The 72089-nt window shown below is 47.2% G+C and overlaps 2 protein-coding genes across 4 annotated transcripts; both read left to right on the top strand.

Annotated features, from left to right (window-relative positions):
• Nucleotides 1-4876: 4876 nt before the first annotated feature.
• Nucleotides 4877-25164, top strand: LOC125524414 (phospholipase SGR2). Of its 3 annotated transcripts, none has more exons than XM_048689467.1 (22): nt 4877-5346; nt 5708-5808; nt 6150-6308; nt 10096-10251; nt 10734-10805; nt 10878-11015; nt 12235-12285; nt 13036-13206; nt 13687-13836; nt 14307-14372; nt 14464-14979; nt 15266-15353; nt 15452-15564; nt 15648-15720; nt 16280-16382; nt 16650-16743; nt 16847-16909; nt 17071-17119; nt 17203-17303; nt 17675-17721; nt 17813-18058; nt 24970-25164. In XM_048689467.1, the coding sequence occupies exons 1-21, from the start codon at nt 5100-5102 to the stop codon at nt 18054-18056; spliced, it is 2802 nt and encodes a 933-aa protein (XP_048545424.1). In that variant the 5' UTR covers nt 4877-5099; the 3' UTR covers nt 18057-18058; nt 24970-25164. The 3 variants fall into 3 exon arrangements, with proteins under 3 accessions (XP_048545424.1, XP_048545423.1, XP_048545425.1); XM_048689466.1 differs by lacking the exon at nt 24970-25164 and adding an exon at nt 21220-21863 and having other exon boundaries at nt 4879-5346; XM_048689468.1 differs by lacking the exons at nt 4877-5346; nt 5708-5808; nt 6150-6308; nt 24970-25164 and adding exons at nt 9230-9253; nt 21220-21863.
• Nucleotides 23229-25992, top strand: LOC125524415 (glycosyltransferase BC10-like). The gene is made up of 2 exons (XM_048689469.1): nt 23229-24342; nt 24970-25992. Exons 1-2 carry the CDS (start codon nt 23767-23769, stop codon nt 25609-25611), a joined length of 1218 nt encoding a protein of 405 aa, XP_048545426.1. The 5' UTR covers nt 23229-23766; the 3' UTR covers nt 25612-25992.
• The last annotated feature ends 46097 nt before the right edge of the window (nt 25993-72089 follow it).

Raw genomic sequence — 72089 nt, forward strand, 5'->3', positions numbered from 1 at the left:
CGGAAGGAGTAGGACTCCTCCTGCGCCCTCCTCCTGGCCGGCGCACCTCTCCCCCTTGGCTCCTTTATATACGGAGGCAGGGGGCACCTCTAAACACACAAGTTGATCCACGTGATCTATTCCTTAGCCGTGTGCGGTGCCCCCTGCCACCATATTCCTCGATAATACTGTAGCGGAGTTTAGGCGAAGCCCTGCTGCTGTAGTTCATCAAGATCGTCACCACGCCGTCGTGCTAACGGAACTCTTCCCCGACACTTTGCTGGATCGGAGTCCGGGGATCGTCATCGAGCTGAACGTGTGCTCGAACTCGGAGGTGTCGTAGTTTCGGTGCTTGATCGGTTGGATCGTGAAGACGTACGACTACTTCCTCTACGTCGTGTCAGCGCTTCCGCAATCGGTCTGCGTTGGGTACGTAGACAACACTCTCCCCTCTCGTTGCTATGCATCACATGATCTTGCGTGTGCGTAGGAATTTTTTTGAAATTACTACGAAACCCCAACAAAAAGAAGGAGAAAGCAACCGTGAGTACTCATCCAAAGTACTCGCAAGCAAGGAGCTACACTACATATGTATGCATTGGTATCAACTGGAATAAGGCTATTATATGTGGACTGAACTACAGAAAGCCGGGATAAGGGGGGGGATAGCTAGTCCTTTCGAAGACTACGCTTCTGGCAGCCTCCGTCTTGCAGCATGTAGAAGAGAGTAGACTGAAGACCTCCAAGTAGCATCGTATAGCATAAACCTAACCGATGATCCTCCCCTTGTCGCCCTGTGAGAGAGCGATCACCGGTTGTATCTGGCACTTGGAAGGGTGTGTTTTATTAAGTATCCGTTTCTAGTTGTCATAAGGTCAAGGTACAACTCCAAGTCGTCCTGTTACCGAAGATCACGGCTATTCGAATAGATTAACTTCCCTGCAGGGGTGCACCACATATCCCAACACGCTCGATCCTATTTGGCCGGACACACTTTCCTGGGTCATGCCCGGCCTCGGAAGATCAACACGTCGCAGCCCTACCTAGGCATAACAGAGAGGTCAACACGCCAGTCTAAATCCTATGGCGCAAGGGTCTGGGCCCATCGCCCATTGCACACCTACACGTTGCGTATGCGGCCGGAAGCAGAACTAGCCCCCTTAATACAAGAGCAGGCTTACGGTCCAATCTGGCGCGCGCCACTCAGTCGCTGACGTCACGAAGGCTTCGGCTGATACCACGACGTCGAGTGCCCATAACTGTCCCCGCGTAGATGGTTAGTGCGTATAGGCCAGTAGCCAGACTCAGATCAAATACCAAGATCTCGTTAAATGTGTTAAGTATCCGTGAACACCGACCAGGGCCAGGCCCACCTCTCTCCTAGGTGGTCTCAACCTGCCCTGTCGCTCCGCCACAAAGTAACAGTCGGGGGCCGTCGGGAACCCAGGCCCACCTCTACCGGGATGGAGCCACCTGCCCCTTCAGCCCCCAACTCCGAACAGTACCACAGGTAATGTAACTGTGTAAAGTATATAGTATATGCCCGTGATCACCTCCCGAAGTGATCACGGCCCAGTAGTATAGCATGGCAGACGGACAAGAGTGTAGGGCCACTAATGGAACACTAGCATCCTATACTAAGGAGTAGGATAGCAGGTAATGGTAACAACAGTAGTAGCAAGGACAGGCTATGCATCAGGATAGGAATAACGGAAAGCAGTAACATGCTACACTACTCTAATGCAAGCAGTATAGAGAACAATAGGCGATATCTGGTGATCAAAGGGGGGGGGGCTTGCCTGGTTGCTCTGGCAAGAAGGGTTCGTCGTCGATGTAGTCGATCACAGGGGTACCGACAGCGGCCTCAGGGTCTACCGGAAAGAAGTAACGGAGGGGGAACACAATAAATAACAGAGCAATCAAAGCATCACAAAGCATAACATGGCAATGAGCGGTACTAGGTGTGCCCTAATGCGGTGGTAGGTGATACCGCCGAAGGGGGAAAACATCCGGGAAAGTATTCCCGGTGTTTCACGTTTTCGGACAGATGAACCGGAGGGGGAAAGTTGCGTGTTTGCTATGCTAGGGATGTGTGACGGACGAACGGGTTGCGTTTCCGGATTCTTCTCGTCGTTCTGAGCAACTTTCATGTACAAAGTTTTTCCATCCGAGCTACGGTTTAATTCATATTAATTTCTAAGTTTTTAATCATTTTTGGAATTAACAGAATTAAATTAATTTGGAAATGCCATTATGATGCCAGCATGACATCAGGGTGATGTCAGCAGTCAACAGTCAGTTGACTTGGTCAAACTGACGCATGGGTCCCGATTGTCATTGACTTAGGTTAACTAAACATGATTAGTTTAGTTTAATAAGTGATTAGGTTAATTTAACATATCTAATTAAGTTAACTAATTAAGAAATTAATTAATTAATTATATTTTTTTATTCTTTTTTTAACAGGGGCGTGGTTAGGGGGGGCCCACTGGCAGTGGCCCATAGGGCCAAACGGGCGTGGGCGATGGATCGGGCACGGGGCGCCAGGATGCCCGCCCGCAGAGACGGAGGATGTTCGCCTCCGGCGACAGTTGCGAGGCCACGGTGAGTGGCCGGAGCGGCGGAAGCCAGAGGCGGAAACGAGCGAGGTGGCTGCGACGGTGGTGCCGGTGGCAGCCGCAGGGGAGGCGATGGGGGCGGAGACGGTAGCTGCGACGGGGATGGGGAATGGAAGCAGCGGCTGCGAACGGCGCCAGCGCGCGCGGCCATGGGCGCGCGAGGGGTCCGAGCGAGCGCGAGGGGGGGGACGACGGGCGGCAGCCAGCGCAAGTGGGGAGGCGCGAGCGGGGAAGCACGAGCTCGGGCGCGTCGGCGTTGGCATGCGTGGGCGTGCGCGTGGTGGAGGGGGCTCGGCCTGGCGCGCACGCAGGCGGCCAGGTACGCGGGCGCCGGCAGGGGGGCGAGGCCGCGGGTGCTGGGCGCCGGGCGCAGGGCGGCGCGAGGCGGGGCGTCTGGACAGGGAGAGGAAGGGGGGGCGTGCTCACATCGAGGAGCAGGGACGGGGCAACGGTTGTTGGGGAGGACGACGGCGACGACGAGCGTGGCGGAGATGGGGAAGCAGTCCGGCGAGGTGGTGGTGACGACGACGTCCTTGGTGAGCGCGACGATGGCGTTCGACGAGGAGACGGGATCAGGGGGCTACCCCGATCCGGATCGGCCAGGGAGAGAGATGAGGGAGCGAGGTAGAGGGCGAGGCGATGCGGCGTTGCGGCGTCGACCTCCTCCTCTCGATCCCGATTCAATCGGGGGAGAGAGGAGGGGGGGTGGGCAGATATTTCGGGGGGTGTCGGTGGGCGAGTGGGGAGTGGGGTGGTTAGGGGGTGCGGGGGTGGGCCGGCCGGTTGGTTGTGCCAGGTGGGCTGGTGCCGTGCTGGGCCGGAGCCCAGTTGGGGGGTCTGTTTTTATTTTTTTTTTGACCTTTTCCTTTTATCTATTTTCCTGTTTCTTTTAGTTTTACTTTATATGCAATTTTATAATATATCAACTCAGTCCCTAAATTAGCATTATTAGTTAGGCTACTGTCATAATTAATTTGGCACTAATAAATTAGTTTTACATTTGTTTATTATTCAAAAGTATTTAATAATTGTTATAGCCCCTGTTTTTATTTAGTTTAGGCACTTAAACATTTTGAAAAAGGTTGGTTCCAACACCCAAAATAAGTTAAGGATTATTTGCCACATGATGATCATTTTAGTTTTCATGTTTGAGAAGTTTAGAATTTCACTTATTATTTGAATTTGAATTTGAACCGGATTTGGATCAACGGGAGATTAGTAACAGTAATAGTGATGACATGACATCATTAGCAAAGGATCACTGTAGTTTAATTACCCGGGCGTCACAGTAATCAACATGATTACTTATATCAGCAGAAAATAAGAATAAGAAGAGAAATTAGTAGACTTGGATGGATAACATACCTGGGCCGGAGACGAGGACGACCGCGCCATGACGCAGAAAGAACGTGAAGCGGTTGGTTAGGTTGAACATCCTCGTGAGCTACCTCTAGCCTGGCGCCACTGCACGCCGGTACGCCGATGTATTGGACGTGATCCCATCTCCAGCGGCCCTTTACTCCTCCACCTACACTGTCATCATGTGCTTCTCCGTCGCGCCTGCGCCTCTACTGACATGTGCGGATGTGCCCCTCGCGATTCTCCAACTTCTATAGCAACCTCCATCGCGATTCTCTACCTGGATCCAAATAAGAGAATGGTCGACCTCTTATTCGCGCGGGATGCTGCGGCCAGCGCGGCGCCGGTCGAGATTGTGGGGCGGCAACATCGCAACGGAGGTTGCAGCGCGAGAAGAAGATGAGGAGAGCTGTTGTCAGCTAGGCATTAATGGCGACAGCGAAGTGGCGGCATCGTGTGAAGGAGATGCAGGGGAAGCCATGGTTTGGAGGTGCCAGGGAGCAACATCGCTCGTTGCACCATGAGCGACTCTCCAAGAGGAGGCTGCCTTGGGAAGATCATGGGGAACGTCGGGAAGATCGTGGGAGGGGTGCGTGGGTGGGTAACAGGGTGGAACCAAAACAAAACGGAAGTGGGAGAGAACATCGCTACGGGAAAAAAAATCAGAGATGGGAAGAGTTGTATCAATAGCAATAGTAGGAGGTCGAACCATCACGACATTCGATTCCTTTTCATAGTAGAGATACTTGAATGCTACATTCCTTGAAATCTCAGGTCTGCCAGCATTCCCAAATATGAGTATTATTCATGGGTGTAGAAATTGAATTTCCAAAGTGTTGGGTCCTTCGTGGGCCTTCTATTGTCAAAAACAAATAAAAAGAAAGAAACGTAAACTGGTGCGGTGCAACCACAGAAGACAGAACCACTGGTCCGCCGCTTCCGTGTCACGAGCACACGACCGGCGGTTGAGCTGGGGGCGTGAGTCAGACCGGGAGGAACCATCCGGATCCGCCCCGTTCCTTCCTTCCTTCCGACCCACGGTGAGCGAGGAGACCCACCTCGCCGTCTCACTCCCGTTCCACCGCCACCGTCGCCTCCTCGCCCCCTTCCCTCGCCGGCGCCCCCGAATTCGAAGCGGCGCGCATGGCGAGGCCCGAGGAGAGCTGGGCGCGGAACACGTCCCCGGGGGACGACGCGTCCACGAGCCACGCGCCCCACCCGGAGGGCGCCTCGCCGGACTTGCTGCGGAACACGCCGTCCAACATCGCTAGGCTCGAGGACGCGATCGAGAACTGCGCCGCCCGCCGCAAGTACCTCGCTCGCACCAAGAGCCCCTCCGACGGCGAGGACGTCCGCTGGTACTTCTGCAAGCTCCCCCTCGGGGACAGAGGTGCGCCCTCCTCCCTCCCTCCCTCCCCGCCTGCTTACTCCAACCGATCCAGTAGTAGGCCTGCTAATTAATCTGATGCGTATCATCGGTGCCCTGGTTCGCTGATCCCGTGATCACCTGACGCTAATTGGGTCGTAGGTTTCCTGTGGACCGGTTTTTCATTGACTCTCAACGAACGGCGTGATGTAATGCCAAAACGCACGTTTGTGCGGTCCCCTAAATCTGCCAATTGGGCTCGTAATTTATGATCCGCGCAGAGGCCAGTAAACGTGCGAAGTGAACTGCTGAATTAACGATGTGTAAGTTAAACCTGTTACTGAACTGATCCTTGATGGTCTTTTGTGGTTGGCTGTTGATGCAGTGCTCTCTTCTTCAGTTCCACGGACGGAGATAGTTGGGAAAGGAGACTATTTCAGGTTCAGCATGAGGGACTGTTTGGCGTTGGAGGCGTCTTTCTTAGAGGTCACTACTTTAAATGCCGATTATTTACCGCTGAACGTTTATTCGCAAGATCACATAAGCTGTAGTGACTTAGCTATAGCTAGCTGCAATAAACGCAAGATCACATAAGCTGTAGTGACTTAGCTATAGCTAGGTGCAATCCTACAGCTTTTGAAATACAGTTCACTTGGAAGCAATAACATTGGTAGCACAAGGGATCTCCAGTGTGCTATTATAGGTTTGGGCTGTGCTAGTTTATTTTCTTTGACTTGGTTTATTTTTTAGTCTGTATCCCCTTTATAATGTAAAGGGGGTTATAATCTTCATATTTGTTATATCATCATTGTCTTACTGGTTTGTAGAGAGAAGAATCACTACTTGGGTACTGGTGGAGGGAGTATGCGGAATGCAGTGAAGGGCCAACAGGTTCCTTGGTTAAAGCTGATATGTCAGACTCTGAATATTTGTATAAGGTGGAGGAGGAGCGGGTTGGGGTTCCTGTGAAAGGTGGACTATATGAGGTTGGTATTTTTATCTAGTATATCCGTCACTACTCATACGCTACCAGGCTCTCTTCTTCGTTTGCAAAACAGTTATGGATCTATCATCCATATTCGATTCTACTCAGTGTACGCAGTTATGACAAAAAAAAATCATTAGCTAACATACTTGAAAGTAAAAAAGCAATACCATATTACAGCCATATAACAATACTAGCAGACAGAAGGCGCGGCGGTATGCCGTGCCCTTGGTTGATCCCGCGCGTGTTCTTTTGTAAAGTAAGAGAAGGGTGGCAGTGTATTGGGGTTGAGCTGGTTGCGAAGAAGTCTTTTGACAGATTCCAGAATTTTTCATTACACATTAGCAGACCATGAAAACATAATCAGAATCTGGAACCAGTTGTTTATTATTTGACATTTCCAACTTCTGTCTACTGTCTAGCTATCAAAATCTGATGCATGATTAACAGAAATTCAGCGCGTATGTCTCCACGAGAAATTAACATTATAATAGTTGCAAGTTCAGAATCAAAGTATCTTACTATTAGCCTAGGAAATCTGCAGCATGATCATCATAAGAAAAGCAGTACCACAGAGAATGCCATCTACTTGAATGAATATCTTTCAAGATGGAAGGTAACATGTAATGTTGGAGGATGGATATCCACTTAGAAATGCACAACAACCAGTTACAAATCAGTGGGTTTCTCATCTCTACCAAATAAGTAAGGCCAAAAAAATCTAAATGAGCACAGCTACCCCACAACCTAATTAGTCGGCTGTCAAACTATGCTTAAATGCTTTAGTTTTGCCATCCAGAACATGTGTACTTCTAAAAGAGAAACCTAGAACATTTGAAAATGAAGACAGAGAAATACTAAGAGATCAAGATGGGAATGGGCCGGCCTGGACCTGACCCGTGGCCTCAAGGCCAATTTCAAGGGGCCACGGGTTGACCCATTCTGACTAAATCCCGTGGCCTCACTGGCCCATTGGGTACCTCAGGGCCGACCCAAAATTCAGCTAGAATTACACACAACATTACACTAATGCACAGCCGTACAAAAACTGAATGTACACAATCATACATATGGATCAACTCTCAGTATGGAAGATTCATCTCAATCAGAGAACAATACAAGGGAATTCTCCACAATCACTTATGCAGATTTAAGCAATCTCAACTTCAAACTCAAATCCTAGCTATTAATCAATTTTGCAGAAAATAACATGTGCACAGCCACTGCAGCTACATGTGCAAGATGCAAGAAATCAACATAAATCCTAGCTAGCAAGAAATTGCACAGCCGCTGCTACACAGCTACAGCCGAACAGGAGTACAGGACTCAAGAAATTGCACAGTGCTGCAGCTAGCCAGCTACCTGTGCTTGGCGACCGGGATGGAGAGCTTGACGGTGACCGGGACGGCGAGCTTGAGGCGCACCAGCGGGAGGAACGCCGGCGGCGGCAGAGATGGCCGGGGCCGGGCGGCGGCAGAGACGGTCGTGGGCGGCCGGCGGCAGAGACGGTCGTGGGCAGCCGGCGGCAGAGATGGTCGTGGGTGGCCGGTGGCAGAGACGGTCGGGGGCGGCCGACGGCGGCCGCAGAGATGGACTAGGGCGTAGCTCTCATCTGGGTCGACCCGTGTGATCCATCGGGTCAGACGGTGCCGGCTCCACTGACCCGTCTATTGCTTAAGGCCAACCTGCCTGGCCCATTGGCCTCGAGATTTTGGGCCGGGTCAGTGACCCAGCGGGCCGACCCGGCCCATTCCCATCTTGACTAAGAGATTGATAAATGAGAAGACCTCGTAAACCAACTTTAAGGAACTATACTGCTTCAGTGCAAGGTGGTCAATCATCTGCCAAGCAAAAGTAGCAGTAGATTTTTGTCTTTATAGAGATGGACGTTGAATTTGCAAGGTTAAAGTAAAACGATGTCCATATAACATATAGCATTATTCATGTTTCGCTGAACTAAAGTGCCAGAAAAGAAATAAATATATTAATAGCATATTCAAGAATATATTTTAAGGGGAATCATTACCATATAATCAATTATAAGTGTCCTTTAGTACACAGATTTGAATTAGGTGTTAGGACTTGTAACAATTCCCGGTTTCTTCGCTATGCACTATCCATAAGAAAAAGAACTTAGTGCCCCTTTGTTGTAACAGTCTGGCCTAAATAGTCGGTGATGACCCCAACCTAAAGCACATCATGGGATGCGCTGCAGCAGAGGTTATCAAATTTATCAAGAATTGGTGGAACATCAAGTAGGGTTACCAAACTGAAATTGCTTAGTTTGATGACCTAATTTCTGTAAAGCTGGGTTGTTGGAAGAAACTTAGTATGCTAGCATCTTAGCCATGGAACGATATGGTAGTGGCACACAAAGTTAAAGACAGGATGATTACAAAAGGAAAAAAATTCAGACACTATTAATTGGTAACAATACCAATTTGGCTAATCACACCAGTAAATTTATTAATCAGGGGTGAAATCACATTATCTTATTCTTATACAACATGAAAGTGTACAGGAATTAGTTAGTTGGGGATATATGTTGTTGTATTGAATTATAAGTAGAACTTGTAGAATCATAAAACAGGGCGTAGTTGTCTTATTGAATTATAAAATAGTACATTCAAGCAACTGTGAACTATATTCAACTAATGAAGGGAAACATATTACTTACCATTGCACTTGCTTAGTTTATCCACATCAGTAACATCTGACACAGAATTCAAGTAGGCTTTCAAAATGCTAGGTCAACAACAGTTTTGTAAGGAGGTTCTCCCTTCTATTTGAAAATTCTCTCCTTATCAATCCAACATTTTTTTTCTGAGATAAACTCAGAGAAACTTGTATATTGTACAGTGGAGTTCATCGTAAAACTTCGCAACAGTTAAAGTTGGGATCAATTCAACCTCAACCGCGATACAACGACAGTTTATACTACACTTTGTAAGTAGCACCAATGTACAATCCTTTTCTACTTATGAGCTAATGGCCTACATCATGTAACAATGGTGGTTGTGAACTTGTACATTAAACTGGAACAATGTTTTGCCAGTACTATTATAAGAATCTCCAGAACAGTGTAAATGCAATAACAATTTTAACTGAAAATAGTGTTTTTATTGTGTTTATAAGATATTTTCTGAAGTTCGAGACAAGATTCCCAAAGAAAATGGTTCAATTTACCATGCTAGGAGAGGGGAGATGGGTGACCGGCGCCTCCACCTTGGCTCCATGGAAGGGAGATGGAGGACCGGCGCCAGGAGGGGAGATGGGGCCTCGGCGGCGGCTTATGGCGAGGTGGGTTGTGAGCTGAAGGAGAGGTGAGGACCGGCGATGGGAGCAAGCCCCTTTATACTCGCTTATGGCGGTGGGGTGGTGGGCGGCGTGAAGGAACATAGGGAGCGGCGGCGGAGGAAGAAAGGGGAGAGATTAGAGATGAGGAAGAATAAACGGGAGAGGTCTTTGAGAGTACGTAGAAGAAAGAGGAACAAGGTTCAGCCTAAGCGGTGGATTCCTTTTGATGCTGAGTCAAAGCGGTGATTGGACGACGGTGAACCAACCAAACCAACACCCATAAAAACAGGTAGCAAACACTGGAGAAAAACCAGCAGCAAACCAGATGAAAACCGGGAACATGTGTCGTTAGGGAAAGAGCTCCCGCCCAGCAGTGGGAACGCATTAGGAGTCGCCCTACCTTAGCCATCTTAAATCTTTTGTATATTCTATAGTTTTCAATCATACTAGTGTTACTTATTACTCCTACCCGGTCAATAATTATACTGCAGGTTGATTTGATGAGACGTCATTGCTTCCCTGTATATTGGAATGGTGAGAATAGACGTGTTTTGAGAGGCCACTGGTTTGCTCGAAAAGGAGGTCTCGATTGGATTCCCTTGCGTGAAGATGTTTCTGAACAACTTGAGTTAGCATATAAGTACCAGGTATGAAAATGTGCCGTGTGTTTACTCTTTAGCAACATTATCACGTAAATCTGCTGTGTCTTTATTCTTTAGCAACATTATCTGGTAAATTGTGATATTCGGGATCAATACGTTATCTTCACTGTTCTGGATAGTACTCTTATAGTTTCGACTAGATAATGTACTAGTGTATATACCAAACTCGCTTCACTAGTCATCGGGAATAATACTTGGCCATCACTCCTGTAGGAAAAAAAAACCCCAAACCTGATTCACTAGATAGTGCAAATTAGTTCAGTGGGTTGTGAGCTTAACTCTGAACAGTGGGTATCATGTTAATGATGGCAAACAATGTTATTTAACTATATGTGTGCCATGGTAGGGGGTGGATATACCATTTCTGTCAAATAGAAGTTGCCATGGTACAGTGTTTGGGTTTTCAATATCCGTACTCCCTTCCCTGGTTCAGAAAACAGTTGAACACCCTATCATTGTCAAAATAGGTCTGGCATCGTCGTAAATTTCAACCTTCAGGCCTGTTTGCTGCGCGGGTCGATCTCCAAGGAAGTACACCGGTATGTAATTTTCCAATAATCTCTTCTGAACTGAGAAAGAGTTGGATGAAGGTTGAAGTATATTTTGTGCAGGGATTGCATGCTCTTTTTACAGGAGAGGATGATACTTGGGAAGCTTGGCTTGTCTTTGATACAGGTCCTAAACTAGGCAGCAACACAATCAAATTAAGGCGTGGTTTCTCTTCTTCTGGATCTGCAAATCCTACCCAGGTGAGGAACCATGTTAAAGTGTTCTAATGTTATGTATGTATATCAAGTGCTCCTGACCTCACTTTATGAATGGCTTAGAGAAGTCAAATTTTTTTATCGCCCGAAATGATGAGATACCTGAACTGTTTATATCCTGTCTTGGCAAATATTGATGTTTATTGCCCATTTGGTTTGTGAGAACAAAATATTGTCCGCGATGTGTTTTACACTTTGGCTGTAGAGTCGTATGATCCAACATCAAGAAGGATTGGCAAATTAGTTGAAGTTGTATTTTATTTACCGTGTTGACTATTTAAATGTAATTCGATTTAGCACCTCTTGAGATGGCCGAGGACTATATGAGGTTTGATAGACATACTATAGACTGCAGAGCTGAAGATCCTGATTTCATCACTCACTAGCTGTGATGTTGCATCAGTTCTTGCGGCAAAAAAGGAACAAATTATTTTTGGACTAATTTCTGTCTTGTTAAATCTTAGTGTTAATTGCTCATCTTTATTATTCTAAGTAGATGATCCCATTTTCAAGCACATGCAAGCCCTCCACATAATCAAGCACATGCAAGTCGTCCATATCATCAATTTTTATTTTTTCAGCAACAAATAATTTGACTAAAACAGAAGGTCACAAGGCACTATAAAGTGCAGTACTATCCATTTATTGTTAAGTCTGCTACCGTTCACATGGCGAGAATGTGGAGGGGTGTTATTATCATATATCCTAATTTTATAATCGATAATTTAGTGTCATAAATTTCCGTAGCAACGCGTGGGATATTATCTAGTTCAGTTTATCAGCCCATGATGTTGGCTTCTATGCGGTTTACACTTTGGCCTTAGAGGCTTATGAGGATTTTGATAAACTAGCTAAAGTTGCATCTTATTTGCTCTTAAGATGAACTGTGGACAGACATACTATGGACTGCATAGCTGAAGGTTGTGGTCTCGTCACTCACTAGTCATATTGTTGCATCAGTTTTTGCAGCAAAAAAGGAGCCAAGTCTTTTTGCGCTAATTTTGCAGTGCAATCATACTGTTCTTGCTCAGTTTGAGATTTCGTATCAGCACTGGTCACCTGCTAGTACAAATCTAGAATGACTGAATGAGAACCTGACACCTTTTTCGGGGGTTCTCTTTGTAATCTTTGAGCTATCTTCTTATTTATGCGAATCTGCCTCAGTGTCTGCATTGTGTATAATTATTATCTGATTCTCTGCCAGGATGAGTTGCGTCAACAGAAAGAAGAGGAAACAGATGATTACTGCTCTCAGGTATTTATTGTTTCAGACATCTGTTCTCTTATCACAGTAGCCTTTATGATATTATCTCCCAACCAAAGGATTTATATATACACACTTATTGCAGAAAAATAGTTTATAGTATTATGCTCCACTGGAATATCTGGCTCATCTGAATTCCATTCTGCATCTATCAACACCCTTCATGTCATCAGAGATTTTCTTATATATTTTATAATAATGTATAGACATGTGGCTAGCATGTAAGATACCAACGGGGTGTTTGGTTCGAGGAATGCTCCTCATGTCTTTGCTTGCTCGAGGTAAGGAATGAATCAGTTCATCACCATACCACCCCTCACGAGCACTCATTCTCTTAGAGAAATGAGAAATGAGGTCGAATCACTAAATTATGGGTGTTAGAAAGACTAGAAATGTAGTCGAATCGCTAAAATTATGGGTTGACCCCATGATGGCCCAATCCATCTGAGTATGAGATGGTTCCGCAAACCAAACATATACCATAAAAGGATGTGAGCATTATATGAACTAAAACCACGTCACTTATCTTGGGACGGAGGTAGTAGTATTTATCCCATAGTTTCAAATTGCTTAACCTTAGCCATCCACCTTACATCTGTGATTGCCACATTCATGGAATGGAAGATATAAGGCTTCCGTATTTCCCCTTACATGCATGTTTAAGGAAATTCCCATTAACTTATAAAGTCTTCTGTTGAAGGCTAATTTTAGTTGCTAATGTATGTTATTATCTCTTAATAGGTTCCAGTTGGTCATTTGGTATTCATGGTTCATGGTATCGGACAGAGATTGGAAAAAGCTAATCTTGTTGATGATGTAGTCGATTTCCGCCGTGTGACCGCTAACCTAGCCGATAGATACTTAACTCCTTATCAAAGAAGTACACAGAGGGTCCTATTTATTCCCTGTCAGGTAAGATTAATTTTCGGAACTCCAGTTACTACTTCTGATCTGTGGAGATCTCTAGCATGGTTGTTCATCATTGATTGGGTTGTTGGAAAGGATAAAACAGTTGACCTGGCTATATATAGCATGATAAAGGAAGCTTGTATCCTGGTTCATGCTTGCTGAGTTAGCATACAATCTCATTTTAAACAACTTCATCATCCACTGAAACTTAAACATGTGCATCGTGTTACTTTTGAATTGTGACTTCTATGTTCCATTAATTTATATGGCAGATTGGTATTGATCATTTATATACGTTATTCATTACGCAGGCAGATATAATTATTTAGTTAGTCACAACAACTGTAGCTTATGTGTGTAGCTAAGTATATTGCACTTGCAGAGCAGCATGCTGCCCTTTTGTTCTATCCTGATATGAAATCCTGTTTCATCTATGTTTTCACTGGTGACTTTTATGTTTACTAGCAATGATTATTATCGCAGTGGAGGAAGAGTTTAAAGCTCGGTGGTGAAAACACAGTCGAGAAGATCACTTTGGATGGAGTTAAAGGTCTTCGCGTAGCGTTAGGTGCCACCGTTCATGATGTTCTATATTACATGAGTCCTATCTACTGTCAGCATATAATTGACTCGGTATTTTGCTTTATCGTCACTATTTCTGGTTATTTTCCTGTTTACTTGATTCCTTTTTAGTAGTAGAACATGTTTTTAGTAGTTCTAGTTTCAAACATTGGCCTTCGAGTATATTTTGATTCTTATATTCTGCTTCAAAAATTTCTACATTAGAACATGGAACCCACACAAATCTCGTGTCATATGTTGGGTTGAGGAGAAAGCAAGTAATGGAATTATGAAACAAAAGCCCGGTCGCTTTTTAAGGAAAATTCATATATAAGCCAACTGCTAATTTGTGACATGGAGTAGTATATGGGTCAGATCAGTTCTTTTTTGTTACAAACTTGTGTGTCATGATAGTTTGGGAAAAAAGAAGTTATGGCTGTGTTTTTTTTTTGCTGCATTTTTAGGTGGGAAGGGGCGAACCATCACCCTGTTCACCGAGTCTTTAAGTACTGATAATAAGTAACAATTCAAAATTATAACAGGTCTCGGGTCAGCTGAACCAACTGTATATGAAGTTTCTGAAGAGAAATCCTGGTTACAGTGGAAAGGTTTGCTGTTCATAGCTTGCACTACAATTCTTATTCTGATTGCACTTCTTTTCTGTTGGTTAAACAACTGCTTGCCTTGTTTTTTTGGCAGGTATCATTATATGGCCATTCGTTGGGAAGTGTTCTAACGTATGATATACTTTGCCACCAAGAATCCCTTTCTGCCCCATTTCCAACAGATTATTTTAAGATGGAAGTTTCGTCTGATGAAGGCCAAGTAGGAAAAGGACCCAACACAATTGATGTTATTGACTCTGGTGTAAAAGAGCATGATACTTCTTCCACTTCAGGGCATTCATGTGTAGATAATGTAAATCGTGTGGATGAAGAGAGCACCAGAACTGATCATTCACTTACAGACAAGACTGTTCTGCCATGTGTGCTTGAAAATGTGCCAAACAATGATGATGCACTTGAATCACCTATTCCAGTTGATGGGGTGCAAACTGAAGTCGAAAATCAGGTTGAGAATCATCAAATGACATATACTGAAGGAGCTACTCCAGCTGTAAGCACAAAAGATGCTGATGAGTGCATTTCAAGATCCGCCAAGGAACTCCATGTGGTCCCTGACAAAGACAGATTAATCTCATCACTAGAAGAAGAGGTGTGGATCTATTGAATTTGGCTAAATTTTATGTGCTTATCATCTACTCCCTCCGTTCCAAATTACTCGTAGTGGTTTTAGTTCAAATTTGAACTAAAACCACGACGAGTAATTTGGAACAGAGGGAGTAGGATCTATCTAATTGCATAAGAAGGCTCACAAATATATGATCAAAACTGAAGAACTTGTTTTAGAACCCAAAATTTAGGGTGTTATCTTGGAGCACCAACTGTGCGAATTTAATTTGCCTATCGTGTTGATGCCTAGATTTCTATCTTGACTGCAGGTGAGCCATCTTAAAGCTAAACTAGCGGAACTTGAGCGACAGAGTGATTCAGTGATTCAAAGCATCAGTAGTGTTCAGTCTCATCAAGGTAACTCGTTGCTTTTGTTCCATGAAATTTCTTTGGAGACTGTATATGCTTGTATTTGTGAAGGTTTAATCAGATATTTTTATGTATATTATTGCCAGATAAAGATGCTAATGATACAGTGAGCCTAGTATCAGGCAAACTTAACATAGGGCAAGGTAGCACAAGTCAGTCCTACAGACCACGTATTAGATACACTAAACTAAATTTTAAGGTAAGCTATCGTTGTTATTGTTCACTGATGCTTTTATTTTTTGACATGTTTATACCATCATCACATCATTTTTTGATACTCAGGTTGACACATTCTTTGCTGTTGGATCCCCTTTGGGAGTCTTCCTGTCGCTGCGGAATGTCCGTATTGGTGTTGGTATGTAGCATTTGACTAAAATATGCTTTGCCACAGCAGTGTTGACACTATTTTGTGGTTTATATAGTTTTCCTTAGTACTCTTCATATATTTAGAATTAAATTATATAACCATTTATTTATAAAACGAGTATTTATCTTATATTACAAAACTAGAAAAAAATATCATCTGTGCTGTGTTTAGGATAGCATAGACCAAGGGCCAGTGAAGGCTGTAAAACTAAATGCAGGGCTCCACAACACTTTCTCTTCAGTGTCCCTCCCCCTCCAGAGCGCTTTCCTTCTGAATGAAATGAAATTATGACCTTTTGTATAGATGCATTGTCGTGTCCCTCTGCTGTATTAACATGGATGGTGTCTTCATGACTATAAAGTCATTATTAGCATAGCTTCCTCTATGCATCTATCTTCCTGGCGTATCACTAGTGTCTTGATGACTTTTCATTTTGGAAAGGTCTATGGGGAACCTTAACCCACCTTATGATTTCTCATTGCCCCTGGCAATTGGCAGTTGATGATCTGCTATCTTATTTCTGAATTTCGTAGCTTCTTATTTAAAGGCAGGGGACAAGATTATTGGCAAGACAAGAACGTTGTTGAAGAGATGCCATGCTGCAGGCAGATGTTCAACGTTTTTCATCCTTTCGATCCTGTAGCATACAGGTTTGTAGCTTCCTTGCATATTATCGTTTTAACCTTCTGTTTAGAGAGCTGGCCAAAGATGCAATATCATAATGGAACTAAATAACGCCAATCTGGTATGAATTAACATGTTACATAAGCTTCACCACTTTTGCTGAATATCCCTGAAGGGACTAAGAGCTTTGCCACTTTTTAGATATGTTCCTTTATTTTACTGGAATAGAATGCACTTAATCTGCTGCAAAGTGGGGAACATGGCACATAAGTCTAGGTCGGCTTTTGTTGCAGAGTTGAACCACTTGTATGTGAAGATTATGTGAACAAGCGCCCTGTTGTTATACCCTACCATAGAGGCGGAAAGAGGATACATGTTGGAGTGCAGGTGGGTTTTATGTCATTTAACCGAACTCACAAAGGAGCATGTCTGTTTCTAACTTGAGGCTGATTTCTCTCTTATATAACTAATTTGGTTTGATATGTTACAGGAGTTCACAGAAGACGTTGCTGCACGTTCTCAGGCTATTGCCCGTCAATTCAAGTCATTGAAGGTTTGCTCTTTATTCCGATACGCTTATATGGATTTAGTGCATAAAGTTTTAAACAATTATGTGAATCTGGGTGGGGTTTGATGTATTAACCTTTGATACATGTGAATGATAGAGAAGCGCATGGCTCTTACCTGATGAGTTGGTTTGTTTATTCTGTTTAGGTCAAAGCGGTAGCTGCCTTGTTATCACTGAGCAAAAATGACACGGAAGGTAATTGATACATCAGTTTTTATTAGCTTTTACACAATCTGAGCGAGAAACAAGCAGTGTTCTGATCAATTGTTATTATTTAGAGGACGATGAGAGCACCAAGGAGGAGGAGAGATCATATGGTTCCATGATGATGGAAAGGCTGACTGGTTCACCGGATGGTCGAGTTGATCATGTGCTTCAGGTTATTAAGCTCTTGCCATTTCTACTCTTTGTATTGGTGTACTGTTGCTTACTTTAGTCATTAGAATGAACGTGCTCCACTATGCACGTGAATGGTATTGTGCAGTTGCTTTAGCATAAACCATGTTGTAGCTCAGCGCACACCTGCATGTGTTCTCAATTCTCATCTAGCGTTTTCAAAAGGCAGCTCAGGACTTTCGGGTGGTGGACAACATGTACCCACTGGCAAGCTAATAACTGGCCGGGTCCCTAGTCCCCTCCTGTCAACTTGACATGCTTACCCTCCCCTTCTCCATTTTGGCTGGACTAGTTTGCCTTTCTTGATTGCATTTGCAGTTCAGAGCTTACAATCTTATAATAATCTAATTGCAGGAGAAAACATTTCAACATCCATATTTATCCGCTCTGGGATCTCATACGTGAGCTCACTCATCGGTTCTGTTTGTTTCCATTTGTTTTTCCCCGTGTCTATTTCACATTTTTAACAAGACTCTGGATTAATTCCTGTAGCAACTACTGGCGGGATCATGATACTGCTCTCTTCATTATCAAACATTTGTACCGTGATATACCTGAAGAACCTCCAACTGATGGAACTGGAAGTGCACCCATTAGACTGTTCTATGTGAGGGATCCAATTGCTGAAGACACTCCCCTGACATTTTCAGACCACTCCTCAGTTAAGGAATTCTCCAGAAAGGTGAAAACTTATTCGAGAAAGGGGGAGGATGATGCAAACTGTGAAGCCTCTTGATGGTATGTTGACATGTTACTTTTCATCTACTCCCTCAGTTCACTATTATAAGATGTTTTTGATATTTCAATATGGACTACATACGAATTGAAATGAGTGAACAAACACACTAAAATGCGTCTATGTACATCCGATTCAGAAAAAAGTTAGAACATCTTATAATAGTGAACGGAGGGAGTATCTTCTAGCATGCTGCATGTGTAGGTTGGTTAATGGTTAGCGGCACCAGCAGTCTATAAAGTTCATCATGAATAGTTGGATGAGAAGTTTCAGTAGTTAAGTAAGTCACACCTAGCCGCCCTGTTGGTGATTCTCCGCCTCAGACATTGCCCAAGAGGAAAGGCTCCTTTCTGCCGACGAGCGTCAGCTATGGGCTAGGCTCAAGAGAAGAGTCATTGCCTTGGCTGTGCTTGAAAGATCTCGCAAGAAGCAATGTGCAAGAATTTGCAACCTTAGGGAGGAGGACCCGAGTACTAAATTCTTCCGCCGCCGAGTTAATGCAAGAAGGAGAAAAAACCATATCCACTGAATCAAGAACGAGCATGGGTGGGTCACTGAGCACGAAGCCAAAGAGAAATTAATCCAGGATCATTTTTCCAATGTCATGAAGAGAGGCCCCAAAAGCCGCAAAGTTTGCAATTGGGATGAGCTAAATTTGGAACCGCTCGACCTCCATGGCCTTGACTCCCCGATGACCGAGAGTGAGGTCCTTGAAGCGATCAGCGACATGCCAAGTGACAAGGCCCCGGGGCCGGATGGCTTCACGGGCCTATTTTTCAAGAGGTGTTGGAACATTGCAAGGCCGACCTCAGTGGCTCAATTCAAACCTCCAGTGGCTCAATTCCGCAAACGTGACGGTCTTGCCTAAAAAGGAAGGGGCGGAGGGAATCGCCGACTATAGGCCCATCAGCCTCATCCACGCGATCGTGAAAATTATTGCGAAGGTGCTCTCCTTAAGGCCTAGCCCCCACATGACAAGGCTCGTTTCGAGCGCCCAAAGCGCTTTCATCAAAAGAAGCATCCACGACAACTTCTTGTATGTTCGCAATCTTGCTTGGCGCCTTCACAAGAGCAAGATCCCTTCCCTCCTCTTCAAGCTTGACATCCACAAGGCCTTCGACACCGTGAAGCGGGAGTATTTGCTCGACCTACTCCAATGGCGAGGATTCGTAAGCAAATTTATGGATTGGATAGCGGTCCTCCTGAGCTCCTCATCGCTATTGATTCACTCCAAAGAATTCTTGAGGTTGCTACGAGAAAAGAGCTCCTCCATAAAATTAGGGGAAGGGGAGCCATGATGAGGACCTCTCTCTATGCGGATGACACAACCGTCTTCTTGGCTCCTATCAAAAGAGACGTCGACAACCTTGCAAGCATTTTGAGGGGCTTCAGTGATGTCACGGGACTGTGCACCAATTTCCAAAAGAGCTCTTTTGTGCCCATCCGTTGCAACCATCTCGATTTGGGTCGCCTAACCCAAAGGTTGCCGGCAACTAGGACTCACTTCCCTCTACGATACTTGGGTCTCCCTCTCTTATTTTGGCAAGTATAGTTGGTGGATCTTCAGTTTTTAATGGACAAGGTTGCGAGCAAGCTAACAACTTATGAGGGCCAAAACATTACCATCATCAGACGGATGACTCTTATCAAGTCCGTGATCACCTCCCAGGTGGTCTACCCCGCCACACAGCTGGTCATCCTGCCAACCATCCTTCTCAATGTAAATAAGCTTGAGAGAGCTTTCCTTTGGTCCGGTACGGACATGACGACGGGTGCAAAATGCATGGTGAATTGGGAGATTGTTTGCCTGCCACTTCAATATGGGGGACTTGGGGTTCTCAACACCAACAAGTTTACGCATGCCCTCTGGTTGCGATGGCCGTGGTATGAATGGAAGGAGCCCACCAAGATGTGGGTGGGGATGGGGAACCCATGTGACGAGGACCTAAATTTCTTCTATGCATCCAACACTATCATTGTTGGTAACGGCGCGAAGACCCCCTTTTGGGATTCACCTTGGCTCCTTGGACGCAAGCCAAAAGATATTGCCCCGCTCATTCATGAAGCGTCCAAGAGAAAGAATTGGAAGGTTCGGGAGGCCCTCAAACACAACGCGTGGATTCTCAAGATCAAACCTCCCGCCAACGTCTCCGCGGAGCACATCACACAGTTCTTCACCCTTTGGGTGCTTTTGCATGAGGTCCAACTCGATCAGCTCACCGAGGACGACATCCTATGAAGCATACGACTAGTGGGCTCTACTCGACACATCCGCATACAAGGCGCAATTCTTAGGGATGGTTCTCTCACCCATGGATAAAATGGTTTAGAAGGCTTCGGCTCCTCTAAAAGTCAAGTTCTTTGCTTGGTTGGCTCTACAAGATAGAATTTGGACCGCCGATAGAGGCGAAGCGTGGGTGGCCCAACTATGATCTTTGCCCTCTCTGCAAGAGAGTACAAGATGTGGGACTCATCTCTTCTACAAATGCCGCTTCACTTGAAGGCTTTGGTCTTTGATCATTGACAAATACCACATTCTCGGACTTGACACCACTGGCAGGCCCTTGTTCGACTCGGTTGAGGCTTGGTGGGCAAGTACCTGCGACAAAGACACGCCAAACCGCCAAGCAAAGGCGTCTTTCACCATGCTTGTTTCGTGGACTATCTAGAACGAGCGAAACGCAAGTCTTCAAGCACAAGAGCGCACCGCAGACTATATTGCTTGCCTCCATTGAGACCGAGGCCAACCTTTGGATCATCGCCGGTGCAAACAAATTAGGGTCCATTATTTTGCGAGAGTAATCTCATGTCGTGTATTCGGGTTACTTGTAACAAACTCTATCCTCTCTTATTTAATGGATGCGTCAAAGCTTTTGCCTCCATTTAAAAAAAAGGGTGTGTACTGGAAAACATCTTCCTCATGATGGGTGCATATGTTTGTCGAACCCCGAGAAAACCCATTCGTAGGGTTTCATTTTGCTGTATTTATCCCCTGTAAATTTTCTAGTGATTGACAACTTCTTAACAATAAACTCCTAGTTGATTGTTTGCATCCAGTATGTTACCCCATATGATCATTAGGGCAGTAAGTAGGCTGGGGACGTGGTTTGGCTTGCTTTCAACAAACACTTGACTGACGCACAATGTTTGATTTTCTGTTCAGGTGACCGCTGTATGTTGCGACGTGATATCGTCTTACGATTTTCACCTAGCAGAAGTGTTCCGCCAGAAGAAAAAACCCCTAGCAGAAGTGTGATGTACATAAAAGCACCTGGCATAGAGGGACGCATTGCACAGTTTGGGAGAAAAGGGGGATACATTGCTGGTGTGCATCCTTGTCACTTAGGCACTACAGATCAGAGCCATAGCACACTTGCGGGGTGAATGGATGTTGCACATAGAATTATGGGCCGCCACATGCTGTGTATAACTTGTTTACCCGTGTCTCTAGCAGTAATTTTGTACGTACATATACAGATATAAACGGGAGAGAGAGTGTAAAAAAGAGCGATTAGATTTGAGCGGTTGAACACCAGGTGGAAAAACAGAGGTGCATTCAGTGGAGCACGTCCGATGGCGATTGCGCCGGCACAAGAGCGAGCAGATGTGCATTCTCACCTCATGTGTATAGAGTAAAGAGCTTTTGCCCAATGTCAAGTTCTCCAACCGGCTGTAATACAAACATCAAAGGACAAAAGGAGTCGTCACCAACGCCATCTGTCGAAGTCTTAAGGAAATACCCAACCCAATGTACACTTGACTTTTGTCCCCTGGCATCAGTTGAATGATAATCTCTCTTGCGTGTCATGGAATACTCGGTCAAGAAACAGCTGGGCTTGATTTGTGATAATAATAAACGTTGGTTGATATGGAACGAAACTGGATTGTCGTAAGTGTTATAGAGACGGTCAGTCGGCTGCCTGTAATAATCTCTGCCACGTTGACGGCCGTGTCCCATCCCTATCATGCTTACAGTTTTGGTCAGCCGCACAATTTGACCGCAAACGCGATTTGCCTGGGCTGGTTTGACCGTTTGACGTGGTCACTCCCCTCCCGCCTGCAACCAAGAACCAACCTACGCACTGCACAGGTGCACTACACGTGCATGCGCCTGACTTGCTCCAAGCCTCCAACTGATCCCTAATTACTTCCATCCATGTGTTTGCCTGCTTGCTTGTGTGCAAGAGACACTGACCCGAGTTTTCTCTTATGGAGGCCCTGTGCTTGTAGTTATCCATGCATGCGGGGTGCTTGGTCGGCTGGAGAGATGAGATGGCCTCGTCCACCTTACATAATGATGCGAGAGCGTGAGTGATCAGCAGAATGATTGGATGACATGTATATAGTTCCCCGTTTCTATGCTAGCCTGGGAAGGACATACATAGCATACAGGCTCATTTTATTCCTGATGAAGCCAAGCCAAACGGGCAACTGATGATGATGATTAGTAGGATGCCTTGCACCCACCGATACGTAGGATTCATGCAGTATCCAACAGTGATGTGGCTGTCCCCAAGTAGAATATGCATTCTTTGGGTTGGGAGGCGGAATAGATTAAGCTAGCATCCGATACGCAACGACCGAGCACATGCGTCGTCCCGCTCCCGCCTCACGAACTGCACTCGAGTGGCGCTGGCTGTAGGCTGCCCGCTTTGGCTGGCTCGAACCGCACCGCACCACCCCACTCATCCAAACCAACCAACGGCACAAAAACGATCCTCAAAAAAAAAAGGGCACAAAAACGAACCGGCAGGCAGCCGCTACGGCCACCCTCACCCTGCTCCCCCGCTCACCACCACAATCACGTGTCCTCTTGCTCTGCGACTGACGTGCGGCCCACCACGTCCCACGCCCCCACGCGGCAGTGCCACCAGCGCGTGCGACCACGTCGCTGGCCGACCGTCCGTTCCAGCTCGCCAAAAGCAACTTTTACCACTCACCGCGCGCGCCGCTGACGAGGTGGGCCGCGACGATGCGTCAACCGGCCCGTCACCGGGGCCCGCCCGTCCGACACACCAAGTACGTTTTACGAGTCACCCCGGCGCCGCTTCCGTGACTGTGGGCCCGGGTCTTCCAGACCGTTTCTTCCCACCCAAATCAATTACTATTAAGTTATTCAGGCTCGGTTTCAGTCATTTATTTTTAGGAGGGAGAAATAAGATGATCGATCAATTACCCCCCTCCCCGCGGCCTTGGCCTCGGCCTCTTCGTCTCGCCGTCCGCGACGACCACTCGGAGAAGAAGACGACGAGGCGGGGGAGGCAGCCAGCTCCCATAAATACCCATCTCCAGCTCCGTCCCCGACTCGACTCGAGTCGCTTCTTCCTCCCTTCCTTCGGAGCTGGATCGGAATCGACAGCGACCTCCCCCGCCTCCGCCACGCGTATTTCCTCCTCATCCTCCTCCGCCTTACCCACTAAGAAACAAAGAAAGGAAGATTGCCAGCCAGCCCCCGCCTTCCCTCCTCCTTGCCGTGTTCCCTCCCGTCGCCGCTATAAAGGCCCTCGCCGCGAGCCTTTCCGCGTGCCGTGCCCGCCCTTAGCCTTTTTCGCGTGGATCCATCCGGTCCGGTCAGGATTTCCCCTGCCGTCAGATCGGGGCTCCCCCCTGCGGATTCCGGCGCCGAAAAGGCCCCATCTTGCTCCCTCGCGCCGGCCGATCTCGCCGCCGGCGGAACAATTAGCCTGCGCTCGATTTGCCGGCCGTCGCGATGTGGGGGGACTCGAAGCCGATGCTCAAGTCCCGCGGCGGGGGCGGCGGCGGGGGCGGCGCCGACGAGGAGGGCGACTACTTCCCCAACACGCCGCGCAAGGACTGGTCCACGGGCCTGCTCAAGCTCGTCACCGCCATGGTCATCTTCATGGCCGGCGTCGTCATCGGCCTCTCCGTCAGCGCCAACGTCTCCCGCTACTACTACAACTCCCACACCGAGCTCTTCTTCCCCACCGCCACCTACAGTTCCTGCGACCGCCGGGGCGCCACGGGTGACTGCGGCCCGGGCTTCAAGGCCTTCGTGCACCCGCCCACCCTCGCGCACTCCATGACCGACGACGAGCTCTTCTGGCGCGCCACCCTCGTGCCCACCGCCGAGGAGTTCCCCTTCCAGCGCGTCCCCAAGGTCGCCTTCCTCTTCATGACCCGCGGCCCGCTCCCCTTCGCCCCGCTCTGGGAGCGCTTCTTCCGCGGTCACCAGGGCCTCTTCTCCGTCTACCTCCACACCATACCGGACTACAAGCTCAACGTCTCCAAGACATCCCCATTCTACGGCCGCCAGATCCCCAGCGAGGTACTATAATCAATCTCAAGTCTCTTCTTTTCCTCCATAATTTACCTTAATGAAACGAACCGTGTAAAAATCAGATTGGTAGTTAGTTGAACGAACTATGTTGTGTTGCCTGCGGAAAATTTGTGGCTGATTGATTCGTTAGCTGGTGCCTTGGTGGAGTGAGTCGGACAACCGTTGTCGTGCTAGTTGGTGGTTGCCATGTGCTCAACTTGATTCATGATTGGGATATGTGTATGTATTTGCTCTAGCCTCTAGGGGAATATGCTTGCCTGACCCCATGCCAGGATGGTGGGTAAACTACTCGATGGATTCTCCAACTAGTGGTGCTCACGAATGTTGCTAATATTGTGATCTAGAGATGCTTAATCTACAATATTCTGCTTGAATTTATCCACTAAATAATTAGTCAAGGATGTCATATGGTTGGGAATTTGTTTATTTGTGTACTCTGCTTTTCTTCTTTTATGTTCATATATGTGGGGCTAAAGTGTCAACCTCAAATATCGATGCGATGTGTGCATTCTTTCAGTATTTAGCAGTGTGAGTGCCCTCCATGTGCGGTTCTCGGACCCTGATCAACGGCTAGTTTTGATAACATATTCTGATCCTTGTTTATTGCCAATGCAGGAAGTGTCTTGGGGATCGATAACCCTGGTGGATGCTGAGAAGCGCCTGCTGGCCAATGCGTTGTTGGATTTCTCGAACGAGCGTTTTGTTTTGCTCTCGGAGAGCTGCATTCCGGTGTTCAACTTCCCAACCGTCTACGAGTATCTCATAAACTCGGAGCACAGCTTCGTTGAGTCCTACAACATCGACACCCCTCAAAGCGCTGGCCGCTACAACCGTCGAATGGCACCTCACATCTTGCCGGAACAATGGAGGAAAGGGTCAGAGTGGTTTGAGCTTAACCGTGAGCTGGCCGTGCGTGTGGTAGCGGACTACAAGTACTACTCGATCTTCCGGAAGCATTGCAGACCATCTTGCTACCCGGATGAGCATTACATACCGACCTATCTTCATCTTTTCCACGGGTCGCTCAACGCCAACAGGACCATCACATGGGTTGATTGGTCAAGAGGAGGCCCGCATCCAGCAAGATATGGTGCTGGAAACATCAATGTGGATTTCATCAAGGCCATCAGGAACAACGGTACGCAGTGCCTCTACAACTCGAAGCACACCTCTGTGTGCTACCTCTTTGCAAGGAAGTTTGCTCCCAGTGCTTTGGGGCCATTGATGAACCTCACTTCGACGGTTTTGGACTTTTGAGCTCGGCTTCCATTGGCATTATATTATCGAGCTATCTCCATCGACGATCACTCGCTCGCGTGCCGGTACCGGTCAGGTAGAGGTACTCTGCTAGCTCAGGGACATGTCTCTTCTTAGATAGATGAGAGACTGCTGTCGAGGACGCTTGGCTGGTGGATGACGCTGTGTGGGACGGTGAAATTTACTTCACTTATCCTGAAGCTGATTCCCGAGTAATGGACGAATGGCGCTACAAGATCAAGAGAGGACATTTTCACCTCCCATTCTTTTTAATATATCATAGCTCTGTGATAGATCTTTTTTCTTTTTTCTTCTGCCCCCCATCACTTATTGTAATGACTTGGTCAGGATGCTAATTTTATGTGAATATAACTTGCTCAATCGTTGCTTGGCTTGGCTTGGCTTGGCTTCAAGTCTGGCGTTGCCAGATGGCGCCGCGCACTTGATACATGGCCACAGCCTCAAAACCTTGAAGCTACAGCCTGCCATTGGTGGTTGTGACTTGTGAGGATGCTCTGCTCTGGTCCATGAGATGAAAGCTAGTGTAGATAGAGAAGTTTGTGGATGTAGGCAGAATATGCCACCTTCTTGTGGCACTGTCTCCACAAGAAAGGAAGGAAAGCTGGTTCTTTTTGAAAGGCACACATGAGTAGGCCATCTATGTTGCTACAAATTCTTGGACCTGCTGTTACAGATTGTACTTGTTTGGCTGTGAGAGTGCATAATAGTATTGCGGGGACATGCTTAATTGGCCTGTGCGTTTGGTAGCTGCACAAAACTAGGATTGGTTGGCGAACATGGGAGACATGATTTTAGGCTGGCGTAGCCCGCACACGCTCTTGTCATGCCCTTAGCCAGTGATTACAATAATCCACTGGCACAGGTCTATGAATATTTCATCCTGAAATAGAAGAAAGTCTATGGATTAATTTTTCGTGTGATGTGTGTCTGACCTGCACAACAAGTTACTATAATCTGTGAATGGCCTACGTGGTGTTTGTTTAGGATGTGTTCTGGCTAGATATATTTGGTGAAATTGTAGCGGTATTTGTTAAAACAAAATAATGGAAACGGTTGGGATTTTGGATGAAAGTGACTGTTGCTGCTCCTTGTATTGCTGCCCTGGCCCATGAAAACGATGCGTTCTCATAGACCCTAAAAAAAAGAAAACTGTACTTTTGAGGAAAAAAAAAGGGAGCATCTTTGTTTAATTTATTCCCGAATGATGCTGCTGAATCTAAGGGCCTGTTTGGAACGCAGGGTCATCATCACATTTGAAAAATCGTAAGGAAATGGAACTGTTTTCGGCGTGCGCGAAAATCAAGTATGGGTGAGGTGAATGCGATAGGGGGCTTTATAGGCTTTGAGCCGTTGCAAACCATCCTCATCCATCCATCGTAGTGTTTGCAAGTGGTGGTGTTCAAGTTGAGGAAAGGTGAGGAGCATGGGCGTGTACTCTTGGAATGCGTGCATTCCTCCGTCCTTCGCTATCGGTCTTCGGTCTACCACTTGTTGCTTTGCTCTCTGAAGTCTGAAGGACCTTGTGGCGCTCGTATGTCTGAATCGACGATGAATATAGGACGCCTTTGGTTAGTTTCTTAGTGGAGCCTGGTTGAGTGTATACAGGCTCCGCGTCATCATCTGCATCTTGTTTGGTCGTCCGCATAAACCTAACTTCGTCCGCATAAACCTAACTCATATCCTTTCTGTAGTGTAAATTGCACTAAGCCCAGCCTGCATCTGGAAAAACTCCAATTTAATTTGAGCGTTCCTGGCGAGCCAGGTCGAGGGAGCTTTAAATTTCGTGTGGGTCAAATTCTATATGTAAGCCAGGCAACCAAACAACTCGCTACTTAGCCCAACAGACCCTGATTGGTCTTAATGCAACGGAGCAACTAGTTGATGAGCGCTTCTTCGGGAGCCTCACAATGATCAACGTCACTTGGCGTGCTCTCAGCCATCCGTTACGTGTTGCACTCTGGGCGCTCCTTCCGGAATTTTTTTTCCCGCACACGTTTTTGGCCTTTTAAACGGTTTTGTTTTCGGGTTTTTTTTGACATTTTGGTTTTCCACCGATCTTCCTTAGCTTTTGAAACAAAAAAATTAGAAATTTTTTTCGCGAAAAAATGCGTTTTTTTTTCTTTTTTCCGCAAGAGTCACAGCCTTGCCTCTCGAAAATGGAAAAAAATCGTGTTTTCTATTTTTTTTCCTTCCGTGAGAGGCACAGTTGTGCTTTCGCGAATCACGACCGTGCCTCTCAGAAACAAAAAAAACATGTTTTTTTGTTTTTTTCCTTCTGTGAGAGGCACGATTTTGCTTCCGCGAGATGCACGGTTGTGCTTTCGCGAGAGGCACGGTTGTGCCTCTCGGAAACAAAAAAATGTATTTTTTGTTATTTTTCCTTCCGTGAGAGACACAGTTTTGCTTTCACGAGAGACATGGTTGTGATTTCGCGAGAGGCCTCCTTGGAAAAGAAAAAAAATGTGTTTACTCTTTTTATTTCCTTCCGCGAGAGGCACGGTTTTGCTTTCGCAAGAGGCACGGGTGTACCTCTTTTGAAAAGGGAAAAATATCCGTGCTCCCGGTTTGGTTTTTTCGTCTGGTTTTTTTCATTTGGTTTTTTCATGAAAAAAGATCGTCAAAACTTATCAACACGGGATCTAGTTTTGAAAATCTCAACGCGAAGGATCCAACGGTGAAAACGGTTCGAAATTTGGACGCACGATTTAAGAGATAAAACGTTTTGAAAAAACGAATCTAAAAAAAAGAAAAAACTTCCAGGTTGTGACAAGTACGTCATTTGTTGCAATGGGAGTAATCTTTGCAATGAGTACTCATCAATTAGTGATTTCGCTAATGCAGGCTACCAAGCACAAAAAGGAAATCTTCGGCGGCCCATGACATGTCCATTTCAAAGCCCAAGTGCAACTCAGCACGGCTAAAGCCCAGAGAGATCCCAAGGCCCACCCATCGCTCCTTGTGCGAAAGCCCATTTCTCCGCTTTTATTTCTGGAGGAGGATTCGGTTTGTCTGAATAAACTAATCCGGCAGGCAAGGCCTTGCCCTGGCTATGGGCATTTATATTCAGAATGTGCATGTTGTTTCGGACTGTTTTAATGGGAGCAACTAGTTAACGAGCGCTTTTTCGAAAGCCTCGCAACGATCAGCGTTACTTGACGCGCTCTCAGCCATTTGTCACGTGTCGTGCTCTCGACGCTCCCTCCGAATTTTGTTTTTTTTTTATTTTTTCGCACGCGTTTTCGGCTTTTTAAACGGTTTTTTTCGGGCTTTTTTGACGTTTTGGTCTTCCCTCGGTCTTCTTTAGCTTTTCGATCGAATTTATTTTTGCGCGAACAAAGCACATTTCCTCTTTTTGCAAAAATCATGGTTTTTTTCCGCAAGAGTAACGGTCATGCCTTTCGAAAACGAAAAAAAAAGCGTTTTTTGTTTTTTTTCTTCCGCGAGAGTCATGGTTTTGCTTCTGCGAGAGGCACGGTTGTGCTTTCGCGAGAGTCACGGCCGTGCCTCTCGGAAAGGGAAAAACAAAACGCGTTTTCTGTTTTTTTTTCTTTCGCGAGAGTCACGATTTTGCTTCTGCGAGAGGCACGGTTGTGCTTTCGCGAGAGTCACGGCCGTGCCTCTCGGAAAGGAAAAAAACGTGTTTTTTGTTTTTTTTTCCGCAAGAGTCATGATTTTGCTTCCGCGAGAGACACGGTTGTGCTTTCGCGAGAGTCACGGTCGTGCCTCTCGGAAACGAAAAAAACATGTTTTCTGTTTTTTTCCTTCCACGAGAGTCACGGTTTTGCATCCACGAGAGGCATGGGCGTGCCTCTTTCGGAAAGGGAAAAAAACCATACTCCCGGTTTCGGTTTTCTTGCCCGGTTTTTTCGTGCGGTTTTTTCGTGAAAAAAAAGTTCGTCAAAACTTATCAACATGGGATCTAGTTTTGAAGAACTCGACGCGAGGAATCCAATAGTGAAAACGGTTCGAGATTTGAACGCACGGTTTAAAAGATAAAACATTTTGAAATAAACGGATCTATAAAAAAATGGAAAACTCTCAGGTTGCGACAAGTGGCGCGCTGCATGTGCGTCACTTGTCACGACCTGGGAAAGTGGACTGTTCTTTGCAACGAGTACTCCTTAATTAATGATTTCAGTCTTAATGTCGTCAACGACTTTGTAGTATGAGCATCTCCGATAGACACACAAAAACTGTTCGGCACATTAAAATTCGGCTTTTTTCGTGTCGGACAGCTACAGCAAAAGCTGTAAAATAATGCATGCGTAAAAAAGAATTGGGCACGCGCTAAAAAACGCTATCAGAAGCTGTAAATTTGAGACACAAAATTACGTGCACTTCATAATTTATACTGTGTGTTTTTTGGACGCGTGTTTTTTGGCATTTACTGAACCAACATTAAATCTGACACATTAAAAGTGCTACAGTGGCACGCTAAACTATTTTAGTGCGCGAAACATTCATGCACCTATTGGAGATGGTTTAAGGATAGGAGGGAAATATGAACGTTTATCAAGAAAATAACAACTCTTAGGCTGGTCACAATGGGCAAGAACATAAGCTAGTAACTTACACATTTTCCTAGACTATATTATTACCTCCATAATGGGTAGGAACATCTATGTAGTGTCATGCAACAATGTATTTATTAGGTTATAGACTCATTGTTTCTTGGAGTGTGTGATGTTCTGGTAACTTAGCTAGTTACCACAAGCAGCTCTCTCTTCATTAAATACGTGTCACATAAGCAAAGTTGTATTGGAGTGTGTGATGTTACTCCTAACTTCCTCCCATTGTGACCAGCCTTAGGTCTTCTTTTACTCTTTGTAGCTTTGTCCATGAGAAAAGAGGCTCTAACTATAAAGCCCACAATCTAGCTAGGTTTGCATTTGATCAAGGCAGACATACATGGCTTGCACAAGTTTGCACCTCGATCTATCGCTTATATCTTCATCGATTACCCCTCCAACTTCAAGGGATATCGGTGCTACGATCCCGTCTCCCATCGTATGTTCATTTCCCGACGCGTTTACTTTGATGAGCATGTGTTTTCGTTTCACCAGGTACCCCGGCTGTTCCTCCCGCCACTGGTGACGCCGGATCCTCGACGACTCTCCCAGGACGCTCACACGCCTCTCTTGGCCCGCTCCTTGGCTTTGAGGCGCGCCCCCTGCATGTGGCGCCTCCTACAGCCGCAGCACTAGCGCCCTCGGCGCCTTAGACGTTGGCGCCCGCGGCCCCGGCGGCTCCTCCGGCGCCCGCGACCTTGGTGTCGCGGCCTCCTCGGCGCCCCCGATGTTGGCGCCGGCGGCCCCCTCGGCGCCCCCGGCACCACCGGTGCCCCCGCCCCCTCGGGGCCCGCGCCCCCCCGGCGCCCGTGGCAGGTCCGGTCACTCGCGCCCGTACGGGCGTTTTCGTCCGAGCTCGCGCTACGCCTCGGATGACTACGTCCATGCGGCGTCCACCTTTGAGCTGTCGCCGTTTCCGTCCTCCATTCGAGCCGCTCTTCATGACCCGCTCTGGATGGCTGCGATGCAAGAGGAGTTTAACGCCCTGTTGCACAACCGGACGTAGCAGCTTGTTCTCCGTCCCCGGCACGCCAACGTGATTACCGGAAAGTGGGTCTTTAAACACAAGCTCCGTCCTGATGGTACCCTTGATCGCTACAAAGCGCACTGGGTCATTCGTGGCTTCCGACAGCGTGCTGACATCGACTTCACCGACACCTTTGCTCCGGTCGTCAAGCCCGGCACGATAGGCATGGTTCTCCACCTTGCGGTCTCCCGTACTTGGCCGGTGCACTAGATGGATGTCTCCAATGCCTTCCTCCATGGTCACCTCGAGGAGCAGGTCTTCTGCCAACAGCCCACCGGATTTGTTGACCCGGTACTTCCCGACCACGTGTGCCTGCTTTCGTGGTTCCTGTACGGACTCAAGCAGGCTCCGCGCGCTTGGTACCGGCGCATTGCGGCGTTTCTCCACCAGCTTGGGTTCCTCTCTACCCGCTCGGACGCCTCAGTACTGACTAGTATGCTGGAAGGGCAAGCTTATGTCATATGGAGGTCGGCTAGTTCTGATTAACTCAGTACTGACTAGTATGCCGATGTTTCTACTTCCGTTCTTCAAAATTCCGAAAGGGGTCCGAAAGCGACTTGATTTCTTTATATCTCGTTTCTTTTGGCAGTCTGATGAGGCCAAGAGGAAATACCGTCTCGCGCGATGGGATATCCTTTGCCGACCTAAAGACCAAGGGGGTTATTAAGAACTTACAAATTAAGAATAAATGTCTTATGAGCAAATGATTATACAGATTAGAGACATAACCGGAGGGCATGTGGTCTCAAATTCTGCACAATAAGTATTTGCACTCGAAAACACTAGCCCAGGTTACCATGAGACCGACTGACTCGCCGTTTTGAAGGGGACTTACGCGGACGAAGGACCTGTTCTTTCGTAGGATCAAATTCTTGATTGGCAATGGGATATCAACAAGATTTTGGGAGGATATGTGGTTAGGAGAGACGCCCCTGGCCGTCCAATATCCTATCCTTTATAATATTGTGCAATGTAAGGAGGATTACGTAGGCACCATTCTTCAAACTATTCCTTTGAACATCCAGTTTAGACGTGTGTTAGTTGGTGCGAGATGGACCGCCTGGATGCACTTGGTTCGGAGATTGATAGAAGTTCAACTCTCCGACCAGCCGGATTCAACACAATGGAAGTTAACTAAGAATGGGATGTTTACGGTGAAATCTTTCTATATGGATCTGATTAATTTTGGCCCCCTCTCAAGGCCGCTGCACATTTGGAAGGTTACGATTTCTTTGCGTATTAAAATCTTCATGTGATTTGTCCACAAGTAAGTGATACTCATAAATGACAACTTAATCAAGAGGCGATGGGTAGGCAGTTCGCGATGTTATTTTTGTGATCATGATGAAACAATACAACATTTATTTCTTGAATGCCCACTTGCCAAGTTACTTTGAAGAGTGATTCATATAGCTTTTAATATTAATCCTCCAGTAGATATTGCGTCTTTATTTGGGACGTGGTTAGCTGGGGTTGAACAGATTACTGCGGCTCGTATTCAGATTGAAATATGTGCGCTATTATGGGCTATATGAAACTGCAGGAATGATATGATTTTTAACAGACAACACACTTTAACTTTTTTGCAGGTTATCTTCAAAGCTACAACTTGGATCCATACATGGTCCTTACTCACTCCTGTGGACTCCAGGGAGCCTTTGGCTACTGGGTGCAAGCAATGGGAGATGGTAGCTCGAGTTATCTTCAACCGGTTCGGATGACGCTCGCATAACAGGATAGAAGTCTAAGGAGCTTGTCCTTCTTATTACCGTATCGGTTGTCATTGTCTGCATGTAATTTCTCTTATTTTACTTTGTTTTGCTCCGTTTGCGAGCTGTAAGACTTTTATGACGATATTTTCTGGATTGTTAATAAAAGGGCTCATGCATTATCATGATGTAGAGGCCGGGGGCATATGCCTTCATTTCCAAAAAAAAGACATACATGGCTTGGTCAGCCGTGCGACCCTATTTGAATCCAGTTGATCATTAAATTAATCAAATATAAAGCATATAGTGTTGTGCTAAAGAGAAAAGAATAAACAGAGCTCCTGTCACTTCCCTCCGCCTCGTTGCGCACTAGAGCTTCTTGTCTTGGTTCTGCCCCGTTTCTTCATATTTCTTGATGTTGTTGGTGTTGCTACACCAAACCAACTTTTAACTTTGGCCGTGCAAATCACGCGCCGCCGCATAGTAAAGTTGCACCGGTGAACACGGCCGGCTTCCAGCCCAAAGTGGCACTGTGACTGCCACCCACCCATACTTATGTCATGCAACTGGTATGCTTGCTTGCTTTTATGTCAGATGCCACTTGGGAGCTTGATACCCATGTGCCTTTCTTGATCTATATAGCAATGAACAATTAAACAACTAAAGGCTAGGCTAGCCTAAACCAAACACAAGATGGCATCCGTGCATCTGTAGTGAAACTAATGGATGGAAGAAAAGCTCCACCCCCCACTTCTCAAATTAAGCTTATCTCTTTCTTCTTTCGCATCAGATACGAGAAAATTCGACTAGTGTTTGTCTTTAGGGTTAGAAAAATATGAAAAATCTTGCGCCGATCTCAACCTTCCAACCGATAGTCATCGGTGTCGTGCTAGAACTAACCATCTTTTAGACAACTGAGAATTAGCAAAAGCTGTATTTTAATATTATTTTACAAGAGTTACAGTCTACTAATACAAGATCATGAATGAAAAGGGGCCACAAAAAGAGGGACAACGCCTCAACCAACAAGCGAGGCTGCGAGCCGAGCATAATTAGCGAGATAATGTGAAACCCTATTTTGTGATCTAACTATCTTAATTGGAACAAACTTCCACTCTATCATTTTTTTTCAGGGCAAATTCCCACTTCACCATGAGAAGCTTGATTTCATTAATGAGATGACCATGTGGTGATTTAGGGGGTGTTTGTTTTCAGGGATTTTTTTGTGTAGGGACTTAGAAAAAGTCTCTCTTAAAGACTTTTTTACCAAACGGGAGAGACTTTTTAGGGACTAAATTAGGCATTTGAGACTAAATGAAGAAGACTCTCAAGGAGAGTCTTTTTGGGACTTTTTCAACAATGCCCTTCCATGCATCCATTGGCGCGCCACCCCATGGTGTTGTTTGATTGTTATTTTTTTATATACTAGGGGCAACATGGTCATTTAATAACCTCTAGGAAGGGACTAGGGACTTTTTAGTCTCTGGAAACAAACAGAGAGGGACTTTTTAGGGACTAGAGACTTTTTAGTTGGGACTAGAAAAAGTCCTAGGACTAGAGAACCAAATACCACCTTAGAAAGTGTAGCATCCGATAGAGATGATAATGCTCCTACCGAGTCTGACTGCACCAAAATAGATAGATTAGACCGTTGGAGGGCCAGCGCTATGTTTTGATTTTAGGTTTGAGATTTTTTTCGTCTAGGCCGAGATGGCCCAATTTTGGCCATTTTCAAAAATTTCGGCTGAAATTTGACCAAAATTTGGCAATGACCAATTTCGGCTTAAAGATACTTTCCGCCCCAGGCCAAGATGGCCGAAATCCCTTTTTTCCGGCCGAAAATCAAAATACAGGGTCGGCGACATCCCCTCCAAAATTGTATGGATTTCCACTTTCAATGCCTCGTTGCAAAAGAACAAAAGATGGCATGCAACAAAGATCAGTTCGGCTGTGTTTGATAGCAAAGTATTATATAAACTAAAGTATCAAAAACTACAGTAATTTTGCCTGTAGGTGTGAGATACCATAATTTTATCAAAACAGAGTACTTTGCAGTATTCATAATACATAGAACCTGTTTGGCTGTTGCCGCATAACACTGTAAATTTTGCTGTTTAGTCATTGTGTTTAAGCACTCAACAACTCTGTTTTTAAAAAAGAGGTTTGGGGTTATTTTTTTTTTATGCAGAGAAAAAACTGCAGTTTGTCCAATACTACAATATTAAAAGCACAGTTATTCCGTTTAGAAAAAAAAGGCACAGTTATTAGGGGCAACCAAACACCTCATTGTAAATAAAACTATGATAATCTCAAAAACTATAGTATTCTTGAAATACTTAAAAAATACTTTGCTATCAAACAGGGCTCCTGCATTGTTCTTGAGAATCATTTTTGCCTCGACCAAGCCATCATCCGGCGAGAAAGAGCCGTCCACCGAGAGGGCAAGCCAGTCCGGTGAGGGCGGCAACCAGGGCGCTTCAGGGGAGTGCGACACCTCGATGCCTGAAATGCAAAGCGTATCCACAGGAGACTTGCCGTTCAAAGATTTGTTCAATGCTCAAGTGCTTCAAGTCTCGCAGTGAGCTCATATAGCTGCACACACACACAAAAAAAAAATCTTCGACACTTTCGTTGGAGGAATACTCCCCCCGTGGACTACATCGCTACGAAGGTTTTAAATTCTCCAAATGATCATGATAATCATGCCACCCACCTCGCCAGGGTGAAGCGCCAAGGGGTGCAGCAACCATTCTTCACCAGAATTCGGAATTTGCTCATTCGGGGCTATAGGCCAGATTCCCCCAATTGCAACCTGTAGAATTGTAGCATTATCACATATGTAAAAACAAATTTTGAGCTGTGAAAGGAATCTAGGGAGCAGGACGTCTCGTCAGGTCAGGTCATGAACAATGAGATACGTCAAATCAAGTCCCATACGTTTGAACGCGGTCTTCAACAATGAGATGCTCTCGTGCGCGGTCTTCTCGTTGAATTTGCACATAGCCATCAACTTCGTTTGAACGCTTCAACGTCCTTCCTTCATGGTATATCTCTCTCCGCTGGTGCTAGTCGAGCCCACATGAACACGCGTGAAAAACAGAGACAAAATTTGTACGTTTTTTTGGCGGGTCAAAAGGGAATTTTATTAACTCACAGAAATATTGTCAGTGTTACAAAGACTGGGCACCTCATTAGGCCCCGAACGCAACCATACTTGCAGTGCGCATTTTTCTTCAACCATAACTAGCCATGTAGTGGCTCACAACATTTTGTTTCAGTTTACATGGGACGTGTTTGGTTGCTGTTTGCTACAGTTCCTGCATCGCATACACTTCTCAACCCAACCTGATTAAGCAAAAATAAATCCTAATACTCCATCTGCAAGTTATTTGGTTGCCTACATCTAGTGTCCCTGCATTAGGTAATAGACAAGTGCACTTTATTTGGTTGCCCGCATTGGCCTAAGCGGCACATGAACATGACGTTTGGTTGCATACGGCATACATGCTGTGCTTACTTTGTACCTTAGTTGGTGAGCTTACCCACACCTAGCACACCAACGCCACAGCACCACAATGGCGATGAACTGGGCGAAGAAGATAAAGTTCTCCAGCTTCAGCCCAAACTGACGATCCACCTTGACACCTCCAACCTTGCCACTGTCAACACTCCTGTCTCCGTGCTTTCGCACCCAGTTGGAGTAAGCTTGTTCTGCTGTCTGCCTAGTCTTGAACCCTCTATGGCTGCTGTTGCTATACGATGCCACTTGTGCACTGGCTTCTTCCTATGAACTATAAATCCCTGGAACCTTACCGATGAACACGACATACCACTTGCCCTAGCAATGCACAAGAATAAGAGTTGAAGCAGCCAATCGATGGAGCACACAAGTAGCAAGCAAAGTAGCCCACAAACAACAATGGAGCAGAAGAGAAGAAGTAAAGCATGCATGATCATACGACATAACAAGTTCTACCTAGCACTACCTTGGTGTTAACCTACCACCACATCCAAAAGAGGGTGTGCTACGTCTTGAGCTTGCGTTGGTTTTCCCCGAAGAGGAAGGGATGATGCAGCAGAGTAGCGTAAGTATTTTCCTCAGTCTTTGAGAACCAAGGTATCAATCCAGTAGGAGCCCACGCTCAAATCCCTCGTACCTGCACAAAACGATAGCTACTCCCAACCAACGCGATTAGGGGTTGTCAAGCCCTTCACGGTCACTTACGAGAGTGAGATCTGATAGATATAATATTTTTGGTATAAAGATGCAAAGTAAAAAGTAAAAGCAAAGTAAAAAGCAAAACAAGATTAAAGTGATGGAGATTGATATGATGAGAATAGACCCGGGGGCCATAGATTTCACTAGTGACTTCTCTCAAGAGCATAAGTATTCTACGGTGGGCGAACAAATTACTGTTGAGCAATTGACAAAATTGAGCATAGTTATGAGAATATCTAGGCATGATCATGTATATAGGCATCACGTCCGTGACAAGTAGATCGAAACGATTCTGCATCTACTACTATTACTCCACTCATCGACCGCTATCCAACATGCATCTAGAGTATTAAGTTAAAAACAGAGTAACACCTTAAGCAAGATGACATGATGTAGAGAGATAAATTCATGCAATATGAAATAAACCCCATCTTGTTATTCTCGATGGCAACAATACAATACGTGCCTTGGTGCCCCTTCTGTCACTGGGTAAGGACACCGCAAGATCAAACCCAAAGCTAAGCACTTCTCCCATGGCAAGAACTACCAATCTAGTTGGCCAAACCAAATGGATAATTCAAAGAGACTTGCAAAGATAACCAATCATACATAAAAGAATTCAGAGAAGATTCAAATATTATTCATAGATAGACTTGATCATAAACCCACAATTCATCGGTCTCAACAAACACACCGCAAAAAGAAGATTACATCGAATAGATCTCCACAAGAGAGGGGGAGAACTTTGTATTGAGATTCAAAGAGAGAGAAGAAGCCATCTAGCTACTAACTATGGACCCGAAGGTCTGACGTAAACTACTCACACTTCATCGGAGGGGCTAGGATGATGTAGAATCCCTCCGTGATGACGGCCCTCTTCCGGCGGAGCTTCGGAACATGCCCCAAGATGGGATCTCGTGGATACAGAAAGTTGCGGCTGTGGAATTAGGTTTTTGGCTCCTGTTCTGATCGTTTGGGGGTACGTGTGTATATATAGGAGGAAGAAGTACGCCGGAGGAGCAACGAGGGGCCCACGAGGCAGGGGACGCGCCCTAGGGGGGGCGCCCCCCACCCTCGTGACCGCCTCTTTTGTTCCTTGGAGCAGGGTCCAAGTTTCCTGGACCATGTTCGGTGAGAAAATCATGTTCCTGAAGATTTTATTCCATTTGGACTCCGTTTGATATTCCGTTTCTTCGAAACACTAAATAGGCAAAAAAACAACAATTCTGGGCTGGGCATCCGGTTAATAGGTTAGTGCCAAAAATAATATAAAAGTGGAAAATAAAGCCCAATATAGTCCAAAACAGTAGATAATATAGCATGGAGCAATCAAAAATTATAGATACGTTGGAGACGTATCAGGCATCCCCAAGCTTAATTCCTGCTCGTCCTCGAGTAGGTAAATGATAAAAAGAGAATTTTTGATGCGGAGTGCTACTTGGCATAATTTCAATGTAAATCTTCTTAATCATGGTATGGATATTCATATTAGAAAGATTCAAGACAAAAGTTTATATTGACATAAAAAAAATACTTCAAGCATACTAACAAAGCAATTATGTCTTCTCAAAATAACATGGCCAAAGAAAGTTATCCCTACAAAATCATATAGTCTGGCTATGCTCCATCTTCACCACACAAAGTATTTAAATCATGCACAACCCCGATGACAAGCCAAGCAATTGTTTCATACTCTAACTTTTTCAAAACTTTTTCAATCTTCACGCAATACATGAGCGTGAGCCATGGATATAGCACTATAGGTGGAATAGAATGGTAGTTGTGGAGAAGAAAAAAAGGAGGGGAAAATAGTCTCACATTAACTAGGCGTATCAACGGGCTATGGAGATGGCCATCAATAGATATCAATGTGAGTGAGTAGGGATTGCCATGCAACGGATGCACTAGAGCTATAAATGTATGAAAGCTCAACAAAAGAAACTAGTGGGTGTGCATCCAACTTGCTTGCTCATGAAGACCTAGGGCAATTTGAGGAAGCCCATTATCGGAATATACAAGCCAAGTTCTATAATGTAAAATTCTCACTAGTATATGAAAGTGACAACATATGAGACTCTCTATATGAAGAACATGGTGCTATTTTGAAGCACAATATATGAGACTCGCTATATCATGGTGCTACTTTGAAGCACAAGTGTGGAAAAAAGGATAGTAGCATTGCCCCCTTTTATTTATTTTCTTTTTTCGGGCCTTTTTTTCTTTGGCCTTTTTTTATTGGGACAATGCTCTATTGAATGATGATCATCACACTTTTATTTATTTACAACTCAATGATTACAACTCGATTCTAAAACAAAGTATGACTCTATATGGATGCCTCCGGCGGTGTACCGGGGTATGCAATAAATCAAGAGTGACAAGTATGAAGAAATTATGAACGGTGGCTTTGCCACAAATACTTATGTCAACTACATGATCATGCTAAGCAATATGACAATGATGAATGTGTCATGATGACCTAGATGGTGAAAAGTTGCATGGCAATATATCTCGGAATGGCTATGGAAATGCGATAATAGGTAGGTATGGTGGCTGTTTTGAGGAAGGTATATGGTAGGTGTATGATACCGGCGAAAAATGCGCGGTATTAGAGAGACTAGCAAAGATGGAAGGGTGAGAGTGCGTATAATCCATGGACTCAACATTAGTCATAAAGAACTCATATACTTATTGCAAAAAATTTAGAAGTTATCAAAGTAAAGTATTACACGCATGCTCCTAAGGGGATAGATTGGTAGGAAAAGACCATCGCTCGTCCCCGACCGCCACTCATAAGGAAGACAATCAATAAACAAATCATGCTCCGACTTCGTTACATAACGGTTTACCATACGTGCATGCTACGGGAATCACAAACCTTAACACAAGTATTCTTTAAATTCACAACTACTCAACTAGCATGACTTTAATATTATCACCTCCAAATCTCAAAACAATTATCATGCTTCAATCTTTTCTTAGTATTCAACACACTTAAAAGAAAGTTTCACAAATCTTGAATACCAAGCATATTATTATTAAGCAAATTACCATGCTATTAAGAGACTCTCAAAATAATTTAAGTGAAACATGAGAGATCAATAGTTTCTTTAAAACAAATCCACCACCGTGCTCTAAAAGATCTAAGTGAGGCACATAGAGCAAAATTATAATGCTCAAAAGATATAAGTGAAGCACATAGAGCGAAATTATCTAGCTCAAAAGATATAAGTGAAGCACATAGAGTATTCTATCAAATTTTAATTCATGTATGGCTCTCTCAAAAGGTGTGTACAGCAAGAATGATTGTGGCATACTAAGACACAAAGACACAAATAATACAATACGCTCCAAGCAAAACACATATCATCTTGGTGAATAAAAATATAGCTCCAAGTAAATTACCGATGGAAGTGGACGAAAGAGGGGATGCCTTCCGGGGTATCCCCAAGCTTTGACTTTTTGGTGTCCTTGGATTATCTTGGGGGTGCCATGGGCATCCCCAAGCTTAGGCTCTTGCCACTCCTTGTTCCATGATCCATCAAAAGAATTCACCCAAAACTTGAAAACTTCACAACACAAAACTCAAAATAGAAAACTCGTGAGCTCCGTTAGCGAAAGAAAACAAAGACTACTTCAAGGTACTGTAATGAACTCATTATTTATTTATATTGGTGTTAAACCTACTGTATTCCAACTTCTTTATGGATTATAAACTATTTTACTAGCCATAGATTTATCAAAATAAGCAAACAACACACGAAAAACAGAATCTGTCAAAAACAGAACAGTCTGTTGTAATCTGTAGTTAGCGCAAGATATGGAACCCCAAAAATTCTAAAATAAATTTCTGGACGTGAGGAATTTATATATTAATCATCTTCAAAAAGAATTAACTAAATATCACTCTTCAAATAAAAATGACAGAAGTTCTCGTGAGCGCTAAAGTTTCTGTTTTTTACAGCAAGTTCAACAAGATTTTCCCCAAGTCTTCCCAATGGTTCTACTTGGCACACACACTAATTAAACACAAAAAACACAACCAAAACAGAGGCTAAATAATTTATTTATTACTAAGAAGGAGCAAAAAGCAAGGAATAAAAAATAAAATTAGGTTGCCTCCCAACAAGCGCTATCGTTTAACGCCCCTAGTTAGGCATAAAAGCGAGGATAGATCTAGGTATTGCCATAATAGTAAGAAAGATTATTAAAACTCATTTCATATTCTCTACGTTCGGCAGAAAGCTTTCTTTGAGGCAAGCAAAAGTAATCAAAAGGACTAAATTTAATGGGACAAAAGTCCCCAAGATCAACCTTGGGAGGTATAGATTCCTCCTTTGGTCCTTCATAATGCACAACCAATTCATCATTATAAGCATTCTTTTGACAGAACCTTGTAAGCCTATATTCAAGAGAATATCCTAGCTCATTATTTCAAATAGCCAAATCATCATTAAGTTCAGAAATTCTATCAACTAAAACATTGGTAGGAACCTTTCTTCTAAGATTTTCATTGAAAGCAACATAATCTAGAGATTGAAAACGCATTATTTCTTCTTGATAAAAGAGGATAGCCTCTATGTGAGGACGGCAAGCGTCCACCCTATAATGTGCAAAGATTTCTTTGCTTCTCTTATTATGAATCTAAACTCACGAGCCAAAAATATAGTAGCGGCACGCTTAACAGAAGAATGCTCAATATTAGAAAATTCCAGAAAAATCCTCTGTATGGAAGGATGCATGTGCATGAATTGTCTTTCAAGTTCAACTACAAGCATAGCAATAGCGTCCGCAAGGCTACTAGTTCTGTGAATGATAGAACTACCCATAGAAGGTAAAGCACCGGCACAAGTAAAGAAATCTTGAATAACTCCTTTTCCAATAATATTACCACTACCAACACGGAATTTTTTGTATGAAAGGTGGTAGGTTCTTTAGCAGGAGCATCCGAATTTTCCATGATATTGTTATCGCTCATATTGGCGATAACCTCCCCAGTTTCAGACATAATGACAAGCAAGCAAACTAGCACACGAGCAAACAAGAGGCAAATAGAGAGGGAGGATAGGGAGAGAGAGAGGGCGAATAAAACGGCAAGGGTGAATTGGGGGGAGAGGAAAACGAGAGGCAAATGGCAAATAATGTAATGCGAGAGATAGAGATTGCGATGGGTACTTGGTATGTTGACTTTTTGCGTAGACTCCCCGGCAACGGCACCAGAAATCCTTCTTGCTACGTCTTGAGCTTGCGTTGGTTTTCCCCGAAGAGGAAGGGATGATGCAGCAGAGTAGCGTAAGTATTTCCCTCAGTTTTTGAGAACTAAGGTATCAATCCAGTAGGAGCCCACGCTCAAGTCCCTCGTACCTGCACAAAACGATAGCTACTTGCAACCAACGCGATTAGGGGTTGTCAAGCCCTTCACGGTCACTTACGAGAGTGAGATCTGATAGATATAATATTTTTGGTATTTTTGGTATAAAGATGCAAAGTAAAAAGTAAAAGCAAAGTAAAAAGGCAAGACAAGATTAAAGTGATGGAGATTGATATGATGAGAATAGACCCGGGGGCCATAGATTTCACTAGTGGCTTCTCTCAAGAGCATAAGTATTCTACGGTGGGTGAACAAATTACTGTTGAGCAATTGACAGAATTGAGCATAGTTATGAGAATATCTAGGCATGATCATATATAGGCATCATGTCCGTGACAAGTAGATCGAAACGATTCTGCATCTACTACTATTACTCCACTCATCGACCGCTATCCAGCATGCATCTAGAGTATTAAGTTCAAAATAGAGTAACGCCTTAAGCAAGATGACATGATGTAGAGAGATAAATTCATGCAATATGAAATAAACCCCATCTTGTTATCCTCGATGGCAAAGATACAATACGTGCCTTGGTGCCCCTTCTATCACTGGGTAAGGACACCGCAAGATCGAACCCAAAGCTAAGCACTTCTCCCATGGCAAGAACTACCAATCTAGTTGGCCAAACCAAACGGATAATTCAAAGAGACTTGCAAAGATAACCAATCATACATAAAAGAATTCAGAGAAGATTCAAATATTATTGATAGATAGACTTGATCATAAACCCACAATTCATCGATCTCAAAAAACACACCGCAAAAAGAAGATTACATCGAATAGATCTCCACAAGAGAGGGGGAGAACTTTGTATTGAGATTCAAAGAGAGAGAAGAAGCCATCTCGCTACTAACTATGGACCCAAAGGTCTGAGGTAAACTACTCACACTTCATCGGAGGGGCTAGGATGATGTAGAAGCCCTCCGTGATGACGGCCCTCTTCCGGCGGAGCTCCGGAACATGCCCCAAGATGGGATCTCGTGGATACAGAAAGTTGCGGCGGTGGAATTAGGTTTTTGGCTCCTGTTCTGATTGTTTGGGGGTACGTGTGTATATATAGGAGGAAGAAGTACACCGGAGGAGCAACGAGGGGCCCACGAGGCAGGGGGGCGCGCCCTAGGGGGGGGCGCCCCCCACCCTCATGACCGCCTCTTTTGTTCCTTGGAGCAGGGTCGAAGTCTCCTGTATCACGTTCGATGAGAAAATCACGTTCCCGAAGATTTTATTCCGTTTCTTCGAAACATTGAAATAGGCAAAAAAACAACAATTCTGGGCTGGGCCTCCGGTTAATAGGTTAGTCCCAAAAATAATATAAAAGTGGAAAATAAAGCCCAATATAGTCCAAAATAGTAGATAATATAGCATGGAGCAATCAAAAATTATAGATACATTGGAGACGTATCAGGGTGTCGTCCTACCACCGCAAGTTCACCATCAGCATGAGGGGTTAGTATATACCACCTCACCGAAATATACAGACCATCAAATAGTTTTTGAGCCCTAACTACACAAAATGTACGTCGTCATCGTCGTCGTCGTCGCCACCGCCATCGTCGTCGGGGATCATGCATGTTCACAGGCAACACTACTCTAGTAGTAGTGCTTGCCCAGCCAACTCCTGAGCCACAGCACCCTATGAGCGTCGGCCATGGCAATGAACCCAACACCCTGGGTCTTGTTGTCAAGCAGGTGGGAGAGAGCTGCCATGAGAGCCTCATCGCTGAAGCCACCATGGGTCATGACAACGCCATACAGGTCAGGGTGGACATCGAGGGGCTTGCACTCCCTGATGGCTGTTGCCACCTCCTTCATCGCCTCAGTCATGCTGCAAAAGACATTGATCTCCTTCTCTATCAGGCCTCCTCTCTTCCTCTTCCTATCATGGACGGGGTCAAATGGCTTGTCGAAGGGCTTCACAAAGGGCTTGTCAGGGCCATCAAGGACCTCGACGTCCGGGGTCCCAGGGAAGTCTGGCATGGGAGAACCAAGAGGCTCCCCCGAGCCCATGGCATGCTTCCCAGTTGCCAGCCCGAAGGAGAAGATGTGTTGCATCTGGCTGTAGTTCTGTATGGGCGTGTTGAGGAACTCCGCGTCCTTTGGGTGGTCCTAAGAATGAAACACAAGTGTTGTTAGTTGCGATTATGAGTAGGCAATGGTGGACAATATGAAAAGGAAGAGGGCCGTGAGCTAACCGGGACATGGCCAGCGTAGTGCTCTGCCTCCAGAACTATGGAGCAAGTGTTTTCATCCCATGATGCGTCGCTAAGGTCTCTCAGCTTGGACACTTGGATCCATCGACTTCTTCACTTCCTCAGGTGGTTGTACACCTGGGTGGCAGACACCTCCTGCCCACAGAACTCGAACACCTGCTTCGCAACGGTGTTTAAGTGCACCTCCTTGAAGCCCTTGTCAGTCCTAACCCCACTAGAGATGAGCTCACACACCTTGTTCAGCGCGAACGTGGACATCAACGGCTGCCACTTCATGTTCTTCGACCTACCATCCTTATTTGCCTTTGCTGCTGCTACCTTCAGTGCAGCGGCGGCAACAGCAGCATGAGTTGGCTCAACGAGCACTACTGGCACATAGAGGGAATCAGACGCGAACACCACTAAATCAGGTACCATCTCGGACATAGGCTGCGAGTCCTCGACAAACGATGGAGCAAACTGGCTGTCAGAAAGGACAAGGGCCTGACTAAGATCTTGCGTCTGCGTGGTCATGTCCTACAATCGTAGCATGCATTGACAGTAAGCATATCACACAACATACCGGACAACCCATGAAAGCAGAGCATACATGTACATGGTTCATCACTATCATAACAAGCACATGCTTCATCGCTAAAATACTAAGCATACCGGACAATCTATGAGCAGGAACATACATCTACAACAAACAACATGCTACAAATGGACCACCAATAGCTACAAATCATAGATCTAAGCATGATTCAACACAAGCACAAGGTTCAACTTCAAACTCTACTACTAATCTAGCCTACCACATGCTTGAACATCTAGCCCTACCACAAATTACAGCCGCAGCATAGCAATCAACCATATCAGCTCACATATCAGACCACTAATCAACCATGCATCTAGATCAAACCCTAACTACAGCTCAGATCTAGCTAGAAGGAACAAAGAGAAAGGAAAATTGAACTCATAGAGGCCATGGCTGCAGCTCGAGGATGAGGAGGGACGGTCGTGGAAGATCAACGCCGGCCGGTGAAGGAGTGCCGACGCCGTGGACCGCCGGCCGATGAAGATGCGCCGCTTACCTGCTCGTCGGTGCCGATGCGCGTCGGCAGGAAAGCTCGAGCGGAGGGAGAATGGTGGCGGGAGTTGGGGCGGTCAGGGAGGGGCTAAACCGGGGTGGACTCGGCGGGAGGTGAGCCGAAATCCTCCCGTCGATTTTTCGGCGACACGGGTGAGCTCGCGCCATCTCCCTGCTTGCACGAGGGGAGAAGCGCGTCGCGCCCCCTGCCTCGGCCGAGCCAGGCTCGCGAGCTACTGCCGATTCGGGCGTTTCCCCTAGGCCTGGCCTGGACGTGCTTTAAGTTCCGTGTGATGCGGGCCGCACAGTGATCGCAGGCAACCTAACGGGCTCAATCTTCCCCGCACGGGCCAGGCTGGGCCATATGCAGGCAACCAAACACGCCCATGAGTGATCTCAACCTTTCTATTCTGCTTCAACAAGTTTTTTTAGGGGAAAATTGATGACACTTTATTACTTAGAGCCGTGACAATGTCGCTAAGATAGTTCGGAGAAATAGTAAATCAAGTCTTGGCCATCTTATTTAGGCAGCCTTTCCTAGTTAGATCATGCGCCGCCCGGTTGACAGAGCATCTAGCACATCACACTCTAGAATCACCCACTGAGATGAGAAGTTCCTTGACCTCTTCGAGGTGAGGGCCATACATCGGTCTATCCAACTCCTCTAGCTTTAGAGCTTGCATAGCCCCTAGTTGTTTGTCTCCAGCATGATCTTCTCGGCACCAACTTCCAACGCAAGCTGGACTCCTCGCGGACACGCCATGAGTTCCGCATGCATGGAATCAGCGATAAAGAAAAAAATGGCATGAGCCTCCCATGAACATACCATGATGGTCGCGAACGACCGCTCCCCCGCCGCCTGAGCCATCCATCTTCGCAATTGCCCCGTCAATGTTCACCTTGAGCCAACCCAACTCAGGAGGATGTGAAGGCTCTGTTAGCTTTCCTCCCTGAACGACCAGCGAGGAGGAATGAATTTCGGGCCACTCCTCTAGCAGTCGCCAAAACTGGTCGACCAGTAAACATACTTCCTCAGTCATTTTCCCATCTCGAGTTGTGTTTCTAGAGAACCACATGTGATACATCATCATGATCATCACAAGTTTGTCTGCTTCTCTCGCTTTACCAAACCAATCCAGCAGACAACTCTTTAACTCTTGATGCAAAGGCACAACGATTGGAGGGGAGAACACATCATCCCCTCTATCTGCATTGACCAAGCACCAGCAGTGGTGAGCATATGGACATGTCCAAAAGCGATGAAGAGCTGTCTCATCTCGCTCGCAAACTGAAAAAAGCACCCTCCTTAATATGGCGCCTATGCAACTTTGCTCCCACTGCTAGCCCGTTATGGATGAGCCTCCATGTGTGAATTTTAGCCTTGGCCAGAACATCTAAGCCCCACAGCTCCAACTAGCCTCTGTGTCCGGACACCGAGGAGGACCTCTCAGGGGCACACACCTTCACCTGCTTGAGATCCATGCAGAGATGGTAAGTAGAGCATACCAAAAAGAATCATTCTTAGTGTGGTTCCAGGTTGGGTAGTCCTCCCTCCTCGGTCCTCCGATTGGTACATGCAAGATGTCATCCATGTCGCTCCTGTGGAAGGAACGCTCCAATGATGCAACATCCCACTCCTTCCTAGTGTAATTGATCAAATTCTGAGAGGATTACTCACACATCACAACCAGAGCACAAATGGAAAACATTGTAGATGGCATTGAAGAGGAATGATTGTATAAAGTCTTACAATGTCACTATATGCGATGGACCGATTACAAGTATGGCAAACTATGGGGAGAATATCTAAGGAGATGGTGGCGGCTAGGTTTTTTTGGGAATGGTGATGGTGATCCTAAGCTCTTGTTGGCGATGTTCTCGATGTTCTGGGCATTCTGTTATGAATGGGGCATCAAGCCTGCTATAAAGTGTGTCAGGCACTGGCGGAGCTACAACAAGGCCAAATGGGCCATGGCCTGCCCAACTCATGGACAAAACTATGAAGAGTAGAGAAAAACTGGGCCTTTGAGAGGAAAAAATGTGTTTCCTTCATCTTGGCCCACCAAACAAATCTTTTGTAGCTCCGCCATTGGTGTCAGGGAGGACGCCATGGGAGATGCTGGCACCTAGTACGAGCACTGGTATGACTGGGTGTGTTTGTACCAGACGTTGTCTTCTCGCCTGGATCCTCTGTGATGCGTCAAGTTGGCTTGGCTTGATCTCCACACTTTATATTTCCATGTATAGCTCCATTTCATGTGGAAATAATTACACAAAGGGATTTGAAATCTTTTGTATTTGTTAGTCATTAGCAATAAGATCAGAGTGATTTTTTGGGAATATCCAGGATTATCTCATTTAAACAATAGTGAAGTGAGTGTAAAGAATACACTCATCAATGGCACGACCGTCGGCATAAAATAAGTCCTCCCCGCCTCATCCTCATCGCGATGGTGATTCTTGGCATTGTTGGGAGCCGTGTGGAGAGTTGTGTGTCACTAGATCTGATTTTTCGGGCATGCTTTTTCTTCTACATATTTGTGTGAGTGGTTTTGTACTGCAGAGCTGATGGCGCTGTTGTGCATCGTGATCCTCTGACTCTAGTTCCGACCGGGTAGTTTGGACAGGTTCGGCCTTGCAGGGTATTGTGGAGTATGTGAGAGTTGTGTTTCCTGCAAAAAAAGTGTTCCCCGCTTCAGTCTCGCCAGACCTGGGGCATTATACATGCCTTCTCCACTTTATTTTCCCTCTGGGGTGTCCATTTTCTCTGTAGATCGCATTCGTCAACATCTTCTGGTCTAGATCGACGACTTCTCAGCCGTTACTTCTACAAGCTGATGAATTTAAACGTTTTTTCTCTATCGAGTATGGAGACATAGGTCTAAGATGTGGCAACGATCTTTGTTCATGACACATCATCAATGGATGCAGGAGGAAGAAGACTTCGACACCCCATATATATATATATATATTACTTTCTGTAAGAGCATCTCCCACCATTGGCCCCCTAGGGGGCGCGTAAAATCGCCGCCTGGGGGCGAACCGGCGCTAAAAATCGGCGTGGGGGCTTTCGGGTTCCCAGCCGCCGGCCCCAGGGTCGCCCCCAGAAGGCTTTTAAAAAAAAGGAATTCGGCTAAAGTTCGGCAAACGGGACAAAGATTCGGCTAAAATTCGGCAAACATGACTTACATAACAAAGTTTTTAGTACTTAAAAAATGGCCGCAACTACAACTACGGGCCGAAGAACGCGCTGAGCGCGGCAAAGTCGTCGACATCGCCACCATCCTCGCCGTTGTCCTCGTTGTCCCTCTCCTTGACGCGGCCACCCCTGGCCACCCCTGCTGGACCCCTACCCGGCGTCGCCCCGGCGGACCGGTGGCAGCGGCGCGTCATCGTCGCTGTCATTGAGGGAGTCCTGGACTAGGGGGTCCTCGGGCGTCCGGCCTGTTAGCCATGGGCCGGACTGATGGGCTATGAAGATACGAAGACCGAAGACTGTACCCGTGTCCGGATGGGACTCTCCCTAGCGTGGAAGGCAAGCTTGGCGACGGAATATGAAGATTCCCTCCTTTGTAACCAACCTTGTGTAACCCTAGATCCTCCTGGTGTCTATATAAATCGGAGGACTTAGTCTGGGTGGGCGATACTCATTATAATAGCCATACAAGCTAGACCTCTAGGGTTTATCCATTACGATATCGAGGTAGATCAACTCTTGTAATACTTATATTCATCAATATCAATCAAACAGGATGTAGGGTATTACCTCCATAGAGAGGGCCCGAACCTGGGTAAACATCGTTTCCCTTGTCTCCTGTTACCATCGACCCTAGATGCATAGTTCGGGACCCCCTACCCGAGATCCGCCGGTTTTGACACAGACATTGGTGCTTTCATTGAGAGTTCCACTGTGTTGTCGCCAAAAGGTTTGATGGCCCCTTCAATCGTCAATAATGACGCTGTCCAAGGAGAAACTTTCCTCCCCGGACAGATCTTCGTATTCGGTGGCTTCGCACCGCAGGCCAATTCGCTTGGCCATCTGCAGCAGATCGAAAGCTACGCCCCTGGCCATCAGGTCAGATTTGGGAGCCTGAACTACGCTGCAGACATCCATGGAGACTTGATCTTCGCCGGATTCGAGACCGCGGCTACTACTCCCGGTCACCCCGATGATCATGACCTAAATCTGTCATCAGACCGCATCCAGGATATCACTCCTATAACCACTCTGGCCTTAGAGCCGGAGCAGACTGCGCCATCCGAGGACGGGAGGATCAACTCCACCGCGGAGGCCACAGATTCCGCGGCGTTGGAGCCGCACATAGACTTAACCTCTCACGACATATTTGTCACCGGAACTCCGGACTCGTCTTTGGCCGTAAGTTCCGAACCACGTGAGCCCGCGGACGCCAAACTTGATCGTTTATTGATCTTCGAGTTCAGCGCCGCAGACGTCTTCCAGCACTCGCCTTTGGGCGATGTGCTAAGCTCGTTAAAGAACCTGTCCTTGGCAGAGGATTCAGAGCCGAACTATATCCGGTTCGAACTAGGGGCTGGTAGTGGAGAATTTTGCTTCCCACCCGCCACCCACTTCATCGCCACGGTCGAGGATTTGACCGACACACTTGATTATGACTCCGAAGACATCGACGGTATGGACGACGATGCCGAAGAAGAGGAGGCCCAGAACCCACCGTTCACCGGACGCTGGACGGCCACTTCCTCGTATGATGTATACATGGTGGATGCACCAAAGGAAAACAGCGGCAATGACAAGGAAGATCCAGCCGAGGATAAACCTTCCGAAATACAATCCAAGCGCCGGCGTCAGCGGCGCCACTCTAAGTCACGCCGCAGTAAAGACAACAACACCGGCACAGGAGAAGATAATACTCCAGAAGGTGCCGAAGACAACGAAGACCCCATTGAAACAGCTAATGAACAAGATGAACGGGAAGATGGGCAAGCTAGCCCCGGCAAGCAGGCCACGCACGAGAACTCAGAGGACAGAAGTTATCTTCCGCTCTCCGAGGATGAGGTGAGCCTTGGCACCGATGATTTCATCGTGCCCGAGGAACCTCTGGAGCAGGAGCGCTTCAAGCGCCAGCTAATCGCCACTGCAAGGAGCCTGAAAAAAAAGCAGCAGCAGCTTCAAGCTAACCAAGATCTGCTCAATGATAAAATGGACGGATGTCCTAGCAGCCGAAGAGTACAGCCTCAAGCGCCCAACCAAAAGCTACCCAAAATGCAAATTGCTACCTTAATTTGACGAGGAGGCACCGAACTACATACCTCCATCGTACAATGAGGCTGACCGGCCACCACGTGGCCGAGACAAAACGGCAACTCACGCCGAACACCAACCAGTCTCGCCTCAGTGCACAGGTAGAGGTAAATCAACCCACGGTCATACATATGACCTCCGACAAAACCTGAACAATAAAGCAGGACATACTAGATCAATCTTCGGATCGCGAGGACGTGCCTCGACACGCGACGACGGCCATCTATTCGGACGTGACAAACTTAGTCATGCATGGGCTGAAAACCGTAGACGGACTCCATCAGAGCTACGTCGCGATACGACCCGATATAGAGGTGCTGCACACCCTCATTGATTCACTGATGAGGTCCTGGATCATGAATTCCCAGAAGGGTTCAAACCCGTGAATATAGAATCATACGATGGAACCACGGACCCTGCGGTGTGGATCGAAGACTTCATTCTCCACATTCATATGGCCCGCGGCGATGACCTCCACGCCATCAAATACCTCCCTATAAAACTCAAGGGGCCAGCTCGGCATTGGCTCAACAGTCTGCCCGCATATTCTATTGGCAGCTGGGGGGACTTGGAAGAGGCCTTCCTCGATAACTTCCAAGGTACATATGTTCGACCTCCGGACGCTTATGACTTAAGCCATATAGTTCAATAGCCCGGAGAGTCCGCCAGGAAATTCTGGACTAGGTTCTTAACTAAAAAGAACCAAATCGTCGATTGTCCAGATGCCGAAGCCCTAGCAGCCTTCAAACACAACATCCACGACGAATGGCTCGCTCGCCACCTCGGCCAAGAAAATCCAAAATCCATGGCAGTCCTCACGACACTCATGACCCGCTTTTGTGCGGGCGAGGACAGTTGGTTGGCCCATAGCAAAAACAATGCAAGCGACGCCAGCACCCGTTAAGCTAAAACTAGCAAAGACAAGTCTCGATGCAACAGATACAAGCGTCGAAACAACAGTGATAACACCAAGGACACGACAGTCAATGCCGGATTCAGGGGCTCTAAGTCCGGTTAGCGGAAGAAGCCGTTCCAAAAGAACGATTCAGGCCCATCCAGCTTGGACCGCATACTTGATCGTCCGTGCCAGATTCATGGCACCACAGACAAGCCACCCAATCATACAAATAGAGATTGCTGGGATTTTAAATAGGCCGGCAAATTAAACGCTGAGAACAGGGAAAAAGGATCACAAAGCGAGGACGATGACGAAGAGCCCCAGCAACCGAACACAGGGGGACAGAAGAAGTTTCCCCCTCAGGTCAAAACGGTGAACATGATATACGCTACCCACATCCCCAAGAGGGAGCGCAAGCATGCGCTCAGGGACGTCTACGCGATAGAGCCAGTCGCCCCAAAATTCAATCCATGGTCGTCATGCCCGATCACCTTTGATCGCTGAGATCATCCGACCAGTATCCATCATGGTGGCTTAGCCGCATTGGTCCTAGACCCAATAATTGATGGGTTCCACCTGACTCGCGTCCTTATGGACGGAGGTAGCAGCCTTAATCTGCTCTATCAGGATACATCACGAAAAATGGGCATTAACCCATCTCGGATCAAGCCCACCAGGGCTACCTTCAAAGGAGTCATACCAGGTGTAGAGGCCCGCTGTACGGGCTCAATCACACTAGAGGTTGTCTTCGGATCTTTGGACAATTTCTGAAGCGAGGAGCTAATCTTCGATATCGTCCCCTTTCGCAGCGACTATCACGCAATGCTCGGACGAACCGAGTTCGCTCGATTCAACGCAGTACCACACTATGATTATCTCAAGCTCAAGATGCCTGGTCCACGTGGCGTCATAACAGTCAACGGAAATACAGAACGCTCCCTCCGTACAGAAGAGCGCACAGCTGCCTTAGCAGCAGAAGTACAGAGCAGCCTTCTCAAGCAGAACCTTAATTCGGCCGCCGAGCCCACGGACACCGTTAAGAGGGTCTGAACTACTCTGCTACAGGAGAGCTCGGCTCATCAGGAGCTCGACTAGCAATCTGGCCTCCGTCGCAGTTCTGATCAAGTGGTGGCATTCGTGCCGCACACACATAACTACGCACTCAAAATCCCATGGGCATCGACGGAGGCATCGCTAGCTTGTGGTCCGTAGTACGGCTCAACCGACATCGGATACACAAATACTTTTACCTTTACTTGTTTCCTTTTCAGGTCTCAATCCCATAGGCACCATCTGATGGCCTCGTCATCGGTCCTCTTGAAGGATAAAACACACCAAGACGGCGAGAAACGCAGACATATGGGGGACTTTCTAGGTGATTCCGTTAACGATAACTTTACCTGTTTTTTAGGACCCACATGTAGCTCTCCCTTGGTTTCAGCATGTCAAATAGCATGTTGCATATTGCACTACCTGTATCAATGCACCTTGACGTACTAATTAAATTACAATGAGAACAGTTTGCGGCTGGAGCTGCAGGACTCCAGCTTTTTACCTTTGTACCTTTTCTGTTTTTTTTAGTTTCCCTGTGGATAACCCTATCAGGTAGCACCCGTACACTTTGGTATGTTTCATGTTCGCCAGGGGCTGCACGACACCCCCACATTACGGCAACACAAGTCCGAACACTTTTCATAAGTATAGTTCGGCACCCCGAATTTAGCACTATATGCATTGGCTCCGAATCATGTCTTTGGTCAATAGTTGGGTTGCCCGGCTCCTATGCTTGCTACCTTACATTCTGCTATATCGACTAAGGAAGTAAAGGGAGAACTACTGCGATTGTGCCTTGGTTTATCCAAAGGAGCACCTCAGTAGAGAAAGCCTAAAACTGACTGTCATGATGCGGCGAGAGTCGGTCAGCTGTTCGGAGGTTGCAAATCGTTGGAGATTTCTTCCGCATTACGTGAAGGATTGGTACTTCCCGATCAGACACTTATAGCACTCTAGTTCGGATACTAGGGGCCGCGCCCATGTTTTTATTGTCGCACTCCTATGGCTAAGTGAGGGCGTTACAGCCGCATAGTCTGGTTGCCTGGTTCGTTGCGCTAAACAACTCCTTCAAGGACCATCTAATTGTATCAAGATTGTTTAGATTCCATCCCGAACACCCCCGTACTACCTATGTGGGGGCAGAAGCCGATGACTGGTTAACCTTCAGATTTCATACAACAGGCCGCACAGGAAGTAAAAATTTAAAAACGTAACAAGCATTATATTGCATAAACACTTTGTTTTATCATAGAAGGCAGAGGGAGATCGCATACATTCATTCAAAGATAGTGTCTTTCGCACAGTGATCCCAACAATGCGGGATCCCTCTAGGACACCATCAAAATACAACTCGGGTCGACGGTGCTCCTTGCCCTCAGGTGGCCCCTCGTTCATTAGCTTCTTGGCATCCATCTTCGCCCAGTGTGTTTTGACGCGGGCAAAGGCCATCCGTGCACCTTCGATACAGACCGACCGCTTTATAACCTCAAGCCCGGGGCAGGCATCAACAAGCCGCTTCACAAGTCCGAAGTAGCTGCTAGGTGTCGGCACGACAGGCCATAGTCGGACTATCAGCTCCTTCATGGCTAGCTCGGCCGCCTTGTGCAGCTCGACCATCTATTTCAGCTGGTCGCTGAAGGACACCGGATGTTCGGGCACAAGATATTGAGACCAAATCAGCCTCTCCGTAGAACTCCCCTCATTGGCTCGATAAAACTTGGCAGCGTCTGATACGCTGCGCGGCAAATCCGTAAACGCCCCTGGAGAGCTCCAAATCCGAGTAAGTAAAAGGAACGCTCCCTTCACAAACTTGCTTTGCATAATGAAAGCCTTACCCGCCGTGATCTTCTGGGCCGCCTGGATTTCCTGAAGGGTGCTCTGGGCTTCGGCTCGGACCTCCCGCGTGCTCTGGAGGGCCTTCACAAGTTCGGACGCTTGCGTCTTGGAATCACGCTCCAAGGACTCACACTTCTTGATGGCGTCCTGTAGCTCTTGCTGAACCTCGCCGACCCGGGCTTCGTGCTTCTCACGCGCGACGCGTTCCTTGGCCGCCTTGTCCTCGGCCTTCTCTAACGCCTTCTTGAGGGCCGCCACCTTGGTCGTGGCCCCTAATAAAGTTCATGGCACTTTAGTCAGCACAAACCATTCATCCTTCCTAAATATACACGCAGGTTACTGCATACCTTTGCTGTTCTCCAGCTGCTTCTTCACGAGGTCGAGCTCTTTCTCGGCCCGCTCCAGGCTCTGCTTCAGTCCAGAGACCTCCGCAGTGTGAGCAGCAGCAGCCAGCAGCGATGCCTCCTTATTCACATAGACATATTATGTTAGACTCCTACGAAAATTATTTTGATCCCCTGTTCGGCTTTTCCTTTCCGGACACCGAACAGAGCATCATGGGCTATTGTGCATATTGTGATATTTTTTCTACAATTGTTACCTCAAAGCCTATTAAAAGGCTAGCACAGGCCTCGGTCAATCCGCTTTTGGCAGACTGGACCTTTTTGATCACCGCACCCATAAGGGCACAATGCTCATCCATAATGGAGGCGCCTCGCAGCGCTTCCAACAGATTATCCGGTGCCTCTGGTTGGACAGAGGTCACCCGTGGAACAGGCACATCTCCTCCTTTCGGGGAAGGCAGTTCCCTGGACTCCGGAGCCGTGTAGGTCTCCGGAACGGTATCCGACTAAGGGCCAAAGGGAACTTGGCCCCCATTGCCAGTCCCCAGGAGGGATTTCTCCCCATGTGTCCGACAGCCGAGGAGTCATCCTGGGGCGCCACCTTAACAATTTCTGGAATCTCCCCTGGTCTGGGAATATCCTTTGGGATGCCACCTCGTCATCACCCTTGGGTGAGGCATAATGAGCGGGCGATGGAGACATGCTAGCCATCTCCTTTGAGTCTAGAGAATCCTCTGTCGAGGATCGCAGGGAGCCGTCGCGGGCCATACTTTAATGGCATAGTTTAAACATATTAATATTATAAACTAGAAAGGCCAGGTATTGGGAGGTGCATAGGGTTTTGGTACTTACGAGGCAGCCCGAGGCTTGGTCCGGGGCATTCGCTCTGGACTGCTTTCGACATCCCATGCGGAGTTACCCGCAAGGGAGCCCTTCCCCCTCTTGGGCGCCTTCGCCTCCAATTTCGTGGAGGCCTCTCTTTTCTTATTTCCCCCTCTAAGGGGAAGCCGTCTTCTTCTTCCTCCTTGCCGTTGTCTTCGGCGACCGAAGAGTCAGTCTCGTCTTCGGACGACATGTGCGAAGCACTCTTTCAGCGAAGGCTGCTCCTTCTCCCTTTGGTCGTCTTATTGGCCTTCTTTTCCGGCACATCATAGGGTGCCGAAAATAGCATCTTCGTTAGAAGTGGGGTTTCCTCATCTTCGGGAAGTGGAGTTGGACAATTAATCTGCCCCGCTATGTCGATCCAGGCCTGAAAATTGATAGGAAGGCTTAGACTCCTTCCCAAAATATGCCAGTAAAGGCTATACCTTGAATACATGAAAGAACTTACCGAATTGGCCTGGCGCTTTAAGCTGAGCCCACGATCTTCGGTCATGGGCGGTGGTGTCTCGCCGGCCTTGAAGAGCACTTGCCAGATATCTTCGTGAGTTGTGCCGAAGAGCTCTAGTAGCGTCTGGTGCTTGGCCGGATCGAACTCCCACAAATAGCAAGTCCAGCATTGGCACGGAAGGATCCGGCGAATGAGCATAACCTGGATCACATTGACGAGTTTGATCCTCTTAGTTATCATGTTCTGAATGCACGTCTGGAGCCTAGTCAGCTCGCTTGAAGAACCCCAGGTGAGGCCCTTCTCTTGCCAGGAGGTGAGCCGTAGCGGAGCTCCGGATCAAAATTTGGGGGCCACCGCCCAGTTGGTGTCACGCGGCTCGGTGATGTAGAACCACCCCGACTGCCACCCCTTCACTGTCTCCACAAAGGAGCCTTCGGGCCATGTAACGTTGGACATCTTGCCCGCCATGGCACCTCCGCACTCTGCCTATTGGCCTCTCACCACCTTCGGCTTTACATTAAAAGTCTTCAGCCATAGGCCGAAGTGAGGTAGGATACGGAGGAAGGCCTCACAAACGACTATAAATGCCGAGATGTTGAGGACAAAGTTGGGGGCTAGATCGTGGAAGTCTAGCCCATAGTAAAACATTAGTCCGTGGACAAACGGGTGGAGAGGGAATCCCAGCCCGCGAATGAAATGTGCGAGAAATACAACCCTCTCATGGGGCTCTGCGGTAGGGACGATCTGTCCTTCGGCCGGGAGACGGTGAACGATCTCCTTGGCCAGGTATCCGGTCCCTCGAAGCTCCTTGATGTCTTTCTTCTTGACAGAAGAAGCCATCCACTTGCCACCAACTCCAGATCCGGACATGGTTGGAGTGCTTTCTCCGGCAGGGGAAGCTAGGGCTTGGGCGCTGGAGCTCTAGAATGGATGAGCGGAGGAAGGGGACGACAGGGGTGAGTGAGGATGAATCCTTATCCCCTTATAAAAGCCGCGAATATCAAGCGCCTCCCTGCTCGCCTTAAAACTTGCCTACTCCCAAGGGCTGTGTAAACGGCACAGTTGGGTTACCCACGCCCGTATTGGTGAGAATCCCGTAATAAGGGGACACGATCTCTGCTTTGACAAGACGTGCCAATGGAAACCGCATCTCGAAACACGGGATGGCAGACAAAACGGTTTGATATGGTGACCGGGCAGATGTGATGTCATATTGTAAAAAATTATTAGCAGATTGGATTCGTAAAATATTATATTCTCTCTGTGATTTTGTGTGGTGTGAGTTACAGGTCCAGATATATTGGTAAGACCGAAGACTGTTTTGGAGTTCGGAAAGAGGGGAACCCACCTTGCAATGCCGAAGAAAAATCTGCGCGCTAGACTCCTCATCATTGAAGCCAGGTTCAGGGGCTACTGAGGGAGTCCTGGACTAGGGGGTCCTCGGGCGTCCGACCTGTTAGCCATGGGCCGGACTGATGGGCTATGAAGATACGAAGACCGAAGACTGTACCCGTGTCTGGATGGGACTCTCCCTGGCGTGGAAGGCAAGCTTGGCGAAGGAATATGAAGATTCCCTCCTTTGTAACCGACCTTGTGTAACCCTAGATCCTCCTGGTGTCTATATAAACCAGAGGACTTAGTCCGGATAGGCGATACTCATTATCATAGCCATACAAGCTAGACCTCTAGGGTTTAGCCATTACGATCTCGAGGTAGATCAACTCTTGTAATACTCATATTCATCAATATCAATCAAGCAGGACGTAGGGTATTACCTCCATAGAGAGGGCCCGAACCTGGGTAAACATCGTGTCCCTTGTCTCCTGTTACCATCGACCTCAGACGCATAATTCGGGACCCCCTACCCAAGATCCGCCGGTTTTGACATCGACAGTCATTGTCGAGGATGACGACGCCTCCCTCGTCGCGGCCACGGCGCCGAGCGGCTCGTAGGCACAGCACTGGCGCTCCAGCTCCGTCCGCGCCCAGTCTTCGCGCGCCCACTTCAAGGCCCCCCGAGTTGTCGAGCTCCTCCTTCACGCTGCCGACGAGCCCTGGCTCCATCTTCATGGTGACGAGCCCCGACTCCATCTTTGGCTTGATGTAGCGGGGAGGAGCCGAGGAGGAGGCGCGCCCGCCGCCCTCGTTGATGATGATGCCGGCGCTGCGGGTGCGCCGGCCGAGCGGCGTCTCCACTGCGGGCTCTACCTGACGCCGAACACCACCGGCAAGCCGGAGGAGTGGGAAGAGGAGGAGCCGAACCTCCTGGGTATCCATTGCCTGGCGCTCTAGCGGGGGACCGGGCGGTGGCTGCGGCAGGGTATGTCAGCGGCGGGTCGTTGCCACCCTCGAGGTGCTGGAGAACCTTGTGGAGCGTGCGGCCGGGGGCGCACCACGACAGGCGATGCCCCTCGCTGTTCTTGACACCCTAACCATCGGCGCCCCGTTGGTGGAGGCCAGCCGCTGCGCGTGCCGGTGCTAGAAGTACGCCGCCCATGCCTCGTGGTTGTCGGCGGCGTACTGCGGGAGGGCGTGCTGCTCCTCCGCCAGCGACGCCCGCACGCGGTCGACCTCGTCGGAGAAGTAGTCGGCGCGCGCGTTGACGTCTGGCATCGGGGGAATGGGGACACCACCGCCGCTGAGCCTCCACCCGCCCGGCCCTTCGCGCATGTCGGGCGGTGCCGAGATGTTGGCCTCGAAGAGCAAATACGCCTCCCACCCGTGGAGCGAGCGGCGGCCGAAGCCGTTGGCTGCCGCTGCATCGCCGGGGAATCACTCGCCCATCGTCGCGGCTGTGCTTGGGGAGAGAGGGCAAGATCATCAGTGGCGGTTGCGCACAGGGAGAGAGAGGCGGAGCACGGCGGGGTGTGGCCAGAGGTGAGGGGGAGGCGTTGATTTTATAGCTGCCCAGCGCCGTGTGTACGCATGACGGGAGGGAGGGCGTCGCCGCGCCGCCCATGAGGAATCAATGGAAGGCTGCTGGCGGCAGCCTTGGCATTGTTCCCCGCGGGAAACTGAGGCGTTGTGAGGACGACAAGGCGATAGTGTCGCTGACTTGGCGGGCCCGCAGTTAGTTCGCGCCAAAATCGCTCGCCCCAGCGCCCCCGGCATGCCGGGTTCGGCCTGGGTCCGCTGGCCCCAATTTCGGCCCAACCCGCCAAAAAGGGCTCCTGGGGGCGCGACTGGACCGATTTTCGCCCACCGGCGCTAAAAAATCGCCTGGGGCGTGTTGGGGGCGCGGCTGAAGATGCTCTAAGGATGTTTTTGTAAAGTTTCACGCTAGACCTCTGGCCTTTCCGTGCAAAAAAACATGTACGACAAGTTGGACGCCGCCTCAGTAGCATGCTAACTACATTGATAAATTTGAACAACCATTTGCTAACATTTTTTAACAACCTAGAATATCTTTATTCTTTAGTTGACAAATGGTCGTCACACCATGGAAACCTTGTTTTGTATGCAATACTGATGGTATGGTCAAAAGTCAACAGATTCTACTACACAATATCACATCTAGCTCTCCTCACGAGAAACCCCTCCCAAGACGAGGGTGCTATCGCCTCCAGCCGGTGCCGCCGCTGATCCGCCTTGTCTCAGGTGGCCTTAGGACCATAAAGGTGTGGTAGGCTCTCGCCGGTGGAAGGGCTCTGCTCCATTTTAGCTCCTTTTTTAGGGTTAATTAGGATTTGTGTCCTATTCAAAGAAGCGAGACGACGACGGCTCCCTGTAGCTGAAATAAGTTCCTCCCCGCCTAGTCCCCATTTCGGTGGTGCGTACAACATTATTGGAAGGCGTGTGGAGGTGTGTCTCCGGTGGATCTCATGGGACTCGATCGGTATTAGTCTTAGGTGGATCTCCATGGGTCCAGTCTTGTTCCGTTCGTGTGTCTAAATGTTGGATTCTTCTGTCTGCGCTTCTCTTCATCGGCGGTGGTTGCTGTTCTGGAGCGCTGGCGATGTGGGGCCTTAATATGACGACTTTCCGACTGTCTACTACAACGAGCTTTGCCCGGCTCTTATGAAGGAGGGGCGATGACGGTGGCGCGCCTTCGGCTCACTCTAGTGCTTGTAGTTGTTGCTAGATGGTCAATTGACTTGAATGTAATTTTTATTATTTATAGTGTTCTTTGTACTACCATTACAGTTGATGAATAGACGGTAAGTGTTCTTGCAAAAATAAATAAATAATGATACCTATTCTATTTCAAAATATATTCAAACGAAAGTGCATCTAGGTCTAAATGTATTTTGGTGTCAATGACAATATGATAGTGGGACTAATGATGGCTATCAAGTTTATCTCAGGACATCAGTCTTTTGGTGAAATGTTATGGAGATGGTTGACCATCTGTTTCAAAAAGGAAGGCGTCGGTTCTTCAAAGTGAAGTAAAAAAGATCGTAGTCTCCTCTCCATCCCTCTAGTTGAAGGAAATATGCCCTAGAGGCAATAATAAAGTTGTTACTTTATATTTCCTTATTCATGATAAATGTTTATTATTCATGCTAGAATTGTATTGATCGGAAACCTTAATACATGTGTGAATACATAGAAAAACGCTGTGTCCCTAGTGAGCCTCTACTTGACTAGCTCCTTGATCAAAGATGGTTAAGGTTTCCTGACCATGGACATGAGTTTTCATTTGATAACTGGATCACATCATTAGGAGAATGATGTGATGGACATGACCCATCCGTTAGCTTAGCATATTGATCATTCAATTTTATTGCTATTGCTTTCTTCATGTCAAATACATATTCCTTCGACTATGAGATTATGCAACTCCCGGATACCGGAGGAATGGCTTGTGTGCTATCAAACGTCACAACGTAACTAGGTGATTATAAAGATGCTCTACAGGTATCTCCAAAGGTGTCTGTTGGGTTGGCATAGATCAAGATTAGGATTTGTCACTCCGAGTATCGAAGAGGTATCTCTGGGCCCTCTCGGTAATGGACATCATAAGAAGCCTTGCAAGCAAAGTGATTAATGAGTTAGTTACAAGATGATTCATTACAGAACGAGTAAAGAGACTTGCCGGTAATGAGATTGAACTAGGAATGTGGATACCGACGATCGAATCTCGGGCAAGTAACATACCGATGGACAAAGGGAATTACGTATGTTGTCATAACGGTTCGACCGATAAAGATCTACGTAGAATATGTAGGAGCCAATATTGGCATCCAGGTTCCGCTATTGGTTATTGACCGGAGAGGTCTCTCGATCATGTCTACATAGTTCTCGAACCCCTAGGGTCCGCACGCTTAACGTTTGTTGACGATATAGTATTATATGAGTTATGTGATTTGGTTACCGAATATTGTTCGGAGTCCCGGATGAGATCACGGACATGACGAGGAGTCTCGAAATGGCCGAGAGGTAAAGATTGATATATAGGACGATGGTATTCAGACACCGGAGGTGTTCCGGAGGGTACCGGGTGCTTATCGGGTTACCGGAAAGGAGTTTCGGGCACCCGCGGCAAAGATATGGGCCTTATGGGCCATGTCAATGTCAAAACCGACCGATCTCGGGTAGGGGGTCCCGAACTGTGCATCTGAGGATCGAAGGTTACAGGAGACAAGGGAGACACGATGTTTACCTAGGTTCAGGCCCTCTCAATGGAGGTAAAACCCTACGTCTTGCTTGATTGTATTTGATGAGTATAGGGGTTACAAGAGTTGATCTACCTCGAGATCGTAATAGTTAAACCCTAGATGTCTAGCCTATATGATTTGTGTTAGCCTCTACGGACTAAACCCTACGGTTTATATAGACACCGGAAGGGCTTAGGGTTGTACAGAGTCGGTTTACAGATAATGGAAACTACTCATCCTGGCGTTAAGCTTGCCATCCACGCAAAGGAGAGTCCCACCCGGGCATGGGGGAAGGTCTTCTATCTTGTATCTTCATGGCCCATGAGTCCGACCCAAGCTACACAGCTCAGACACCCAAGGACCCCATAATCCAGGACTCCCTCAGTAGCCCCTGAAGTTGCCTTCAATGACGATGTAATGTTCGTCCCATGTCTTCAACTTTGCAAGGCGGGTTCATTATAATCCGGACCAATGATAATTCGGCAATAACCTCAATGTCTTCTACGATTCCCCCTGATGGTGCATTGATTTTTGTGCATCGGGTGAATACGAACGGTCCGTGCTTTTTTTGTAAATAATCCCTTCACCATGCTCGGGCGACACCTATATAAAGAGATATAGATCTCGAAAGGCCATCTCGCACCACGCAGAAGAAAAAATGGCCAAGTCTAGCCACAAAACAAAGCCTTCCATCATGGCCGGCACCCCAGGCTCCTCTTCGCGCCCCCATGTCCCTCAAGAGGGCGATTGGCAGAGTTTCTCTATGCCTCATCTTCAACTAAGCCGGCTCCATACGCAGGGCTACCTCCCCCTCGTAGATATAGTTCCTGTTCGAGCGGGATTATATTCAATTGGTAATGACGCGATGGCTGAGTACTTCCCCAACCCCAATAAGGAGGAGAGGGTGTGCTTCATCCCGTTTCTGTTACGGGGCCTGGGATTTCCAATCCATCCCTTCCTCCGGGGGTTATTGGAATTTTACGACATCCAATTGCACAACCTCACCCCAGGTTCGATTCTGCACATCTCAGGCTTTGTTGCCGTCTGCGAGCTATTCCTAGGCATCGAGGCCCATTTCAGATTATGGAGGAAATTCTCCTGCCTCATTCCTCGCCACAAAGGGGGTTCCATATTTGAAGTGGGTGGTGCCAAAGTATGGCGTATTGCCGGATCCAGATACCCTGTAGGAACTCCTAAAGAAGCATACCCGCAATGGTCTTTGGAGTGGTTCTATATGGACGATGTTCCGCTGCTGGATCCAGTTAGGCGCGGTCTCCCTGAATTTTCTAGTGCTCCTCTACAGAAGCGCCTCAACTGGCGTCCCCGAAGTCCCAAAGAAGAGGACAGTGTGGAGATATAGAGGTTGGTCAGCAAGGTCAGGCTGCTAACCCACTCCGAACTCTCAATAGTTGAAGTCATGGCGATCGCAATAAAGAGGTGTGTGGAGCCTCTTCAATCCAGAGTAACTCCCTTATGGTGTTACAACAGAGAAGACGACGCGTCCCATTACAGATGGTAGGGTCCGGATACCCTAGCAGAACTGGCTTCAATTTTGGCCGATCTGTACAAGGGTGAAAAAGAAGTTTTTCCTCGGTTAAACTGTCGGGAGGCCTATTCCATGTACACCCCTATCGAATGGGTAAGATCTCGATCGTCTGTGCTTATTTCACTGCATTGCAGACACTAACCGAATGTACTTTTTGTCACCACCAACTAGTCATGGAGGAGGATGACCGAGGACGTCCACTGTCCTACTCCCGAGCCGGAGGATCATAATCGTGATGAAGATCCTGTCTTTTGCAAGGATCCGGATATATATATAGAATTCGACGATGGGGTATTCTATCAGGCGAGCTTTGACGGTTTAGAAGTGGCCATCATCGCCGACTACCCTCGACTTTACCCATTCTCCATCGTGAGTATCCACAGGCTTCCTAAGAAGAGATCCTTATCTGTATCCTTACCTGTTGTACTGATCTGGATTTTAACAGGATCGGCGCTCCAGGGACCGTATCTCCTCGAGCGCAGCCCCCACGCAAGTCCATCGTTCAAAACAAAAAGGGACCGGGAGCACTACAGAGACCTCACAGTCTTCCAAGAGGTATGTATACTTAATGTATGTCTAGGCATGAGTCTAGATTGTTAAGAGTCTCCCCTTTTATCTTTTATTTTTAGGAGGAGTACGCGGCAAACGGTGGGAAAATGCCCAATTAGACAAATGTCCACTAATCCGGTACCGGACTCACCAGCAAGGATGCAAGCCGACGCCACGCCCGTTTCGCCTCCTCAAGAGGATTCAGATGATGTGTCGGTCACGAATTCCGAAGTGGAGAGCGTGATGAATCACCATCGTTTAAAGGAAGCTATGCATGCTCTGGCCTTGTCCGAACAAGAATTCACCACACTGAGTTCGACAGATGCATATATTCGAGCCGCTCGAGACGGCCTTGCCGGAGTTATTCAGCTGTTCTCAAAGAATATACAGGTAAAATTTGACACAATTTTGCATGATCATATGCCAGTAGCCCCTGAGACTTGAAACGGTGAAGCAAACCGATTTAAGGATCGATAATTTGTGCAGGTTCTGCAAGAAAAGAACACTATTCTGGGTCAGGAGCTAAACACAAACCAGATGCAGCTGAGTGTAGCCACCGCCGAACTAGCGGATTTGAAAGAGACCGCAATGGGCACGTCTAGGGAGAGAAAACTTGAGGAAGAAAAGGACAAACAGTTCGAAGAGATAGAGAGCTTGAAGGCTCAGCTATCAGCCGCTCAGAAGGAAAATGAAAAGCTGAAGGGCGGCATGTTTGGTATGTCTTCCCCTCTTATTTAGGACCACCATTGGCAGTTCACGTTTAATCCGTAATGCGGAATATCATGAATTTATTGCGGCAGGTCTGTTAACTGGTCGACCAGAGGAGGAAGTGTCCGGGTTTCAAGGTGACGTGCTAAAGGAGTTGTCCGCCGTGCATGCTCGGGCCCGGAAGGCCATGAGGAGTATGGTGAAGGCGTTATGGCCATCTGATACCCCTCTAGAAAGTATGGAAGCCCTGGCAAACCTGTTAAAAGGTGCTTGGCACCGGTTCGAGCTATGGAAGACGTCTACCTACCGTGAAGGCGCACGAGAAGCCTGGGCCTTGGTGAAGACACGCTTCTCGAAACTGGATCTGAATCATATGGCCCGAGTAGGACCACAGGGACCTGATGGGAAGGAAATCCCATTAAATTTAATCTATGATCAAGTAATGATCACTGCAAAATATTTGCAGGAAGACCGCAGATTAGACAACCTTATAGACGACATAGAGAAGGAATAGGTTTTTAACTTAATGTATCAATGTACATTTATGATCAACCTATGGTTTGATCCGAACATGTGAAATGATTTTGTATTCGCAGACTTTCGGCTTTAACCTCCAAATCAATAATGGTGGAGTGTTTCCAGATACGTAGGACAAAAGGAAGTATCCTTTCGGAAACCAGGCAACCCAGTCATAGTGCTCGAACTGAAAAAAATCGAGTTCGGGATGTACGTTATATTACGTATGTAAGAAACATCTTCCAAGGAAAATAGTTATGTTAAAGGTTCCTTTCCTTGGGTCGGCATATTATGATTACACGTGCTGGTGCATGTGGTCCGTAGTACGGAAAAACCATCTCAAAATGCTTTAAAGATGATTGCAATACAACAACAATCTATCGTTTTAGTGCCGACCAATTATTCCCTTATGAACGCTAGCTTTCGGCTTCACCCGTCTGAGGTACATGTCTGGATGACCCGGTTGTAACAATCGCAGAGGTGCTCCCTTTATGCCCTAGCCGAACAATCGGGAACATAGGGCATAAGCATAGGAGCGAGGCAACCTGATGTCGCTTGAAGCTACATCAGTATTTCCCCAAAGAGGAAGGGATGATGCAGCACAGCGGCGGTAGGTATTTCCCTCAGATATGAAACCAAGGTTATCGAACCAGTAGGAGAAACAAGCAACACAATGTAAACAGCCCCTGCACACAGATAACAAATCCTCGCAACCCGACGTGTTAAAAGGGTTGTCAATCCCTTTCGGGTAACGGTGGCAGAAATTGGTGCGTGACGGGAGAAAGTTGTAATAGATTAAATAAATAGATCACAAATAAAATAAAGTGCAACAAAGTATTTTTGGGTTTTTGGATTAGTAGATCTGAAAATAAATGCAAGAGAAAAGTAGATCGCAAAGGCAAATATATGAGAAAGAAGACCCGGGGGCCATAGGTTTCACTAGTGGCTTCGCTCGAGAAAAATAGCAAACAATGGGTAAACAAATTACTGTTGCGTAATTGATAGAACCTCAAATAATTATGACGATATCCAGGCAATGATCATTATATAGGCATCACGTCAATGATTAGTAGACCTACTCCTGCCCGAATCTACTACTATTACTCCACACATCGACCGCTATCCAGCATGCATCTAGTGTATTAAGTTCATGGAGAAACGGAGTAATGCAATAAGAACGATGACATGATGTAGACAAGATCTATCTATGTAGAGATAGACCCCATCATTTTATCCTTAGTAGCAACAATACATACGTGTCGTTTCCCTTTTTGTCACTAGGATCAAGCACCATAAGATCGAACCCACTACAAAGCATCTCTTCCCATTGCAAGATAAATAGATCAAGTTGGCCAAACAAAACCCAAATATCAGAGAACAAATACGAGGCTATAAGCAATCATGCATATAAGAGATCAAAGAAACTCAAATAACTTTCATGGATATAAAAAGATAGATCTGATCATAAACTCAAAGTTCATCGATCCCAACAAACACACCGCAAAAGAGTTACATCATATGGATCTCCAACAGACCATTGTATTGAGAATCAAGAGAGATAGATGAAGCCATCTAGCTACTAACTACGGACCCGAAGGTCTACAAAGAACTACTCACGCATCATCGAAGAGGCACCAATGGAGGTGGTGAACCCCATCCGAGATGGTTTCTAGATTGTATCTGGTGGTTCTGGACTCTGTGGCGGCTGGATGAATATTTCGTCGACACCCCTAGGGTTCTGGGATTTTTGGGGTATTTATAGAGCAAAGAGGCGGTCCGGGGTCACCCGAGGTGGGCACCCTGGTGGGTTGTCCCCTCCTCGGGACTCCCCCTAGGTGCAACTAGGGCCCAACATGTTCTTTCTGGTCCATAAAAAATCTCTGTAAAGTTTTGTGGCATTTGGACTCCGTCTGATATTGATTTTCTGCGATGTAAAAAAGACGGAAAAACAGGAACTGGCACTTGGCACTATGTCAATAGGTTAGTACCAAAAAAATGATATAAAATGATTATAAAACATCCAAGATTGATAATATAACAGCATGGAACAATCAAAAATTATAGATACGTTGGAGACGTATCACAACCCAGCTTGGCAAAAAACTTAAGTCATAGAGGTGCAGATAGTGGCAAGAAAGGATGTATATCCACAAACAACACATGTATTGTGAGCTCTAGGCTTGATATAATAATAAGCTTCTACTTACAGAAGCCCCTAGTCATGGCGGGGTGTATACATTTAAGGATGTGTACCCCTCAAGTGTTCGGCCTATCCGAACACACCATGGGAAACACATAAAATGAAGAAAAGAATTTTTTTGAAAAGGAGACAAAAAGAACGAATAAGAAGCATGGCCGTACTTATGGCTTCTTATGGCTTCCCCCTTTAAGGGGTCTGACCATATCTAGCCCCCAGTGTCGGTGTCAAAACCGGCGGTTCTCGGGTAGGGGGTCCCGAACTGTGCGTCTAAGGTCGATGGTAACAGGAGACAAGGGACACAATGTTTACCCAGGTTCGGGCCCTCTTGATGGAGGTAATACCCTACATCCTGCTTGATTGATCTTGATGAGTATGAGGATTACAAGAGTTGATCTACCACGAGATCGTTGTGGCTAGACCCTAGAAGTCTAGCCTGTATGATTGTGATTGTTCTCTACAGGCTGAACCCTCCGGTTTATATAGACACCGGAGGGGCCTAGGGTTATACAAAGTCGGTTACACAGAAAGGAAATAATACATCCGGACGCCTAGCTTGCCTTCCACGCAAAGGAGAGTCCCATCCGGACATGGGAGGAAGTCTTCTACCTTGTTTCTTCATGGCCCAACAGTTCGACCCATGTCACACAGGCCGGACACCCGAGGACCCCTTAATCCAGGACTCCCTCAGTAGCCCATGAACTAGGCTTCAATGACGAGGTTTCCGGCGCGTAGATTGTCTTCGGCATTGCAAGGCGGGTTCCTCCTCCGAATATTTCAAAGTAATCCTCGAACACAGAGAACGTGTCCGGCTCTGCAAAACAGGCTCCATAAAGAGTATAATATTTAACAAGTCCCATCTACTGACATTTTTGTAGTGGGACTCCATGTCTCTGCCCGGTCATTATTTCAAACTGTTTTTAGCCTCACGTTCCACATTTTGAGATGCAGTTTTCATTGGAACGTCTTGTCAAAGCAGAGATCATGTCCCCTTATTGCTGGATTCTCATCAATACGAGCATGGGTGATCCAACCACGCCGCCTGCATGGCCCTTAGGGAATAGGCGAGTTTTAAGGCGAGTGAGGAGGCGCTTGATATTCGCTGCCTTTATAAAGGGATAAGGATTCACCTCTTTCACCCACACCTTCCTTCTCTCTGCCCATCCATTCTCGAGCTCCAATGCCCAAGCTCCCATCTTTTCTGCCTCAAAAAAAGCACTCCAGCCATGTCCGGATCCGGAGCGCAGGGCAAGTGGATGGCCTCCTCCATCACGGAGAAGGACATTACGAAGCTCCGGGAGGCGGGGTACTTGGCCCCGGAAATCGCCCACCGGCTTCCGGCCAAGGGGCAGATCGTCCCCACCCCAGAGCCTCATGAGAGGGTGGTATTCATCCCCCACTTCGTCCGCTGGCTGGGATTTCCTCTCCACCCATTCGTCCGTGGACTCATGTTTTACTACGGGCTAGATTTCCATGATCTGGCCCCAAATTCTTTCCTCAACATCTCAGCATTCATTGTCGTGTGTGAGGCCTTCATCCGCATCCCACCTCACTTCGGCCTGTGGCTAAAGACCTTCAATGTGAAGCCGAAGGTGGTGGGCGGTCGACACGCAGAGTGTGGAGGCGCCATGGTGAGCAAGATGTCCAATGTCCCATGGCCCAAAGGTACCTTCATGGAGACCGTCAAGGGGTGGCAGAAGCAGTGGTTCTATGTCACAGAGCCCCGCGACACCACCTGGGCCGTGGCTCCCGGATTCAAATCCGGGCCCCAATGTGGCTTACCTCCTGGCAAGAGAAGGGCCTAGACTGGGAATCATCGGACGAGTTGGTTGCACTGCAAATGCGCATCAAGAGCATGGTGGACAAGAATATCAAGCTTGTCAATGTGATCCAGGCGATGCTCTTTCGCAGGATACTTCCTTGCCAGAGGCGGACTTGCAATTTATGGGAGTTCAATCCAGCCAAGCACCAGACCCTTCAACAGTTCTTCAGCGCTACTCACGAAGACATCTGGAGGGTGCTTTTTAAGGCCAATGAAACATGGCCGAAGGGGACTGAGGACTGTGGGTACAACCTGGCCCATCCCATCAGTCCGGTAAATTTCCTGTATTTTGAGATATATCCTTCACCTGTATATTCAAGGAAGACGTCTAAGCTTCCCTATCTATCTTTCCAGGTCTAGACAAAGAAGGTGGAGTGGATCTAGTGTCCGGCTCCATTGCCCGAAGACCCAACAATCCCACTTCTAACGAAGATGCTGGTTTCGGCGCCTTACCAGGCGCCGGGGAAGAGGGGCAAGAAGAAGGCCAAGGAGACCCGAAGTGGCCTCCGCCGCAAAGGCACTTCGGATGTGACGTCTGAAGACGCCGAAACCCAGTCCTCCCCCGCCGCCGAAGACGACGAGGAGGATGAGGAAGAAGAGGAGGAAAGCAACTTTCCCCTCGAGGGGGAAGGAAGAAAAGGCCAGCCTCCACGGATCTGGAAGCAGAGGCGCCCAAGAAGGGGAGGTTCCCCCTCGCGGACAACTCCACGTTGGATACAGACAGCAGCTCCGAGTGGCACCCCAGGGAGAAGCCCCTGGCCGAATGGTAAGTACTCCAAAGCACCTATGAATACATATATCCAACTTCTTTATTTCGTGGTTTTAATGTGTCGAATCATGCGCTGCAGTCCGGCTCACACCCGCCCCCAGCGATCCTCATCTTCAGGGAACTCACTGGATCCAAAGGTGATGGATAGCGGGTCACTTCCGGAGGCCTCCTCTTCCAAGGCCACAGACGACGAGGAGGTGTTGTCCCGAAGGACCTTCCCAGGCCAGGGAGAGGAACAGGAGGCTGTCAGGGAGGCGCCAGAAGGTGAGACCTCGGCCGCCGGAAACATGGGGGAGCAAATCCCCCCGAAGACTAGCGATGGGGGCCATGTCCAATTCGGTCCCCAGCCGAATACTATTCCGGAGGCCCATACGGCTCCGGAATCAGGCAAGCAACCCCCTTCGCGAGAAGGAGGTGCACCTATTCCGCCGGTGACCTCTGTGCATCCAGAGGCGCCAGATACTTTACTGGAATTACCGCGAAGTGCTTCCATTGTTGAAGAACACCGTACCCTCATGGGTACGGTGGTTGAGAGGGTTCGGTCCGCTAAGAGCGGACTGACTGAAGCCTGCACTAGCCTTCTGACAGGCTTTGAGGTATGCGACGTAATTTATGCAAAAAATAATATCATAGTATAGACCGTAGCCCCTGAGACACTGTCCGGTGCTCGAAAAGAGAAGCCAGATAGAGGATCAAATAATTTTCGTAGGAGATTAACCAATATATGTCTATATGAATAAGCAGGCGTCAATGCTGGCTGCGACCTCTCATTCTGCCGAAGTCTCTAAAATGAAGCAAAGTTTGGAGCAGGCCAGGAAGAGCTTGGCCATGTTAAAAAACAACTAGAGGACCAGCAAGGTATGCAATGGTCTATTCTGATGTAGAAAGATATGAACTGTGTATGTTGATCATACTATCATGATATTTCGTAGGGGCTGCGACCGAGGTGGAGACCCTCAAGAAGTCGCTGGCCGAGGCCCAACAGAGAGCAGCGAAGGAACATGCTGCCCATGAAAAGCACGAGGCTAGGGTCGGGGAGGTCCAGCAGGAGCTCCGGGATGCAGCAAAGAAATGCGTGTCCTTGGAGCGCAAGGTTTTGGACCAAGAGTCCGAACTTGCTAAGGCCCACCAAAGCGCGCAAGATGCCCGGGCCGAAGCCCAGGGCGCCCTCCAGGAGATCCAGGAGGCCGGGTAAATCGCGGCGGGTAAGGCCTTTATTATGTAGAGCAAATTTGTGAAGAAAAGGTACCTATTACTGACCCAGATTTGGAGTTCTCCAGGAGCGTTTGTGGATCTGCCGCGCAGTGTTACTGACGCAGCGGATTTCTTTCGAGCCGAGGAGGGGAGCTCAACGGAGAAACTGTTCTGGTCGCAATACCTTGTGCCAGAACATCCGTGCCCTTTAGCGATCAGCTGAAACACCTGATCGAACTGCATAGGGTGGCCGAACTGGCCATGAAGGATTTGATAATCCGGCTATGGCCTGCTGACGCCCTGCCCTACAACTACTTCAGACTCGTGAAGCGGCTTGTCAATGCCTACCTTTGGCTTGATGCCATCAAGCGGTCAGTCTACATCGAAGGTGCACGGATGTCCTTCGCCCGTGTCAAGGTGCAATGGGCGAAGATGGACGCCATGAAGCTTGCAACCGAGGGACCGCCCATGGGCAAGGAGCACCGCTTGTCTGAGCGGTATTTTGAGGATGTCGTGAAGGGATCCCGCATTGTAGAGGGCCAGTGTTCGAAAGACGTTATCTTTGAATAAATACATTCATGTTATCCTGTCCTGTATTATGCAAACAAGGCCGATATGTAATATAATGCTTGTTGTTTATT

Source organism: Triticum urartu, chromosome 7 (assembly GCF_003073215.2).
Source record: "Triticum urartu cultivar G1812 chromosome 7, Tu2.1, whole genome shotgun sequence".
NCBI classification, from domain to species: domain Eukaryota; kingdom Viridiplantae; phylum Streptophyta; class Magnoliopsida; order Poales; family Poaceae; genus Triticum; species Triticum urartu.

Coding starts and splice junctions, on each gene's coding strand:
- LOC125524414 (XM_048689467.1), top strand. CDS start 5,100: ATGGCGAGGCCCGAGGAGAGCTGGGCGCGGAACACGTCCCCGGGGGAC. Junction 15,565..15,647: donor ACACTAAACTAAATTTTAAG/GTAAGCTATCGT, acceptor TTTGATACTCAG/GTTGACACATTCTTTGCTGT. Junction 16,744..16,846: donor GGATACATGTTGGAGTGCAG/GTGGGTTTTATG, acceptor GATATGTTACAG/GAGTTCACAGAAGACGTTGC.
- LOC125524415 (XM_048689469.1), top strand. CDS start 23,767: ATGTGGGGGGACTCGAAGCCGATGCTCAAGTCCCGCGGCGGGGGCGGC. Junction 24,343..24,969: donor GCCGCCAGATCCCCAGCGAG/GTACTATAATCA, acceptor TTGCCAATGCAG/GAAGTGTCTTGGGGATCGAT.